The sequence below is a fragment of the Hyperolius riggenbachi genome, chromosome 1 (assembly GCF_040937935.1).
Source record: "Hyperolius riggenbachi isolate aHypRig1 chromosome 1, aHypRig1.pri, whole genome shotgun sequence".
NCBI lineage: Eukaryota > Metazoa > Chordata > Amphibia > Anura > Hyperoliidae > Hyperolius > Hyperolius riggenbachi.
The window spans coordinates 438,421,332-438,493,420 of record NC_090646.1 but is presented as its reverse complement, the minus strand read 5'-3'; the positions used below and the strand labels follow the sequence as shown (position 1 = coordinate 438,493,420).

At 42.7% G+C, this 72,089-nt stretch overlaps 1 protein-coding gene across 2 annotated transcripts; it reads right to left on the bottom strand.

Moving 5' to 3' along the window:
* Positions 1–28,337: 28,337 nt before the first annotated feature.
* On the bottom strand, positions 28,338–59,029 carry S1PR3 (sphingosine-1-phosphate receptor 3). 2 transcript variants are annotated; one of them, XM_068271451.1, is made up of 2 exons: positions 58,806–59,029; positions 28,338–30,461 (listed from the first exon to the last, which is right to left on the bottom strand). In XM_068271451.1, exon 2 carries the CDS (start codon positions 30,302–30,304, stop codon positions 29,174–29,176), a length of 1,131 nt encoding a protein of 376 aa, XP_068127552.1. In that variant the 5' UTR covers positions 30,305–30,461; positions 58,806–59,029; the 3' UTR covers positions 28,338–29,173. The 2 variants fall into 2 exon arrangements, with proteins under 2 accessions (XP_068127552.1, XP_068127553.1); XM_068271452.1 differs by lacking the exon at positions 58,806–59,029 and adding an exon at positions 31,470–31,612.
* Between the last annotated feature and the right edge of the window lie 13,060 nt (positions 59,030–72,089).

The following is a 72,089-nucleotide window of genomic DNA, read 5'->3' as shown; positions in this document are numbered from 1 at the left end:
TCCTTTCAATCAATCCAACGACTAGCTATTAAATATCAACAAGAGGAGGAAATTACTCAATTGGCTATGCGACAACTAAATTCTGATGCAAAGGAAAAGGAAAGTGAGAATAGACATACCGCCCATACCTCTGCCAGTAAAAAGGGGGAAGAGGCCATCGAGTTAGGTCACATTTTGAAGCAGATGCAAGAAGATATTGCTAAATTAAGATTACGCCAAGAAGTCAGACGAGAAGAATACCATGGGCCCAGGGAATCTACTCAGAATAGAAATGACCAACCATTCACCTGCTGGAACTGCCGAAGAGAGGGACATTTTGCACGTAATTGTCCTAGACCTCAACGATATGCTCGCAATGGAAGCAATCAGAATTTAAACTAGAGCCTCCTAGGGTTGAAGGTCGGACGTTGGGAATGGCTACTCAGACCTATGTGCAGCAGGAGACAGGGCCAGTAGTAGGAAATTGTCCTTTGATTAAAATTAAGTTAGAAGGGAAAGAGGTTAATGGCTTGTTAGACACAGGATCCCAAGTGACTACCATTTCAGAGGCGTATTTTGCAAGGAATTTTCCTGGAAAAATTCAGGATTTGGAGATGTCTTGGATTGAGCTGGCAGCAGCCAATAATTTGCCCATCCCAGTCAAAGGAATTATTTGGATGGATGTGGAAATTGGTGAGGAACAGTTGGGAAAAAGGGGTATAATGGTGGTAAAGGGACAGCCATCCTCAGAAACCCCAATAATTGTTGGAATGAATATTCTGCAGGATCTGGATGGACGATTATTTTCGCAATATGGACATCGGTATTGGCAAAAGGTTTCCCGGCAACAAGAAGAGAGACGAGTGTTTCAAAATTTGATAAAAACATGTAGTGCTATTCGAAATGCCAAGCGTTGTAAGGGGAGGATTGGAGTGATAAGAGCACCCTGTGAGAAGGGTTTGTCTGTTCCCCCTAGGTCTGAGGTAGTCATGCAGGTGGCTGTGGGTTCCAACTGTCAAATTGCAGGTCTGACGGTGATGGTAGAACCAGTGAATCCGAGATTAGATATTACTGTAGCAAAGACAGTAGCCACGGTGAAAAATGGGCAAGTTCCTATCCGAATGTCAAATTGGGGAAAAGACACTGTACATATACCTTCGGGTGCTTGGTTGGCCGATGTGTTTCCGGTGGAAAGTGTAGGTGGTAAGGAAGTGCAAGTGGAAGAGAAAGGAAAAAATCTTTGCTCATGTCGGATAATGTCAACGGACTCTGATACTAAAGCGCAAGAATGGAATGGAGAGAAAATTTCCCAAACAGTAGTATTGGATGTTGAACAACTGAATGATAATGAGAAGTCTGCATTGAATCAGTTGTTTGAGAGAAATAAAGAAGTTTTTTCTATTGATGAAAGTGATCTTGGATGCTCTGATAAGATTCGTCATGAGATTAGAACAGATACAGCTGGCCCCATCAGAGAAAGATATAGATATATCCCTCCTAATTTGTTCCAAGAAGTTAAGCAGATGTTAGAACAGATGTTGGCGGCTAATGTAATAGAACCTAGCAGTAGTCCCTGGGCAGCTCCCATTGTGTTAGTGAAGAAAAAGGATGGTAGTCTGAGGTTTTGTGTAGATTACAGAAAGTTAAATTCAGTGACTATTAAGGATGCCTATCCCCTTCCGAGGATAGAGGACTCATTACTGGCTTTGGGGAAAGCTAAAGTGTTCTCTACTCTAGATCTTTGTAGTGGTTACTGGCAAATTTTAGTTGACAAAAAAGATCAGGAAAAGACCGCTTTTACTACACCCATGGGACTATATCAATTCAAGAGAATGCCGTTTGGATTGACGAACGCCCCAGCTACATTCCAAAGACTGATGGAGAGCTGTTTGGGCGAGTTTAATTTTGAACATGTGCTGATCTATTTGGATGACATCATCGTATATTCCACTGATTTTCATCAACATATTCAGCACCTGGATGTGGTATTCCAGAAGCTCAGGTCATATGGACTGAAGTTGAAGCCTAGTAAGTGTCATCTATTCAAGCCGGAGGTTAATTTCTTGGGGCATGTTATTTCCAAAGAAGGCGTCAAGCCAAACCCAGAAAAAGTGAAATTGATTAAGGAATGGCCAGTTCCTACTACTATCCGAGAGGTACGAGCATTTTTAGGGATAGCAAGTTACTATCGAAGATTTATACCGCATTTTGCACAGAAGGCTCGTCCTTTGCATTTTATTCTAAAAGGGGCTCAACTGAGAAAAAAAAATGATACTGTCTGCTGGAACACTGAACAGCAAAAAGCTTTTGATGAATTAAAAGCCGAAATCGAATCTTCTCTGATACTGGCCTTCGCGGATTTCCACCTTCCTTTTCGTTTGTATACTGATGCTAGTAATCAGGGCTTAGGTGCAGTACTGACTCAGGAAAAAGGAGGAAAAGAACGAGTAATAGCTTTTGCAAGTCGTAGTCTCAGAGAGACTGAGAAAAATCCAGCAAATTACAGTTCTTTCCGGCTAGAATTGTTGGCAGTGGTATGGGCCGTCACGGAGAAATTCAGTGAGTACTTGAATGGAGTAAAATTTACCATTTACACCGACAATAACCCCGTAGCATACCTTCAAACAGCTAAATTAGGAGCGATGGAACAACGGTGGGTAGCCAGATTAGCCAAGTTCCAATTTACTATTAAGTACAGACCAGGAAGAATCAATGGCTGTGCAGATGCATTATCGAGATTCCCATATGAACCTGCTGGAAGGGAGAGAGATGAAGATCTGGAAGAAGTTGAAGTACCCCTGTTTGGGATTAAGGAAAAAGCTAGTCACATGTCGAAAGAAAATGAGGATGAGTTGATGGTAAACATGATGGAAGTTATTGAGTCCTCCTCAGCAGAGTGGCAAAAATTGCAGGAAGAAGATCATATTCTCAAACCATTGAAAGAAAAGGTCAGAGCACAAGTATGGCCAAAGAGAATACAAAGAGTCAATTGGACGGTGGAGGGCCAAAAACTGCTTAGGCAGTGGGATCGCTTAAGAGTGGAGAACAATTTGCTGGTCAGAAAGGTGCGGTTGAAAAATTGGCAGAATGTGCGAAGTCAGATAGTGTTGACTCGGGATGTAGCAAGCAAAGTTATCACTACTCTGCATGAAAAATTAGGGCACCCAGGGCCTGAGAAAATAGCCTGGTGTTTCCGAAAGAGATTTTACTGTCTACAGATGGATGGGGTAATTAAGAAAGTATGCAGAGAATGTCTGACATGCAACACCAATCAAGGCACTGAGCCAAAACTCCCTTTGGTAAAATGGAGGACCAGCGCACCGTTGGAAGTGGTGGCAGTTGATTTTTTGTCTCTGGATACTGCTCAAGACGGACGAAGTAGCGTGTTGGTCATGATTGACCATTTCACAAAATTTGCTGTAGCCGTACCAACTAGAGACCAAACAGCAGTAACAGCTGCCAAGCACCTCTGGAATGACTTTATACAAACTTATGGCTGTCCTCAGCGGATCCATTCGGACCAGGGTCCGTGTTTTGAAAGTCGTTTGATGCAGGAGTTATGTCAGCTCTATAACATAAAAAAATCGCATACTACACCGTATCATCCTCAAGGGAATGGAGTCTGTGAACGTTTCAACCGCACCCTGATACAGAAAATACGGTCCCTGGAACAAGAAAAGAAACAACGTTGGCCGGTATACATTAAAGAGTTAGTCTGGGCCTATAATCACACTGTGCATGACGCTACTGGTTATGCTCCTTTCCATTTGTTCTTTGGAAGGGAAGATGGAGGACCTCTGGATGTTTTGTGTGGAAGGTTAGAGGGGGATCAAACTTCAAGGACTATGCAAGAATGGGTTGAGAACCACAAAAATAGAGTACAAGAGATGTATGACTTGGTACGGCGTAGTAATGAAAAAGAATCTGAAACTTTTGAAAGGAGGTGGAATTTTCAGGTCGGAGACATTGTCTTACTGCGAAACAAAGGAACACATGAGAAAGGAAAGTTGACATCAAGATGGGGTGCTGATTTGTGGAAAATAGTAAATCAGCCTTCAACAGACATTCCAGTGTATGATGTTCAGAAGATGGATGGCACGGGCCCCATTAAAAGAGTGAATGGGGCTCTGTTAAAATTGATGTCAGAACCTAAGCCTTTTGGAAAATCTAAGAATTGTGAAATGGAACTGGAAGAAATGGTCCCTTGTTGGGTCCCAGTGGAGCTCTCCAGTGGTCTTACACCCCAGGCTCAGAGAAATAGAGACCAAAATTTGGCTCATCCTGTTGATGAGTGGCAAGATGTTTCGGGTCTCAGGGAGGAGAGTTCTGGAAGCTCAGTAGAGAGTGAGAGGGGGAGTGATGCTGACCAGCAGGTTGAGGGTTCTCCTGAGTTAGAACCTGAGGGTTCCTTAAGGAGATCGTCCAGAGAGAATATTGGACTTCCTCCTAAACGCTATCTGCAAGAAGAATTTATATGGCAACAGAGGAGATAAAGTCTTCCTTACTGTATTTGAGCGATGTATTGTGTTATGCGAAGTGATTTCTTAGAGAATTGTAAGGGACTACAATTTAAAAAAAAGGGGAAAAATGTAGCCCTGCTACAAATAGTGCAGCTTCTTTAATTAAAAAAAAAAAAAAACATGTATTTTTATTTCTGGCCAGCATCAGCTATGAGAATTAGTGCTGGCACAGGCTGTATTTACACAGAGCAAGCAGCCAGCACTCAAGATGGCTGTTCTGCTCTCAGTCAGGGGGCGGGTGTCAGTTACACAGGTTGGGAACGCCCCTCCAGCTGAAGAGGCAAGCCCTCTCTGATTTTTACCTCAGAATGTGACACAGGCAGCGTGAGGAGAGATGACAAAGACCAGAGGGGGAGAAACTGAGCTGTCAGAGAGAGAAATGGCATTCAGTAGCAGAGGAATTTAGCTCACTGATGACACACAGAAAGGGGACCATGAGAGACAGCTCCCTGAGTCAAAACAGGGAGACACCTCATCCACAGAGGAGTGAGAGATAGCTCAGCAAGGCCAAGGAGACCACTTCAGGAAAAATTGACAGATAAGTGAAATTTCACCACACAGAAACACAGAAAGAAAATGACAGGAGTTTTCCTAATAGTAATGACACAAAAATCAGACTGTCAAATCAAATCAGCTAAATATTCTTCGTCTGATTCTCTACAGTTAGATAATATATATACAGTGTGTGTGAGGAGAAGAAATGTTGTCATAGCAACACCAGAGTACTGTATGATGTGAATCAATGACTGTGCTTCCCTACCTGTCACCACAGAGCTGATCAGTGAGAGAATCTGTGTGTGCACTCACTGGTACTGATTAGTCATCTGTCTCTCCACAGTAAAGCCAGTCAGCCTGTGTTTGAATGCATTTGCTCTGTACATTGACTGTGCATATGCCTCAAGAATAATCCCCAGTGTGGCTCTGCCTGATATGAGTGGAAAAGACACTTACCTGACGATATTTTTGGAGTGTTAATCTCTCTGTGTGGAGAAAAGAGAATAACACATTAGTAAAGAAATGTATCAATTCATGGGAGAAAAATAGGAACTTACTCGTGAACAGATCTGTTGCTGTGTTCTGTGTGTTCTGCAAGTGAAGTGATTGCATTTAGAGCTTAAACCAACCTGCAGTGAGAAGTAATAAAAGGAGAGAATTGATACTTACATATGTGACATACAGGAAAAAGAAAAACTTTGATAACAATAAAGGGAAGAAACTTACTTCAGAATTATTGAACTGGCATCTTGGAGTGTGCTGCATGTAAAGTAAAGTAAGGTTATTATAAGCTATCATCTGCTTCAGGAAAAGATCTTTCATCAGCAACTTATCATCAGTTCTTTTAAAGGGGTACCCCTACTCCATGATCATATACAGGTTTAAGTGTGAATATGAATTCATAGCCACTGTATGGTTAGATAAGACTTTTGCAAGGAACTGAAGACTGTTATGGTCATTACCATACAGTAAGGACTACTTCGAGTCAGTCACTACTTATCTACCCAACCAGAAGCATTAGTCCATTTCCTATTTGGTTTCTCTCAGGTGTATTTGTTCACATACATGTATGCATACATATTTTTAGATAGGAAAGAGAAAACTGTATCGCTATAGAGGTATTGAGAGTGAGATGAAGAAAAAGGTCTGATGAAGATTTGTGAAATGTGTATTTGCTGTGTTTTGTTCTTTGTTTTTCCTACAGGTGCAGGAACTTCAAGCAAGGTCCAAGTGCAGTAGCCTCTAATGATATTTCAGGAAGTAACCTTTTTCTTTCCAGGTGCTAGATCTTCAAGCAAGAAGTGTTAACTCTGAATTTGTTGCTTATTTTACCTCATTAATTTAGTGTATTTCAAGGGTGGTCTTGATATTGAGGATTTCAATTGGGGGTTTGTATTCTTGTTCTGCATGTTAGTGGACATTATTTCTTTGTTTGCCAAATAAAATCAATTGTTATTTTTCACCAATTTATCCTCCTGGTCAGTCGCTGTCCTTCCGCTTTAAGAGTAATAAGGGAACTCTCTCCTTGTGATAGTAATCGATTGGTCGGTTACATATATATGTACATATATATATATATATATATATATATGTATATATATATATATATATACTTTTTATGGTATACACACATTCATAGTTACATAGTTACATAGTTATTTGTGTTGAAAAAAGACATATGTCCATCGAGTTCAACCAGAGAACAAAGTACAACACCAGCCTGCTCCCTCACATATTCCTGTTGATCCAGAGGAAGGCGAAAAACCCTTACAAGGCATGGTCCAATTAGCCCCAAAAGGGAAAAAAATCCTTCCTGACTCCAGATGGCAATCAGATAAAATCCCTGGATCAACATCATTAGGCATTACCTAGTAATTGTAGCCATGGATGTCTTTCAACGCAAGGAAAGCATCTAAGCCCCCTTTAAATGCAGGTATAGAGTTTGCCATAACTACTCCCTGTGGCAATGCATTCCACATCTTAATCACTCTTACTGTAAAGAACCCTTTACTAAATAAATGGCTGAAACGTTTTTCCTCCATGCGCAGATCATGTCCTCTAGTCCTTTGTGAAGGCCTAGGAACAAAAATCTCATCCGCCAAGCTTTTATATTGCCCTCTGATGTATTTATATATGTTAATTAGATCCCCTCTAAGGCGTCTTTTCTCTAAACTAAATAAACCCAGTTTATCTAAACTTTCTTGGTAAGTGAGACCTTCCATCCCACGTATCAATTTTGTTGCTCGTCTCTGCACCTGCTGTAAAACTGCAATATCTTTCCTGTAATGTGGTGCCCAGAACTGAATTCCATATTCCAGATGTGGCCTTACTAGAGAGTTAAACAGGGGCAGTATTATGCTAGCATCTCGAGTTTTTATTTCCCTTTTAATGCATCCCTAAATTTTGTTAGCTTTAGCTGCAGTGGCTTGGCATTGAGTGTGATTATTTAACTTGTTGTCAATGAGTACTCCTAAGTCCTTCTCCAAGTGTGATGTCCCCAACTGTATCCCATTTATTTTGTATGGTGCTAGACCATTGGTACAACTAAAATGCATTACTTTACATTTTTCAACATTGAATTTCATTTGCCATTTATGTGCCCATATAGCCATCCTATCCAGATGCTGTTGCAATATGTCCCTATCTTCCTGAGAGTTGATGATTCTGCACAATTTTGTATCATCTGCAAAAATAGCAACATTGCTCACTACTGAATCAACTAGGTCATTAATAAATAAATTGAAGAGCACTGGACCCAGTACAGACCCCTGTGGGACCCCACTGCTAACAGTCTCCCATTTTGAGTATGATCCATTGACCACAACTCTTTGTTTTCTGTCCACTAGCCAGTTCCCTATCCATGCACACAGACTCTTCCCCAGTCCTTGCATCCTCAACTTTTGCACCAGACGTTTGTGGGGAACAGTGTCAGTATTTCAGTTACATATGGACCTGGAATTGATTGTGATCTTTTTGATTGTGAGCTGTGTTAAGCAGCCATTCTGTTCTATGAAAAGGGGTGAATGAGTAGGAAGCGTCATGCTGCAACTTGCAGTGAGAATACAATCAGGTCAGCCAATAAGGATATAACTTGGTGGAAGGCTGAAAGCACTACTCTCCTGCCATTATTCAGCATGGTTTTATACATACCTGTCTGCTGCCTGTTACAGGGATAACTGGAACAGTCCCCTGGTAGTTGTGTGCACACATGCCAAACTTGCTACTGAAATTCATTTAAATGCAATTAGTCAATGACCCAAAGATTTCCATAGTCCAATCGACAGTTCAAAATGACTAGCTGGAAGCTTCAACCTGGAAGTTTGGTATGGATGGGCTTAACTGCAGATGACTATCTCATAATTTTTACTGGACAGACATATGTGCCCACACACCTACTCATCCACCCACCCCGCTGAAGAGTGGTGGGGGAGCTCATCTTTAAAGTGAATGGGAACCGTTTTTTTTTGTTATTTTCAATAGCTTATCAATTACCTATTTCTCTCCTCTGCTGCTCAGTCCCCTCTTCGTATAAATTACTGCAGCCTGGAACCCGAAATCTCATTTATACATATTTGACCAGTTCGGGCGAATATAATCCTGTTGGGAGGAGGCAGAGCTTATTTCCACTGCTCTGCCTCTCCTCCGTCATGCATGCCCATTAAACCTCCCCTTTCCCCGCCCCTCTGAGCCGCCCTCCCAATGTTGTGCAGCTCCCTGGTCTCACTGACAGACCGAGCATAGTGACGCTGCATGACACAGGCAGCGCTGTCGGCAGTGGAGAGGACGCATAGTTCTACTCGGGGGGAAAGGTATGAGTAGAAATATGCAACATTTCATGGCCGCGCGCTGCTTTTCGCGTGGCTTTACCAGTGCTAACAAAAAGGAAGAGGCTGCTGACCCGGAAGAGAAAGGCAAAGGTCAGCAGCCATCTTGGATAACATGGGCATCGGTGCTGGGGAAAAATAAACGGATCCAGGGGCGGGGGAGCGGCGAAAATACAGTGAGGTAAATGCTATCATCATTTTGAACACGTCCATGTTTTGTTTTTTTTAATTTATTCCCATAGGCTTTAAATGCATACCACTTACATAGGAGGAGCTACATTTTCAGCCAAAATAAACAGGTTTTATTTATAATGGCATATGGAGGGTTAACATGGATGGCCAAAGGCACACATCCTCATGTGAGTGACTGAAGACCCTGCAAAAGGTCCTAGATTTGGTACAGCGTTTCCCTACTATACGAATATGGTACTGCTTGTTGCTGGGTGAACTGAACCTCCGTGTCTTATGTACAGAGATGATACTTGGGTCAGGTAAGATTCAACTGGGGTGGGAGGGAAGGCTGGGGCAATCATCCTGATGCATAACTCACCAATGGCTATGCATGAACTAAAAGTAGTTCTTAGCCTTGTCAGGCAATAGCAGCAATCCGACTGTAATTTCAGCAGCAAGAGCCATACCAGGGAAAGGGACAGCTTTTCTGCACACTTGCCCACCAGTTTAGGGGCTACAAGGACATATAAATGGAACACTCTGCATTCTTCTTCCACACAGTAGGTAGTGGAAGGTCAGCAGAGCCACAGCCCACCTGTGTTTTGAGTATGTGGTAACTGAGCAACATGGTGCTGTACATCATGATGTGGCTTTGCTTATTGGCAGGCAATCAGATGTCATATAACACAAGATCAGACAATGATCTGGCTCTCAGAAATAGCCTGTCCAATATAAATCTTAGCTGCCATTTTCCTGCCAGCTGCACCATGAAGGTTGAAAATGGGGTGCAAATCTTTGCAAGAATTACAAACCACTGGGCCCCCAGCAGAGCTGATGGTGGCCTCTCAAATATTCACACCTTTTTCCCCATGGTGCTCCTACAGCCATTGGGCCCATCTGAGGAATTGTATGACAAGTTTGGCCACTTTTACCCCCTTTCCCCGTAACAGTAAAGCCACCATTATTCTTCCCATCTATAACAAGTGTGGCCACAAAACACCTGCCCTGAAGGGACAGCCCCTATATCAGAAGGAAGGAGAGTATGAAGTCAGAGCCCTCCAAAAGCCCCAAGCAATCTGTAAGAACACCCAGTATTGCATAGAAAGCAATGTCTGACTTTCTCACTGCTTGTTGGAGAATGTGCCCTGTCCGCACAGCACATGATGCCAATAGAACAACTGCATTCCGCTAAGCTCTTTTCATAGAACCACATTAATCCATAACATGCACTGATGGCATGGATTAACCAATCCGAAACAGGCTGTATGCATGTTGGATTATTGTGGCTCTGTACAATTAGCAAGCTGACATGGGTGTTGGTAGGTTCCCAGAACATTCAGGGGACCCCACAGCGCCAAATCAGAGGTGGAAGTGCAGGGCACCTAACATGCCACTGTGAAACGTGGGTGTAGCCACAACAGACTTTAAAGATTGCAAAATATTGGATATAACAATTAAGTATGTTAATCTAGGTTGAATTCTGTATGCACTGTATTATTGTGCTGCATTCCACATTACACACATTACTGGGACACAAGCATCACTGCCCCTAGTGCCACAGTGTCACACATCAAGATGTACACTTTTAAAACATTTAAATAAGGAAACAAATATTCTTTTGAAGAACAGAGGGATGTATTCACAAAAGGTTGGTAACATTTACGTGTGCAGACAGGTATTACGCAACCTATGTAGCACACATTACGCAGTTTGTCCAACTCGTATTTTGCACACACTGCATACATTGCTTGTATATAACATGTTACAAAAGCAACATACACATTATTTGTATGATCCAAGTTACGCAGACTATGTAACATGAGTTACGTAGCTTATGTAACACTAAGTAAAATTTACAAACACTGTGCTATTTTACTGACCATTTGGGAATACACCTCATAGTAACTCACAAAGCAAGCTTGACATGTACATGTAAAAAAAAGTGGAACACCATACCCACTGTCAAACATGGATGTGGACTTATGTTTTGGGGTTGTTTTTTTGCTAAGGGCACAGGACACCTTTCAGCATCAAAGGAACAATGGACATTTACTGCAAAACTCTTGGGTGAGCACCTCCTTCCCTCTGCCAGGGAATTGAAAATAGGTTGTAGATGTTAAATTCCAGCGTGGCAATGACCCAAAACACATGGACAAGGCAACAAAAGGAGTTTTTAAAAAGAAGCACATGAAGGTCCTGGAGTGGCGTGGCCAGTCGCCATGCTTTAATACAATAGAAAATATGTGGAGTAAGCTCAAGGTTCTATTTGCCAAACATCAGCCTAGAAATCTTACTGACTAGGAGAAGATCTGCAAAGAGGAGTGCGTCAAAATCCATTCTGAGATGTGTGCAAACCTGGTAGCCAACTACAAGAAATGTCCTCTATGATTGCTGACAAGGGTTTTACCTCCAAGTACTAAGTCATCTTCTGATAGAGGATCAAATGCTTATTTCACTCAGTAGAATGCACAAGCTCTGACTTTGGGGTACAGGGTTGTAAGGGATCTGTCATTGTTATTCTGTCTCTCACAGCTACAATAAACCTACCATTACAATTATAGACCTATCATTTTTGGTAAGAGAGCAAACAAGCAAAATCAGCAGGGGATAAAATACTTATTTTCCTCACTGTACAAGATGCCGCAGACATTGACATGTCCCTCATCTCTGCGGCTGTCCTTCACTTGCCTGCTCACATCTGGTGATCCTTTCTGTTCTAAGCGGCTCTTTGAAATAATGTCAGGGGCAGAAAACCAATAGGAGCCAGGGAAGCACCAAATAGGAGAGGAGATTTAAAGCGGATCTCCAGCCTAATGTAAAAATCTAGCAGGTTTCTAGTAAAAGAAGGTTATAGTTACCTGCGCAGACTTGTCCTGCTGCAAAGCCATCCCGAAGACGCTGCGTCACTCGACTTCTGGCGCGTGCCCCCCCCCCCTTCTTCCCAGAGAAAAATGTAAAGATATTTACTGTCGTAAACGGCCATGGCCCGGAAGTCAGGTGATGCGGGGTCTTTGGGATGGCTTTGCGGGACAAGGCAGTGCAGGTAACGATAACTTCCTGTCAATGCACTAACTGTACATGGTTTATTGTAAGCTTTTGAAACGTTACGTTTCTTCTTCAGGCATTATACAGAGCTTTATCAGAACTGTACAATAAGAAGTTTTAATCACCATGTACAGTTAATCATTTTGATGTCTGCATTTCAATTCATGAGCAATTTTACTAATCCTATTTACAGGATTTTTCATTTTGGCTAACATATGTGTATATAATGCTCCATAATTAAATGGGTGCCAAAGGAGGGCCATAATGTTTAGTTACATATTTAGTTACATATAATTGTAACTACTGGGAATATTGTAAACAATATTTCAGTCTCTTCAGGAAATCATTAAATTACTAAATTATCATATCCTGTGTGTTTATACTGTATACTGGAAACATATTTACTTCAGAACCTCAGAAACTTCAGAAATGCACTCTCTGTGGCAAAACAGTCCTATTTTTCTTCCCTAATATCCGCCCATTTCCACAATCCAAAACGCTTGTTCAGCACCTTCAACTCGGTTCTCCATCACCCTCCTCCTCCTCCTCCTTCATCTTGCTTCTTAGCTGAAGAATTTGCAACATACTTCACTGATAAAATTGAAAAAATCCAAAGTGAATTCTCCATGCAGCCCTCAAATCCCACCTCCACACCTCTCATTGACTGCTCTCTAACTACCTTCTCTCCACTCTCTGAACATTCTCTCTCCTCTATAATATCCAAAGCTAATCTAACCACCTGTTCTTTGAAACCTATTACCTCCCATTTCATTCCGCAGCTATCCTTATCTCTCATGCTTGCACTAGCATCACTATTTAACCTGACCCTCTCCACTGGCATCTTTCCGTCCCCACTCAAACAGGCTGCTGTGAAACCACTACTTAAAAAACCATCTGTAGTTCCTACCACACTCGCCAACTACTGCCCAGTGTCACTTCTCCCATTTGCATCCAAATTACTTGAACGCGATATACATGCAGAATTGAGCCATTATTTATCTGCTAACTCCCTACTTGATCAGTTCCAATCTGGCTTTCGCTCTAACCACTCCACAGAATCTGCCCTTATTAAAGTGGCCAATGATCTTCTTACAGCTAAATCCAAAGGTCAATTTTCCATACTCATCCTTCTTAACCTGTCATCAGCATTTGATACAGTTGACCACACCTTACTCCTACAAATACTTTCAAATGTACGAATAAAGGGCCTCGCTCTCACATGGTTATCTTCCTACCACTCTGGAAAGTCCTTCACAGTCTCCTACTCAGATCAGATCTCTTCTCATGCTTTGTTTGTCGGGATTCCTGAAGGCTCTGTCCTTGGTCCCCATCTCTTTTCCATCTACATGCACGGTCTTGGTGACTTAATCAACTCATTCTGATTCCAATACCACCTGTATGCAGACAATACACCGTTGTACCTCTCGGCCCCAGACCTTAACTCCCTCCTCAAACGTGTTCCTGACTGCTTGTCTGCTAAATCCTCTTTCATGTCCTCTCGCTTCTTAAAACTTAATATGAGTAAAACAGAACTAATCATTTTTCCACTGTCTCTGTCCACCTCTGTGCCTGAAGTAACAATAAATGTTAATAACACTCCCATAACTTCAGTTCCCAAAGCACAGTGCTTGGGGGTAATATTCGACTCATCTCTCTCTTTTATTCCTCATGATTACTCCATAACCAGCTCCTGCCATTTCCAACTCAAAAACATATCTCGCATCCGTCCTTTTCTCACCCAAGACACAACTAAAATGTTAATACATGCTCTTATAATATCTCGTCTGGACTACTGCAACATACCACTTTGTAGACTACCTTCTAACAGACTGGCCCGCTCCAATCGGTACTGAACTCAGCTGCTCGTCTCATTCATCTTTCTTCTCGATCTTCCTCTGCTGACCCTCTCTGTCAAGCTCTTCACTGGCTGCCAATTAACCAGAGGATCCAGTTCAAACTCCTAACCCTAACCTACAAAGCTCTCCACAATCTCTCTCCCCGGTACATATCCTCACTAATCTCCAGATAGAAACCCAATCGCAATCTCAGATCGGCACATGATCTTCTGTTGTCCTTCTCTAGAATTACCTCCTCACATTCATATTTACAAGATTTTGCACGCGCTTCACCCCTCCTCTGGAATGCCCTCCCACAACACACTCGTCACTCGTCAACCTTTGTTACCTTTAAACGCTTTTTAAAAACGAATTTGTTCCGACAAGCATATGCGCTACCTTAAGCCTCTTCCCTTTGTCCTAAGACCAAATTGCACTCCTACTAGGTATCCTAAAACACACTGCCTCTACCTTTAGATTGTAAGCTCACAAGGGCAGGGCTCTCTCCCCCTTTTGTGTCTTGGAAATTATTATACATTTTATTTATCATGTTACTTTTATCACTGTCATGACCAATTCTGTATTTTGTATCATTTTTTTGTATTTTGTCACTAATTATGTATCTTGTATATTGGTGTACACCATTCTCTGTATTATTATGTACCCCATGTCTGTTTCTTACTTTGTACAGCGCCATGGAATATGTTGACGCTTTATAAATCAATAATAATAATAATCATCTTTACGTGAACAATAATAATTTTGTTTTTCTCCAATATGAAAAAAGCAAAACTTGCTCCTTGGAATAATTAAAATGAGCAGCAGATGGCGATGTTTCACCATAAATAATATCCAGCAGCATACATGATCTGCTTACAGGAGGACTGTAACCAAAGGGATATAGAGGCTGCCATATATATTGGCCTCAATTCACGGAGCATTATCAAACGTTTATCAAACACTTTATCAAACGTTTGATAATTTACCTCATGGGTAAAATCTCATTTTAAATTCACTAAGGTGTTATATATTTATCGCATGTTTTACCGATAAAACGTTCAACAAATATATAACACCTTAGTGAGATTTTACCCATGAGATAAATTATCAAACGTTTGATAAAGTGTTTGATAAACGTTTGATAATGCTCCGTGAATTGAGGCCATAGTCTTTTAAACAATACCAGTTGCCTGGCAGCCCTGCTTGTCTATTTTTCTGCAGTAGTGTCTCCCAACCCAAGACTAGAAGGAGACCTCTGAAAACTGATTGATCCATTTCAGTGCTGAGATACAGTTTTTACATACTTGTGTCATTTCCAAAGCAGTTGCAGTTGAACACTGATAAAACCAGGATTCATCTGTAATACTTTGCTGGTAGGAATATAGCATTGTTATCTCATAATAGTCATCACAAATCATCGCACACTGGGGTCGATTCACTAAAGCGTGATAACTGCTATCATAGTAGTTATCACGTGATTTGCGCGAAAAAGGTTACTCCGAGTGATAAGCGGAGGTTTGCGCGCGATCACATGCACGCTTCGCGCAAAGCACGCACGTGATAGCACGCAAACCTCCGCTTATCACACAAAGTAACCTTTTGAGTGCAAATCGCATGATAACTGCTGTGATAGGTGTGTGTGAGTGAGTGAGTGAGTGAGTGAGTGAGTGAGTGAGTGTGTGTGTGTGTGTGTGTGTGTGTGTGTGCGTGTGTGTGTGTGTGTGTGTGTGTGTGTGTGCGCGTGTTTGTGCGTGCGTGCGTGCGTGTGTAGAACGGCCTGGTTTTGAGCTTAAAGACATTACTGTTGTCTCCTGAGTCACCCCATGGGAACTCTGCACACTGAATTTGTCAGTGCTAGAGTGGAACTCCGTACTGATCATGCACGTCAGTCGTGATTGGCCAATACATCCTGGAAATCTACCTCTCCTGAAGGTACCCAAGCTCTACAGAGTGCCTGCTCTCTACCTAGTTAATCGGGTAGTCTTGTATTGCTGGGAGAATCACTTCACCATATATAAGGCTGAATTCCTATACACATCAGAAATTAGGCAGTTCAGAGCGAAGTTTTTTTTGTTTTTGTTTTTTGCCCTGAACTGGGGCATGACTGCAATCCATAGGGGCCAAATCCAAATATGCTTTATTGGCAAGACCAATACTTTTAGCATTGCCAAAGCAAAACATTAGCATTAACATTGGCCGGGGTGGTTGTGGGAATAAGAGATGCGTAAAGTGGGTTAGGTTATACAGTCCATAAAGGTGTGGAGGATTTAACAGACATTATGGGGGGCTGGGATAGGCTCATAGGTGTATAGGGCAGGCATGGGCAAACTTGGCCCTCCAGCTGTTAAGGAACTACAAGTCCCACAATGCATTTGCCTTTATGAGTCATGACTGTGGCTGTAAGACTCCTGCAATGCATTGTGGGACTTGTAGTTCCTTAACAGCTGGAGGGCCAAGTTTGCCCATGCCTGGTATAGGGGCGGTATAAGGGGTATACAGTTCGTGGGGTATTACCGTATTTTTCAGACCATAAGACGCACTTTTTCTCCCCCAAAAGTGGGGGAGAAAAGTCGGTGTGTCTTAGGGCCCGTTTCCACTATTGCGAATCCGCATGCGTTGCCCGCATGCGGATTCGCACAGTCAGTACAAGTGGATGGGACTGTTTCCACTTGTGCGTTTCCCCGCACGTTTTTCTGTGCAGAAAAAATCTGCAGGGTAGGGGCCTCAGAATTCGCCTGCGTGTGGAATGCAGGCGAATCGCACGCAATGTATTTAATAGGGAAATCGCATGCGTTTTCCCCATGCGTTTTTTGCCGCGATTTCGCATGCGATTTCGCATAGGTACCCATGTTAATTCACACAGGCAGTGACATGGTTAAAATCGCATGCAGCCTTACCTATGCGAAATCGCATGCGAAATTGCGGCAAAAAACGCATGCGGAATCGCACCCGCATGCGATTTGCCTGCGGTGATTCGCCGGCGATTTCGTAACGCTATAGTGGAAACGGGCCCTTATGGTCTAAATGTAACCCAGCCAAGTAACTTCAGAGCGCAGCCATCCTGCATAATTGGATGCGGTACCAGCTTGCTCAACTCCTCCCGTCTCCTCCACTGCCTCCAGCATGTTATCTTCTTTGGGACATGCCGCTGGGAGGATTGGGAGTGCTAGTCGACCCGCTGTGTCCACGCCAGCTACCGATGACAGCCTCGGTAGCATTCAGCGTGAAAAATGCTGACAGCCTCGGTAGTGTCCATTGTGAAATGCTGGCTATGCAACTTGCATGTCCTTTCCTCTGGGACATGCCTGCAAGGAGGATCAGGAGTGCTGGCTGCCCCGCTGTGTCCCCGCCAGCTACCGAAGACAGTCTCGGCAGCATCCATTGTGAAATGCTGGCCACGCCCCCCAACATGTCCTCTCCTATGTGATATGCAGCAAAGAGGATCAGAAGTGCTGGCTGCCCCGCTGTGTCCTCTCCAACTCCTGAAGATAGCTTTGGCAGCGCCCATTGCTAAATGCTGGCCACGCCCCCCAGCATGTTCTCTCCTCTGTGACATGCCGCGGGGAGTTCGGGAGTGCTGGCCGCTGTGATCCTGGACATGTCGCATCTGGCATCTATGAATAGGCTGCCCTGGTGTGTCCCCATCCGTGTAGACAGTTTTTGGCACGAGCGCTGCCATGCTGGCCATGCCCCCCAGCATGTCATCTTTCTCGGCAGAGGCCTTGGAGGATTTCTTCAGCGGGTCTTGAGACCAGAAGAGGATGAGAGGAGAAAACGACTTGCAGGCTGGTTCTGGTGAGATCTTCTGAGGCTGTTAGTTAGGGTAGGTGTGTGTGTGTGTGTGTGTGTGTGTGGGGGGGGGGGCAGCAGGGGTTAGTCTAGGGAAGTTAGTGTAGTTACTGGGGCAGCAGGGGTTAGTCTAGGGAAGTTAGTGTAGTTAGTGGGGTAGCAGGGGTTAGTCTAGGGTAGTTGGTGTAGGTAGTGGGGCAGCAGGGGTTAGTGTAGGGTAGTTAGTGTAGCTGGGGGGTGGTCAGCAGGGGTTAGTGTAGCTGGGCAGTGTAGCTTAGATAGAGACCGATTAGGGAAAAAGGGTCCACAAGACACTCCTGCACCATGGATGCACCAGGTTAAGTATATTTTTTTTTCCCTGATTTTTGCCTTTTAACCAGCCGGGCGGTATGGACGAGCTCAGCTCGTCCATCACCGCCGGAGGCTGCCGCTCAGGCCCTGCTGGGCCGATTTTCATCAAATAAAGAGCAGCACACGCAGCCGGCACTTTGCCAGCCGCGTGTGCTGCCTGATCGCCGCCACTCTGCGGCGAGCAGCGGTGAAAGAGGGTCCCCCCAGCTGCCTGAGCCCAGCGTAGCCGGAACAAAAAGTTCCGGCCAGCGCTAAGGGCTGGATCGGAGGCGGCTGACGTCAGGACGTCGGCTGACGTCCATGACGTCACTCCGCTCGTCGCTATGGCGACGATGTAAGCAAAACAAGGAAGGCCGCTCATTGCGGCCTTCCTTGTTTATTCTGGGCGCCGGAGGCGATCGGAAGAACGCCTCCGGAGCGCCCTCTAGTGGGCTTTCATGCAGCCAACTTTCAGTTGGATGCATGAAATAGTTTTTTTTTTTTATTAAAAAAAACCCCTCCCGCAGCCGCCCTGGCGATCTTAATAGAACGCCAGGGTGGTTAAACCTATGTGCGTCTTATGGTCCGGAGCATCTTAAATATCTCACCTTACTTATTAACTCACAATTTATCTCTCCTTAAATGACTTAACTCATGATTTAGCTCTCCTTAACGGACTTAACTCATTGTTTAGCTCTCCTTATCTAACTTAGCTCATGGTTTAGCTCTTCTTAACTGACTTAAATCATGGATTAGCTCTCCTTATCTATTTATCTCATTAATTATCTCTCCTTATTTGTTTATCTCCTGCATTAGCACTCCTTACAGTTAAGGGGAAAAATAAGTAACCTTTGTGAATCAACCCCATGGTCTTTTACTTATTCACCCACAAGTATGGCCAGTAAAACAAAGCTCCCCATGCACAAAAATTGTATACCCCCCCCACTCCAGCACCCCCTCTTCATGTTGCAGAGTAACATAGCAGAGCCTGTGCAGTGTCAGGTTTACACTTTCTTCCCAGAAGCACACATTTAATGCCGCATACCTCTGGCTACTAATGCATGTCACATGGTCGAGAGCCAGAGTTATGCGGTATAGAGTGTGCAGCTGCAGGGAAAAACAGAGGAGACCCAACACAGCACTGGAGCAGATAAACAGAATGCTTACTATGACTGTTCCCCCTCTTCCTCCTCTGATGCAGTAGCTAAACACTGTATTCAGCAACAGTGAAGCTTTGGTGGCAAAGGTGTAATCACAGAACATGTCCCCACCCCCCACAAGTGCACACCTTCTTAACCCATGATGAACTCTATGACCAGGAGTGACTACAACAATACCTGCACTGGAGAGGCATTTTCTGTATTGGAAGAATGGAGTGAATTCTTTTCTCTTCTTCACATCCTTTCTCCTCCATGCTACCGCGCGGGCTGTCAGTGCACCTGTTCATGGGCAGTAGCATAGCCACAAACTTTCAGAGGGTTCTGGGCAGCGGTGGACGTGTGAAGGAGGTTATGGGAAGCCTCTGGAGGATCCAAAGGTTTCCCTCTATCCCTCTGCAGCACATGGTGCAGGGTTAGTATAAGTACAGATCAGGATGGAAGAGCCATGACAAGGCTTACCAGCTTTTAATCTTCCAATTTTTAACAATACCAGCAACATTTTTATTCAGGAGCGTACCTTGTACTCTGTGGGCCCCCAGCAAAACTGAGCCTGCCAGCTCCCTGCAAAACCCTATCCCTCCCCCTCCCTAAAAGGACCACTATCGCGAAACACTTTGTTTTTAAGTACCCTCATAGTAGTTACTGCATACATACAGAAGAATCACTGTGTATTTCTTTTTAATTGCTAGTGGGTTTTTTAACATTCATTTGAGCCCTGTGTTTCGCGATAGTGGTCCTTTTTAAAAGTCTAGACAAACCCCTGCGAATGACTATATTGCACACACACACCCTCTAACCCACCTCCGATATAGCAGAGTGCAGCAGGCAGCAGAGCAATACATTACTGACTTTCAGCAGAGAGACACACACTCCTCATGCCTCTCTTCAGCTGCACATACAGACTATCACCTTGCGGCTCCTGTTCCTGCATGTCATGTGACATACACCAGGAGCCGCAGGAAGTGTACAGCACAGCTGAAGAGAGGAGTAAAGCAGACGTGTCACTCTCACCAGTAATGTATCGCTCTGCTGCCGCACTCTGCATCTAACCAGGAGCAGGCCCCCCCAAGCCCCCCTCCCCCCCCCCCCCCCAGTGTGATGACAGTAATCACAGGGACTATTATTACATCCATGTTTTTATTGCCGTCTGCGTACAAGCTACACTAAGTGTTTAATATGAATCCATGCTGACACTGGGATAATAAATAAATCCATTAAATAATTAGAATGGATAAATGTTAGTACACAAAGAGTTACACAAAAGCAGCATTTTTTCATTTACAAACACACAAATGTTATGACACAATGTACCCCAGATATCTTTTATTTTGTCTTAAAACTGTAATTTTTACATCAAGAAAATGAAAAAATATACTTCACAAGAGTCATATTACAAATAGTCGATCATTGCCTTAAATCTTGATAAATTCAAAGGCTAAAGAGATCTATTTACAATACATGTATGCTCAGAGCCGGCACAAGGTCCTCCAGCACCCAAGGCTGAGACACCAAAGTGCACCCCTCCATCCCTCCACCCCAGCCGTCACACACTGATTACTATTAGACTAAGAGGCATCCCAGGGCCCCCAACACCTTAATCTCTAGTTATCTGGCTTGTAGTCACTTCCATGTATCTCCTTTCCTTATTTCTTTCTGCTTCAAACACAATTAGGAATGACAGCTGAATGAATTCTGCGCCCCCTCCTACACTGCGCCCTGAGGCTGGAGCCTCTCCAGCCTATGCCTCGGCCTGGCCCTGTGTATGCTTATACCTATGATTGTTGGGCTAAATTGTGTAAATTAGAGCTGCAAACTCCATTGAACACTTGTTTACCTAAGGTGTACATACATTTTCAACCTGAACTTAACATATAACATTTTTATGCGCCCCTGCAGACTAAAATATTATTAACCAAATTGCTTGCTCTACCTCCTACTAGAATAGCACTGGATTTTTTTTAAGTGTGTAGCTACCTTAATTTTGATGTAAGCAGCAGCAATCACGTGCCCATCGCTGCTCTTGGCAGTTTCCCTCAGCTAGTGCTACTTTCCTTTCTGGTCTTCCGGAAGGGGGCATGGCTGAGCTGCCGTCCAGCCCTGTTCCTAATAAGAATGCAAGAGAGGTACCAATCATCTCTCTCTTCAGGGAGTCAGCAGAGAGGGGTGGCAGCCTGTGGGGTTGATGGAGGTTTGTTTTAACAGCAGTTTCTCCAGAGTCTGCCAAGGGATATGGTTTGGAAAGCAGGATCCCTGGAGTGTAACTAGGAGGTGCACAGAGGAGGTCACCCGAATGGTCATGTGGTCATGGCTGTTTACATCAATACAAAGTTATTTACAATTTTACATCAATATAAAGGTATTTACAATTTTTTCACTTAAATTTCTAGTCTAGAGGGAGGCAAAGGGAGCCATTCAATAACTAAAATATTTGCTTTGGTGCATAACTACTGAGTTTGCATTAAAACTGGAGGACAGACTTAAACAAGGCTTTATAACATATTAAATACAAAAATAAAGTACGCTTTGTTCAAACATTTTGGTTACGCTATTAGTACTGGCCATGTTTTACTGACCAAACACATACACTTGTTACCATACACATTTGTGACAATAAAAACCATTTCATGCTAATACATCTATTCACTTTTATTGAGGTCATATAAACGTTGATAAAGTCCTCTTGCTAAGAGTGTAACTGGCTTCAGAAGTGAGATCAGTGCTTTCACTTACCACATATTGTACTAGCTGTTCTATGATTTGATCCAAGACAGTCATTCAGATATGTCAGACGCCAAACACGGTCAGACAGAACAAAATATATATGAAGCCTATGTTAATGTTTCCTCCCCCTTCCCCCATGCTCTTATTTCCCTCATATAGCCTGAGTGTGTACTCTGAACCCCCATATACAACCTCCAGCTGTCATCCCCATCAGAGTCATGTGACCTCACTAACCAGGTGGAAAGGCCATGAAGTCAAAAGTTTTATTTCAGTACTGATTGACAATTATTCCCCTTCATAGCCTCCCTCAACACACACTGCATCCAAAACACCCCTACGTCACTATGTGATTGGTATGTCCCCAGACTCACATTATAATACCAAAACTTTTTCCTCACCACCTCATATTCTGGGGTGGAGATTTGTGCCTAACAGCCACACCTCCCCTCCAATCAGCAACACAGGGCATTAAATAAGAATGCAAACTGTATGCAGCTTGAATTTGGACCAATCAAATAAACTTCCTGTTGATTTTGATTGGCCTATTTCCAAGCTACATACATATTGTATTAAATGTGTATGCAAGCTAGAATTATGTGAATGCCTAACTGTAAATATCTAGGCAACGGCTTGGAAATGATTTGCTATTTTACATCAAAATATTTAAAAGCCATTCCCGGACAAGAAACGAGGCATACACATATAGGATGCGATCGCAGTGGAAGCAGCCAGACTGCAGGTCATTTGCACATTTAAAATGCTGGTTTTGCTGCTGAGTATTTAGCAGTGGAACCTCAGGGGCTGTGATGCTTTCTTTGAATTTTAAACTATATTTTGCTGAATCAGCTGCAAGGAGTCAGCTCTCTCGGCAAAGCTCTTTTATTCAACATGGAATCACCCAGAGCGGAAGTACACCTGAACTGAGAGGAATATGGAGGCTGACATATTTATTGCCTGGCTGTCCTGCTGATCCCAGTCTCTAAAACCTGGTCCAATTTTGATCAGCCAATCATTGGCCAATTTTTTGTTCTGCATTTAGTATGAGTGCACACATATTTAGAATACACAAGACAAGACAAATAACAGTCCAGTTGTCCAGTGTGCTTTATACATGCTGTGTATTAATTCCCTTAGCATTCCATCTGTTTAATTATAATTTTGATATATGCTAGCTATGGCCACTAGATGGCAGTGTTGTATCACGCAGTGCCTTTGTCATATATATTTCACGAGTATGTTTGTATATTGTCATATTTTTATACAATTTTGACATGTATATTGCCAGTGTTCATATTTATGCTATCCTCTTATATTGGATTATATATTTATTTATTTTTATTATTGAATACTAATTTTTGCTCCAGCCCTTCTCCTATGCGGGTGTATACTGCAAGCGAGGCTTGGATTCGCCGGTGCGCCGGAGGGGGGATGCTTCCCAGTCCGGCGGGGGGGGGGGGGGGGGGGGGCGTGGCCACGCCTCCTGATCGCTTCGGCATTTTTGAGGGGGTTTTTAAGGAACGATGTGTGTGGTGTTTACTGTCTCCGACGAAGGACGGAAGTCCGATACGCGTCAGACAGTTTCTGAACCCAGCCTTGCTCAGCATACACCAGCAACTCCAGGGTAAGTGGACTCGCTGCAGCTGACACTGCACTTCTATGATTATTTGATTATTGCTTGTATGTACATGTACTGCTCAGATTAGTGCACTTTGATCTGCATTTATTTCATGTCCGTCTCATCCTGGAGCTCTGTGGCCATATTTATTACACCATTATTATTGTTATATTTATCATTGTGGCTGCAATTGGCATAGTGTTGGGTTCTGTCCCTTTTAATTGTTTTTATGTGCATTCCTTAAATAAAGTCATTATGTATTCTACATGGGGCTGAATGTATTTTCTATTTATTGGTTCAGTATGGACTTCTATATATTGTTCAAATAACATTTATATTGCGCTTTTCTCCTGGCGTACTCAAAGCGCCAGAGCAGCAGCCATTAGGACGCGCTCTATAGGCTGTAGCAATGTTAGGGAGACTTGCCAAAGGTCTCCTACTAAATAGGTGCTGGCTTACTGAACAGGCAGAGCTGGGGTTCGAACCCTGGTCTCCTGCGTCAGAGGCAGAGCCCTTAACCATTACACCATCCAGCCACGCTGAGAATACTATGAACAAATTGTATAGGTAAGCTCTCATACTGTGTGGAAGTGGTAAAATTGGCCAGTGATTAGACAGTGAAAATTGCATGTGTATGCACCCTTATCCATTGACCCTGAACAAGCATACAGATCACATGCTCTGACTGGATTAGTCACATGTTTGTTTTAGGTGTGGGACTAATGCTGGGCATACACGGCTATTTGTGCAGGCTTATCAATCGATCATGAGGGCTCGATTGATAATATCCGACAGGTCCGATGACCTGTCGGATAGATTCTCGCTCGATACCCGTCGGCGGACAATAACGGGGAATCGAGTGGCTGATTAGGAGCGCCCGCGGGGACGAGCGGGGATCGATCTGGCGGCTGATCGGCTGCCGGATCGACCCATGTATGCCCAGCATTAGACACTGACACTACTTCAGCCATAGAGATCAGCAGCAAAGCCAGGCAACTGGTATTGTTTAAAAGGAAATAAATTTGGCAGCCTCCATATATCTCTGACTTCAGGTGTACGTGTAAGTATTATTGCATTTCAAACACACCTACACACCTTTTATTTCCATTGCTAGTGGATTGCTGTACATCAAAGTTTTGTATGCTGACAGATTATTTTAGTGTGAAATGAGACTATTGTTGAAGAGAAAAACATTCCCTCCAGTTCAAAACTGCTCTCTAAAGACGGTCAGTGCGATAAAATACTTCCAGTTTGCATGCAAGTTCTATGGAACTTTGAATTGGGCCAATTTTGACTGGTCCATTCCAGGCAGTATATGATTTGCATTACATCTGTACAGAATAATTGATCATCAATATTGCTCACTGGGATTTGGGCAAACATTATTTTAAATGTCTTACTTTGTTTCTTACTTTGTTGTCATTTTAGTGCAGACTTGTCCTGTCCACAATATCTCATCATGATGAGAGATGGTGACAGCAGTTAGCAGGAGCAGCTTAGTGAGGGACGAAAGGGGCTGATCCTCTTGCTGCCAATCACAGCCATTTATTGAATGTAAAATATAGGTGAAACGTGAAAAATTAGAATATCATTCAAAAGTCCATTTATTTCATTCAGTAATTCAACTTTAACCGGTGAAACTAATATATGAAATAGACTCATTTCATGCAAAGCGAGATATTTGAAGACTTTATTTGTTATCATTTTCATGATTATGGCTTGCAGCTTGTGAGAACCCCAAATTCTCAGACCATTTGTAAAAGGTTCAATATTCTAGGCTCAACGTGTCCGACTCTAATCAGCTACTTAAACCAAAACACCTGGAAAGGGTTCCTACGTCATAAATTATTTTCACCTTTTAGGCCGAGATACTGAAATAAATGGACTTTTACATGCTATTCTAATTTTTCGAATTTTACCTGTACATGTGTGTGAGTCTATGCTTTAATATGCTGTTACTGCCTTAGTGTGACTTACTGGACAATCATTTATGTGTGATTTTGTCTGCTGTCAGATAGTCATGGCAGAACCATGCCAGAGATTTGCCTGTATGGCTAGCATTTCCATGGTAACTTAGATATAACAAGAACAACTCCGTGTACTGATTGCTATGGTTAATTGCACCTTCCTTTAGTATTTATACGAGGTTATGTACACACCTCATTGCCCAAAACAATTCTTTGTGGTTGTTTTGGGTGAAAATCCACAGTGTCTACCAGTGTCTCCTAACATGACCTGCCCTTCAGTGATTGGACAAGCTGTAAATCCTTGGTCAACACCACTGTTGTCCCCTCAGTGGGGCACTTCATGATTGTTCCCACTCCTTCATTCTCCATAGAACAATCTGGTTAGCAGAGATCTGAGTTGCATGACTTTACATCGATCATTTCTAAACTGTCACCCCAAACGATCAGGAATAACGCTTTTAGTTACCCTGTGTATATACATAACTTAACAAGGCAGATTTCGTTCCAGAGAAAGTAAATGATTATTGTACTCTCTAGTTCCCAGGCCCCTCCAGCTAATTCTGAATCTCTCCTTACAATAAGCTGCAGCACAGAGTGTTTAAGAGATATATTTAACCCTTTAGCAGTCAAATTATGTAAAAGTGGCAGGGTAGGCAGGGTATGCAGAGTTGGTGGCAGGGAGCTGTGAAGTTACCTGTCCAGACGGCTGGATCAGCTTTTTCTTCCTCCACCGTGGCGGCGATGTAACCTCAACATGTCTTCTCGGTTTTGATCACATGATATGACGTGATCGGGATCCGGGAGACTGCATTACAGTGCAACCCAGTGATGGAAGAGTCTCCTTCTCTTCCATCAACCCTTTTCCACCTCTGGGTGGTGCTGTAACAATGATCTGGTCCCCTGGATCCCAATCACATGTCATATCGTGTGATTCAGATCCAGAAGAACTGGTGGAAGTTCAGATCTGCTGGTGGAGGAAGAGAAGAAGCTGTCTGGAACAGGTAACCATATAACTGCTCCCTGCCCATCACTCGTTTGGCTACACTAGACTAGGGTTTATAAACTGAAACCACTATTCATTATTCAACAGTCATAATAACTGATGCTTCTGATTTGTCTGCACACATAAAATGTTTTTATATTCTGGTAATTCTGATTTCTATAATCTGTATATTCATTTCAGTTATAGGCTAGGCCATGGCAAGATAGTGGGTCGTCAGGCACTAGAATAATTGTTTTTGTTGTTTTTCAGGGCAATGACTTATGACCTCCTAAATAGGCCACAAACACACAAGTTTACTGAAATGTGGCTGAGGCAACTAGTTGGGACAAAAGCTCTCTTTTAACCCACTGTCCCTAAGATGCCACCTCCCCATCATTCTTCCTGACTGGTGGCAACTTCAGAGCTGGAGGGGACTCCATACAAATGCTCCAAGATATCACTTCCTAATAGATCAATGACCTGGACATGGAAGCTATGGTAGGCTCAGTTCACACTGCAACGCATAATGGACATCTTTTGTCTGCTTTGCAAGATCGCAAAAACGGACAGTTGAGCAGATCCTATTTATTAATAGGATTCGTTCACAGCTGTCAGTCCAGAACAGGTCTATTAAAAATGTTGCAGCAATCTGACCTGCACGATAATTCCAGACAGTGATAGCATCTGTAGTAAAAACGCACCTGCTCCAGACTCCAACCAGACAAAGTACAGCATCGAAGCGGACACCACACTGTCCACTCCAATTGTCCGTTTGTGATCCAGCACAATGTGAAATGATCCAAACACTGCAAGTGCTTATACAGTATGTATCCTATAATACATGGGTGATGGATTGTGCTAGTTACATAAGGGCACTGAACAGAGGCCCACCTGCGTGCGCGGGTACCCATGGCCCACTGTGCAGGCCCATGGCCGTGGCTGGCTGAACGCATGCGCACTCAGCTGACGTGGACACAGGTACCTGGGGAAATTATTAGGTAGGGTTAGCACAACATTTAAAATGTTCACCATAATGCAAGGTTAACATTGTAAATGGAAATGTAACTAAACGTTCTTTTTAACTTGAATTCTAACCTGTGAAGCACTTTGTTGGTCATCTGTTCAATGCCAAATACTGACATGGGGGTGCAATCTAGACATACAAGTTGTTATAACATGTTGTAAATATATAAATATCATATTCATGTTAAGGTATATAATATAAGGAAGCTCTTATTGATACAGGAGTTTGTTGTTTTCAGTATTCGTCATCTTTTTATGCTTGAGATATTATTTGAATACACATGAATTTCTTCAATAAAGTTACAAATCATTATTTTAAAAATGAATTCTGGGACTTGTTTCTTAGGCCACCATTTCTATTAGATTCACAAATAAACTCTTATTTTGATGCACTGTGCATGCCTTTTTCTTTTAATGTGTTTATAGAATACATGGTATAGAATTTAAAGAGACCCTAAGCTGTTGCTTAGAAAAGAAAACCAGACTTACCTGGGGCTTCCTCCAACCCACCGTAGCCCGTGAGGTCCCTGACATCCTCCTGGCACCCTCCGCTGTCCTACTGGTGGCTCCAGTAATATGCCGTCTTCAGGTGAAGTCGCGCTTGTTTGCCTTCGCTGTGTAGCCGTGACATCACAAGAGCCCTGCGCATGCAAGGTTCAGTCCTTAGAGAACTGCGCATGCGCAGGGCTCTTACAGCAGCCACCGCAATGACGCAATGGCTATGCAGCAGGGGCAGGAACTCGCAACTTCACCCGAAGTCACTGTGTTACCGGAGCTGCCAGCGGGACAGCGGAGGGGGCCAGGAGGATGCCAGGGACCTCGTGGGCTACAGTGTGCTGGAGGGAGCCCCAGGTAAGTCTGGTTTTCTTTTTTAGGGTCCCTTTAATACTCCAAGTCAGCACTAGCCCTTCTGTTTAATTTTTTAGATTGACTTTAGTAGGACTGTAAAGGAGAACTCATGCATGAAATAAAAGCATTAGATATTGCAGTTCATATTAACTCCATGTTTCCCATCCTAATTTACTTTGGTAGTAACCTGTATACCACACTGTCATAGAATAACCATGAATAATAACATAGTGTGCCAACAATAAGCAACGGAACCTGCCAAGTGTGTTGTCCTAGCCAAGCATGAAACTGCCTATCCCACAGTTCCTGCCTCTGACAAACAAGCATCATTTCCTGGTTATTTCCTGGAGAAGCAGGCTGAAAAATAAACAATTTATAAAATACTAAAACTTATGCAGTTGACATCTCTTGAAGGAGAAATAATTTCTAACAGATTTAAATTACAAGTACTGCTATTCTTCAATGCCCAATCCAATGGGAAAGTGTTGAGTTCTCCTTTAAATGACCATTATGCTAAGTTATTTGGTTGCACAGACAAGACCATGTCACAGTAGTGTTGTAGTGTTATATGTTTAATTTAAAAAAGTTTTCATATTTAAATACGTACACTCATTGAGTTTAAATTTGAATTCTATATACAATGTTATATATACAGTTATTTGTGCATATAAGTGTTTAAAATGGAACTGATTGTAACATGCAGTCTATTACCTGAGTAACAGCATTATGTAAAATGTAGGAATCCATGCATTGAACCTAGAATACCAACTAAGTCAGTAAGTGCAGGAAAACTGTAAGAACAGTTTCTATGGTCTCTATTTCCTACAGCCCAAATAGGGCTGACCTTGAAATGGATGTGCCCAGGAAGTCATTTGATGATGCTTCCATTCTGAACAGAAGTCTCACTTTTGTCTTCTTTACTCTGGAAATGTGTTTGTATAATGCCTTTGTGTTTTGGCGAGTTGCTGCTGCTGCTGGATTTGCTCCTGCTCTGATCTGGCGTTGGTTGGATCGGGAGAGAGCGAGAGGTGCTTGACTTGGCTAAACAGCTGCACACGAGGCGAAAGAAAGCTCGTCGCATCTCCTTGCTGGCCAGAGTGTAGATGAGAGGATTCAACGCTGAATTGAGAACAGCCAGAGCAATAAAATATTGTGCCTTATAAAGTATCTTGCACTCCAAAACTTTACAAGCTACATCGATGAGAAAGAGGATAAACAGTGGAGACCAGCAAGCAATGAAGACACTTACAACAATGACAACTGTCCTGAGCAGTGCCATTGATCTCTCGGAATTGCTGTGATTGGTGACTCTTCTGCTGCTGGACTTTACTAAGACATAGATCCTGGCATACAAGATAACAATGGCTATTAGAATTGCTATGAAAATGCTAATGCAAAATCCAACATACTGCTTGGAGTACAGAGGTAAGATAGTGGAGCAGTCATCTAGGTTGTTAAGGCAGTTCCAACCAAGTATCGGCAAGGCACCCAATGAGAAGGAAATAAGCCAACATGTTCCAATGAGTAGAAACACGCGATATTTCTTGTTGGCGTCATAAGGCCTCATTTTGATCATGGTCAAGTGTCTTTCGATAGCAATAGCTAACAAGCTAAATGTGGATGCCCCAAGGGCAATGAACATGCTACCCTCTCTGACAAACCATGCGGTCAGGGAGATATTACAAGTATTTGCCCCAGACATAAGAATATTCACTATATAAGCAATCCCAGCTAATAAGTCACAAAGTGCAAGGTTGCCAATGAAGAAGTACATCCTATTGTGGAATCGATTATTTTTCCAAATGGCAATAAGTACCATCAGGTTTTCCAGTACTATGAAGCTGCAACAAACAAGGTATACCATTGTGGTTTTGTCCATCTGATCGCCATTGCATTTTAAAGATTTCCCTGTGTAGTTGTAGTGGAGCTTTATAGTACTGTCACATCTCTGAGTTTGTTGAATGATCACATTGGTAGCAGCTATTGAATCAGCAGCCATATTTGAAAATGTAAAAGTTGAACAGATTTTATGTGCTGTAATTCAAATAACATCCACTAGAGTGCGCTGATCCAACATCTTCTGGCAACTCATGTTGGTATGAACTTGCATCTAAATTCTGTCTTCCATTTAACATTCCATAGGACAATACAACGTCCTGTGATAAAACAAAACACAAAAATTCATTACATGTGAATTCTGTCTTTTAGAATCGTTTTCAACTCATTATCAAGAAAACATAAATATGGTATGAAATGTAGCAACTTATATTTTCCTGATAATACATAATTATAGTAATAATAATAATAATATTGATAAAAATAATTTCAAATCTCCTGAATATCGTTTAACAGCATTACTGGTATTAATATTCTACAAAATATTCTTGATGGAAATGGAGCCTGCATATAGGAATTCATCTTTTCCAATCAAATTGCTCCGCAGACAGGAAACTTCCCATCACAGCAGACTGTACAAAACAATTCTACACGCATAATGGCAATAAACTCCTTACAAGGAATTAGTCATCATGCAGTATCCTCAGCTCTCACATAAACCAGTATAGCTAATGTGCACAGTTTAAGTAACAACTACCCAGTGATGTTAAGCAGACCCGAACTCAGAACTTCCTCTCTGCTCTAAAACATACCGTAATCAAAAACATACTGCTTTTAAAGAAAAACATTTCTTTGTTACAGCTGTTACAAATCCTGCAATAAATCTGCAGTGTCTCTACTTCCTATTGTTAACATCTCGTGTTTACCAACCTGCTGCTCTGCAGTGGCAGCCAGCTGATACAGCTGAGAGATAAAATTACAACTTGTGATTAGTCACAGATGAGATGGAATTAGAGAGGCTAAACTCTCTGAACACTTACAGGCCAGGATGCTTTTCTCTATGCTTTCCTTCTATCCTGTGCAAGAGTTCAGGTCCAACAATTTCAAACTAGGAACAATGGGAGCAAATGGTGGCTGTGATTCCTATCTGCTAGAATTTGGTAAAGGCTTATGCCAATAGGACTAGCCATGAAATTGAGGTAGACAGAGGTTCGGAAGCAGGGGAATTTTGATCTTAAATAATTTTTGAGATTTTATTTAAGAAAGCGCCATTTCATAGCAGCAGAAAAATATAAACAGCATACTATCAATGAACAATTCAATATTACCATATACACCAGGTGGTATCATTGAGCTAGTTAGGCCATATATGCCAACATTGTCACATCGCATTTGTAGATCTTGGACAGAAGCATTGATATCCAGGTAAGGAATAATCATTTCAGAGCACAATAAGGGTGTAAGAGGTTCCCTGGTGTAATATAAAAGCATTTAAAAGCAGTTTAACTGCTTTTAGATACTAAACTGCTTTTAGATGCTTTTATATTACACCAGGGCACCTCTTACACCCTTAAGGTGGCCACTAATGATCCAATCTTTTTCATCCAATTTTACCAAATCTATGTAGTACCAGGGTAAACTGAGTGAATATACTGAATGGATAATTTAGGCAGTTACCTTATATTACATAGAAATGGTAAGATTGGATGAAAAAGATTGGATCATTATTGTGCTACCATACCCCCTTACCTCACCCGTCTGAGGGGTGGAGACATACCACACCTGGCTTTGACCACGATGGACATCTGTCCCCTTTCTTTTACCAAGTAGAGCGACCGCATCCAGGTCCCTAGGGACCACCCCGAATGGAGTCGGGTTTGTTGTCTCCACCTGCTTTCTGTGGTCGGTTGCCCCTCTGCAACCCACCTTTGTGAGTAGTGTCTTACTTTTTTACGTTCAATTGCTGTTGACATACTACACTATTGGGCTCCCGCTTTTGTCTCCTGTATTTTTCACTAGAGGGTGTTTTTGACACGCACATCCCACTAAGTCATTTCAGAGGCATCTACCCATACACCCCAAACCTTGTCAAATGCTATGTGCTGATTGCAGGGTTGATAAGTCAGTTTGTACAGCGGAGGAGCTAGATTAAAGCGGAATGAAACCCAGCATTGCTTCTTTGCTCTAATAGATTATTTACAGCAGAGGTCCCCAACCTGGGGGCCGCGGCCCCCTGGTGGTCCGTGGGCAGATTTCTGGGGGGCCGCTGTGGATCTGGCCTTTCTCCCTCTCCCCCCCCCCCCCGTGGCCGCCACTCTTATTACCTTATGAGCGAGCGGCTGCTTCCTTATATCCCCCATAGCCCCTCCCCTCTTTGAAGCATCTCGTGCATCTCGTATTACAGCAGCACTTCCTGTGCGGCTGCTGTAAGGAGGGAAGGAGGCGGGGCAGCATTCCCATGGTAACGGCGATCGCCGCTACAGGAAGCCGCTGTCCTGCTTCTTTCCCTTCCTTACAGCAGCCACGCGGGAAACGCTGCTGTAATACGAGATGCTGCAAGAGGAGAGGAGCTATGGGGAATACAAGGAAGCGATCGCCCGCTCAAAAGGTAACAGGAGCGGCGGCCGCAGGGGGGGGGGTGGGGGGGTCGGGGGGAGGGCACCTCTCCTAGCTACACTGGGGCAGCTATACTAGCAATACAGGGGCACCTATACTGGGGTAACTACTGGCTACACTGGGCTATCTGTACTGGCGACACTGGGGCAGCTATACTGGGCTAACTATACTTTCTATACTGGGCTAACTGTACTTGGTATTCCGGGCTAACTATACTTGCAGCTATACTGTGGTAACTGTACTAGCTATACTGGGCTAACTATACTTGCTATACTGGGGAAACTACTGGCTATACTGGGCTAACTGTACTTGCTATACTGGGCTAACTATACTTGCCATACTGGGCTAACTGTACTTGCTATACTGGGCTAACTGTACTTGCTATACTGGGCTAACTGTACTTGCTATACTGGGCTAACTGTACTTGCTATACTGTGGTAACTGTACTTGCTATACTGGTCTAACTGTACTTGCTATACTGTGGTAACTGTACTTGCTATACTGGGCTAACTATACTTGCTATACTGGGCTAACTATACTTGCTATACTGGGCTAACTGTACTAGCTATACTGGGGTAACTATACTAACTATATTGGGGTAACTATACTACCTAACTAACTATACTGGGGCAACTATAGTCCTTATACAGGGGCAACTATGTTAGCTACCTATACTGGGGGCGACTATACCTAGATACCTACTTACCTCCATACTACACTCAAAATCTTGGGAAAAAAGGGGGGGCTGCCGCCGCCATTAGCCATGCCCACGCCCCCCCCCGGCTCAAAAAGGTTGGGGACCCCTGATTTACAGCATATTATATACTGCCACCAATTTTTTTTTACTAGAACAGCATTCAAAGGGTTACACACAGGACTTGGAAGTTCGCTGCCAACAAAACTGGACGCATCTGAACTTAGATAATGTTATCTTGTATTTAATTGTATCAAGTGAGGTATGTAAATAAGCACTTCTCTGACACTGCAGGCTCTGATGAACAAAGTCAGACAATCAGAAAGCATTTCATCTTAAAGAAAACCTAAACTGAAAATTAAAAATCAAAATAAGCATACACAAGTCATACTTACCTCCCGTGTAGTCTACTCCTCAATCTCCTTCTCCTCTCCCGCGTCCCATTTATCCACTGTGATCAAGGGTATTCTTCGTCCTCCATTTTGAAAATGGCCATTACCCCATAACAGCTTTCTGGTCAGCACACTGTTAAACTGTAACATCGTCCACTTGAGCCATAGGGAAACATGGACATTACCGGGCACATCAGTTGTCCACTCAGCTATAACTGACAGCAACTGATATATTTCAGTTCTGACAAAATGTTGTCAGAACTGGAAGGGATCATTGTCAGAAGAAAATGGTGAGCTTCTGAGAGGAACTGATGGCAAGGTAACTATTTAATGTTCATTTGAAGTTACCTCATGTGTTTATTTTAAATAATTTTACTCAGTACAGGTTCCCTTTAAGTTAGAAGATAAATAAAGCAGTTATAAATAAAATGCAAAGTCAGCTCTCTGGGCAAAAAAAGTGTACTTTGGGAACGTATAATTTCTAAATGAATAATAATACTTATGCACAAAAGCAAATATGATAACCGTATGGCATATAAAAAGTAGGAAAACATGTTTTTATTGAATATTATGTCAGGGTTTTATACCGCTTTAATAATCTTTTTCCAATCATCTAGGGAGGGTATAAATTGCAGTTTCCACTTGAGAGTAAGGGATTTCCTAGCAAAATATAGATATATTCATAACAGAACCTTTTTATGCTGCCCACAAGATATATATCCCAACATTCCTAGCAAACACTGTTTAAACACACAACAAGGAGTTTGTTTTTCCCTGTATGTCAGTATATACAAGCTGTGTTTTTCACATTTCATCAGGAACCGAGTCCAAAAAAGGCTTATTATAAGCCGAAAGCTTACTTTTTATTCATTTTTAAGTTAGCTAATAAATGGTATCATCCTGATTCAAAACTCCTTTCTCATAAGAAATGAGTCCCTGAGTTCCAGTATTTATTAACAAGAGGGAAGAGCCATACACAGTGCAAGAAATCTGCAGTGGGAAGTCCACACTTAAAACCGTGGTCCTTATGTATACCACTTATTTTTGCTAGACGAAGTGGAGAGATATAGGCCTGATGAAGCCATGTATGATGGATGAGCCTAGTGCAGCAATAACTGGTTTAGGGAATGTTTCTTCATGTTCAAGCCAATTCTCAGGAGTTGTACTAGGGTAAGCGCTCTACCATTTATTCCGGGGTGATACCACCCTCTGTTTGGGGCGGTTAGCCATTAAAAATTATCATAACCAGAGATCTGTTTTTAGGAGTCTTTTTTCACTAATAGCATTTCAAGGTCTGATGGGACAAGCTGGAATTCTACTAGCCAGTCTGCACATTCAGGGCTTGTCTCATTTGGAAAGGATGGAATAAAGCATGTTTGGGTAAACCGTACTCTTGTCATAAGGTAGCAAAGTCTTTGAACAGAGAAAGCTGCAAGCAGGGATAGTTTATTGAAGCATATCTAAATAACAATGGCATTTTAAAAAGTTAAGAGTTTTAAACATTGTTACTTGTTGATTATATGCTGAGTTATTTCCTTAATCGGTTTTCAGTTCTGCTTTAAAAATGAAAGGAGTGCAATATAACAGGACAATAATTGGTGAAACCATGGAAATGGGGAACTCATAAGGTGTCCTAGAGACAAGCCATAACTATTGTCTCATTTGGCCACTTTTTGTTGAATTGGCTGGTAAACTCATACAGTTACAACAATAATATTGGCACCACTGCTTTTTTAGCCAGAAACACACCAATTCTTCTAGAAAGCTGATGCAATTACAAAGATCTGGTATTGTCTTATTTATTTCTTTTGCTGGGAGAGAAATAACAAAAAAGCAGAGAACAAAAATCAGACATACCACACAATACATAAAAAATAACCTGGACAAAATGTTTGTCATCTTATCAGAATTGTATGAAATAATTGTATTTCAAACATATGATGCTCTATTAATTTGTAATTCAACTAACTTATAGCAATCAATGCTTGCTGGCAATATGGAAATTCCCTAATTAGAATGTATTTAGCTGCAATCCAAAGATTCACATAGACATACAAAAAATCACACCAGAAAGATGTGGAGAGCACCAGAGAATATGGAAAACGTATGCAAAATTGGACAAGTGCTCCCTGTCTAATGGAATATGCCCAATAGAGGTATTATTGCTACCACGGCATGTATTTGTAATTGATGTAATGTGTGAATGTGCACAATATTCATATTACTCAATTTGGAGCATAGTTACAGATGGAAATGGAGAATGCGAAGTATGCCCTTTATTTCTAAAGTTCAAAATTCCTGAAAAAAATATATTGCTCAACATAAAAAGTGAGTGAATTTTGAGGAAGTAACTCACTATGTTAGTTTTATGTTAAATATGTTACCCAGTAGTGTGTTGGATGCTGGTCACACACTGCACTATGCTGGCTGCACTTCATTCAATGCTTCCTGACTGAGAGAAGCAGATCAGAGACTAGCAAACCGTCCACACCACTGTCCACCGACTCCTCACCCAGGGGTTTAACTGGAGAGGAGCAGCGCCTGCTGGGGGCACAGAGCTGTAAGGGGGCCCTAATTACTACTTCACTACCCTTGATAATGGGGTCCATCCCCAGATCAGGTGTTTTTGTGGCTACACTTGTTATGGGTGTGACGATTATGATGTCCACTCTTGTCTTATAGCCCTTGCAAGATAGGCCCCCAGACTGCGAAGGCCACCAAGGGAAAGGGTGAACACATTGGGCGGCACTATCAAAGGTTTGCAGGGGGGCCCCAGGAATTGTAGTTTCGCCACTGTCCTCACCAGTTCTTTTATCTTTTTACTAAAGCAGAAATCTGTTTGGTGTAGATCAGTGCGTCCTGCTATTATTATAGAATGCACCCCTTTATTATGACAGCACTGGCCAAGTACCCCCTGCAAGTGAGCAAGATCATCTCAATTACCCCTTGACACATATTTTTAAGGCGGCTCTATAATTATGTATACATTTCAAACATTCACCTCAAAATGTACTATAATGCAATGACTATAACGTGTTCAATTACCCCTGGACCCAACTCAAGTGCTTCTTGGGGTACTTGTAATAGATCTTGCATGGTTTTGCACTGCTTCATGCATGACCTGGTCATTATTGAGCTCTTGAACTTCTGCCTTGGAAGAGCAATGTTTACATTCCACTGGGCCATTTTCATGCTTAAATCAGGGTTGGGGTCAATGCTGCAGACTGCAGTCCACTAAAGTTTTACATTTCCAAAAAGGAGATCATTTTAAATGTGGGGACATTGTGCAGGCAATCACAAAGAACAATACGTTTACAGCTAGAGGGTGTGTGCTCTGCTTACATGAAAATAACCTAGCTGCATATACATGGAGATCATGTTACCCTGTACTCTTATTGCATGCTTTAGTACAAACTTAAATAGCAGGCTTCTCCTTTATTGAACAGAACTTTTGGTGGAATCAAGCAGACCCTGAAAACACCATCTCTTTACAGTTGTCTGGAACCACTGCTGAAGACTGATCGAGATCTGCATTAGTAAAACTGTCCTGGGTAGGATGTATGTAAAGCTGAGTATCCGCTGGAAAATGGATCGGGGACAACGCAACAAACGATCATTCCCCGCTCCATCTTCCAACATAATGTACCGTGGAAATGAATGACGAGCGCAAACAATCTACAGTGGTGTGAAAAACGATTTGCCCCCTTCCTGATTTCTTATTCTTTTGCATGTTTGTCACACTTAGATGTTTCTGCTCATCAAAAACCGTTAACTATTATTCAAAGATAACATAATTGAACACAAAATGCAGTTTTAAATGATGGTTTTTATTATTTAGTGAGGAAAAAAACTCCAAATCTACATGGCCCTGTGTGAAAAAGTGATTGCCCCCCTTGTTAAAAAATAACTTAACTGTGGTTTATCACCCCTGAGTTCAATTTCTGTAGTCACCCCCAGGCCTGATTACTGCCGCACCTGTTTCAATCAAGAAATCACTTAAATAGGAGCTATCTGACACAGAGAAGTAGACCAAAAGCACCTCTAAAGCTAGACATCATGCCAAGATCCAAAGAAATTCAGGAACAAATGAGAACAAAAGTACTGTAATTGAGATCTCTCAGTCTGGTAAAGGTTATAAAGCCATTTCTAAAGCGTTGGGACTCCAGCGAACAACAGTGAGAGCAGTTATCCACAAATGGAAAAAACATGGAACAGTGATGAACCTTCCCAGGAGTGGCCAGCCGACCAAAATTACCCCAAGAGCGCAGAGAAAGCTCATCCGAGAGGCCACAAAAGACCCCAGGACAACATCTAAAGAACTGCAGGCCTCACTTGCCTCAATTAAGGTCAGTGTTCACGACTCCACTATAAGAAAGAGACTGGGCAAAAACAGCCTGCATGGCAGATATCCAAGGTGCAAACCACTTTTAAGCAAAAAGAACATTAAGGCTCGTCTCAATTTTGCTAAAAAACATCTCAATGATTGCCAAGACTTTTGGGAAAATGCCTTGTGCACCGACGAGACAAAAGTTGAACTTTTTGGAAGGTGCGTGTCCCGTTATATCTGGCGTAGAAGTAACACAGCATTTCAGCAAAAGAACATCATACCAACAGTAAAATATGGTGGTGGTAGTGTGATGGTCTGGGGTTGTTTTGCTGCTTCAGGACCTGAAAGGCTTGCTGTGATAGATGGAACCATGAATTCTACTGTCTATCAAAAAATCCTGAAGGAGAATGTCCGGCCATCTGTCAACTCAAGCTGAAGCGATCTTGGGTGCTGCAACAGGACAATGACCCAAAACACACCAGCAAATCCACCTCTGAATGGCTGAAGAAAAACAAAATGAAGACTTTGGAGTGGCCTAGTCAAAGTCCTGACCTGAATCCTATTGAGATGTTGTGGCATGACCTTAAAAAGGCGGTTCATGCTAGAAAACCCTCAAATAAAGCTGAATTACAACAATTCTGCAAAAATGAGTGGGCCAAAATTCCTCCAGAGCGCTGTAAAAGACTCGTTGCAAGTTATCGCAAACGCTTGATTGCAGTTATTCCTGCTAAGGGTGGCCCAACCAGTTATTAGGTTCAGGGGCAATTTCTTTTTCACACAGGGCCATGTAGGTTTTGAGTTTTTTTCTCACTAAATAATAAAAACCATCATTTAAAATTGCATTTTGTGTTCAATTATGTTATCTTTGACTACTTATACTTAACGGTTTTTGATGAGCAGAAACATTTAAGTGTGACAAACATGCAAAAGAATAAGAAATCAGGAAGGGGGCAAATAGTTTTTCACACCACTGTATTTATTTTTTGTGAAGAAATCAATGGAGGTGTGAATGAACGCTCGCTCAGTGATCTGTCTGTTAGTTGTGAAAACTCATCGCAAAAATCGTGTATTTTTGAATCAGGATGAAATAATTTATTGGTTAACGTACAAATTAAAAAAAAAGAGTTTTTAAGTTAGTGGTATCATCCTGATTCAACTTCTTGCTTTATTGATGGCTAGCACGGCACAGTATTCTACTGCTACTACTAAACTGGGTAAACTTACACTTTTCTGCGGTACACTGTAAGGAATTCCGAGTTCTGGATACACATAGTATACATTTCATGAAAATGGACAGCGTGAGGTCCCCCCCCAAGCCTCTTTAACCCCTTGTCACCTATGCAGGCTGGTCCATGGTATGGGGGGCTCTGGAAGAGAGGGCCTTTGAGCCCTTTTCCAATCCATGAACAAGAGGCTCTTCCCCTTCTCCAGTGCCCAGGAGGAGGTGGAGGCGGTGCACACTCAAGGGGGGGAAGGGGTAAAATGGGTATAGGGATACTGATGTACCCTTTACTGATTTCCACAAACAGTTAAAAAAAGGAAATAAAAACACAACGAATAAAGTATTGATGTAAATGAACCATGAATATTTACCTTTTCATTAACCACTTGCGTACCAGCAGTCTCTGGCCCCTTAAGCACCAGAAAATGGGGGTTACTGACGAATTGCCGCACAGACCTGCCGGTCATGCCACTCACCCACCCATCGCCGCATGCCCCTCACTCCGCCATCGCTATGACGGCAGAGCTCTGTGAGCTGATCGGGAGCCGATTTAATTGGCTCGTGACCCTGTCATCAATGTGAGCCAATGGGATTGGCTGCCTCGGGTTTTGTTCAATTATGTCTGTAAGCTGTCGACAAGAAATAATAGCTTTTAAATTTAACAGACAAACATTTAAATATGTTTGTGGTTATAGAGTAAGCCAAGAATTTCAACAAACAGAGCAAAGTGTATGCTGCCAATTCCCTGAAATGACCCTTAGTGGTTTTGTAACTGCATGTCCCCTTCCCTAACCAAGAACTTTGGAGCTCACTTGGTTGAAGTGTTTTCTGACAACTCAAGCAACACAACTCTTCCTGTCATAAAAGTAAGATCACTGAAAGTCATGATATGGAGCAGCATTGGAAGAGGCAATGTTTCAAAGTATTTCACTTTTTAGGAGATTTACTCTTTTTATTTTTTAGTATTTACTGTATTTTTCACACCATAATACGTACCTGATCATAAGATGCACCTAGGTTTAAAGGATGAAAACCAGGAAAAAAATAGCCTAAACCTGGTGCAGGGGTGTCTTGTAGAGCTTGTCCCCACCAAAGCTGACAGTGGTCCCCCAGGGCCCCAGCAGAGTGGCAGCAGCTGGTGCCAGGTCTCTCACCTAAGCTGTCTCTCAACCATCCCCAAGCTAATAGCAATCCCAATGGACCCTACAGTGTATAATCACAGGGGAACGACTCAACTCTCTTCTGACATGCTTCTTCCTGTCTTGTGTCTTTCTATGCTCATTGTCGCTGGTGTTACCTTACTGTGACCCAGCAACAATGGGTTATGGGCTATGAAGGCTGCCATATTTATTTCCTTTTAAGCAATGCCAGTTGCTTGGCTATCCTGCTGATCCTCTGCCTCTAATACTTTTAGCCATAGATCCTGAACAAGCATGCAGCAGATCAGGGGTTTCTGACATTTGTCACCTCTGAGAAGCTTAGCTGCATGCTTGTTTCTGGTGTTATGTTAGGTGCAGATGGGATCCCCACAATATTACCGGGCTACAGCTGTAGGTCTGGTGTTACACATCTCCTCAGTGACATTTGAAAGCACAGTTCTTCAATCATTTTTATGTAAAATTATGTTGGCTTTTTTTTAAATCTGCAGACATGTATGGATCATACTACTACAACAGTTCATGTTAATCTGAACTTCGCTACCATTGTCTACAGCAGCCAAGAGCATTTTACTGTTGTGCTTGATTTTATATAGTATTTCACAATTATATTACTTCTGCTGAAACAAGCTCTTTGCCTTTCACTGCTTCTAAAGTAGATAGTAGCAGTGCCAGTTGTACATAGGACTCAGCAAAATGCTGTGCCCTTGTGACTGAAGAGGAAACAGACTTGGGAACGGCTAGCATCCCTTCAGTCTGTAGTACCATAATCAAAAGTCAGACTGTCCCTTTATTAACTATAGTTTTATTAGATTTATGACTAATTTAGTTTCATAGCATGTAATGTTTACTTTCTTACACAGCATTTGGTATATTAAAAAGGGAACCTGAGATGGGGCCAAAGCAATAAAATATACATACTTGGGGCTTCCTCCAGCCCCCTCTGCCCTGATCACTCCCACTTCCTCTTCTGACTCCCCGTTCGCCTGCAATTTGTTCCGGAAAGTCCTCCGGTCCGAGGTGAACTGTGTATGCCCTGTCCGGCCGCGTTCATGTTGCTAGGAGCGCTCTGCGTCTGTGCAGTACTACTGTGCAGGTGCAGAACACGCCCGGTGACGGGAGTGATACAGGGGAGCACGCCTGGCCGGACTGCGCCTGCACCGAAGGGCCCTGACTGGAGGATTTTCCGGGGTCAGTTGCGGGAGAACGGGCCGTCAGAAGAGGACTCTGTGGGAGCGATCAGGTCAGAGAATGCTGGAGGAAGCCCCAGGTATGTATATTTTATTGCTGTGACCCCATCTCAGGTACACTTTAAGCAGTGCTGAGTACATACAGCCACTAACATATTAGATTGTCCATCAGCAGGGCTGTCAATCTGATGTCCCTACTTCACTCTAGGGACAGTTTTAAGAGCAGAACAATGCTTATCAATATGTTGTTGGTATGTGGGAGCAACCTACGTGAATATGAGCAAAATATGCAAACTCAGAACCATAACTATGAATGTTGTTGGGATTACATCATTCTGGACATGACTGTTTTTGGCTCTTCTCGAGATGCTAGTTGGATGAATCAAGTATTATATATATTCAATGGTATACATCCTATTTACGCCTATTTAAGCAGAGTGCTGATGCTCAACTAAAAGACACATTATAGTGCCAGATTCACTTCATCTTCTGTTTCAATAACTTTTAAATAACTTTTCAGCACTCTGCAATTGAAAAAGTACGAAAAAGTAGGTGAAAAAGAACTGTCACAATTATTCTGAGTATTTTATTGCTTGCTGGTGGCTAGAATGGCATTTTATTGAAAAGATGTGAAAATTCACCTAGTAGAAAACTTAAGGGAATAAGTGAATTGGATCAGGCCAACTGTCTTTTATTTTGTACATCATCACTCTGCTTAAACAGGCATAAAAAGGATATTTACCACTGAACATCTATTTATATATATATATATATATATATACTGTAGTCACTTCCTGTCTGAGTCAGGACTGAGTCAGCCACTTACATACCTGATATTTAACTCTTTCAGGCAGAGAAATAAAAAAAGGAACACAGCATATTTATTTGTGTGCTAGGCACTGTACATACACATGTCCATCTCATCATGTCACATGTCACTTCGGGTATCCTTGAATGTCAGTTAATGGACTATGAGCTCTTATAAAATCAGAAAGCTATAATGTATAGCTTCAGAATGAATGACATAAGTCAGGTTAGGTACCTTCACTCTAGCTGTACAGTATACTGTATTTCCTTTATATGGCAGCTGGCTTGCTGCATGTAACATTTTGCACATGGACAGTAACATATATTTATTTAGTATTTATATAGTGCTGACATCTTCCACAGAACTTGATATAGAAAATGGAGCAACTCCTGGTCATTCCCAGGAAAATGTTATCATTCCGGCAATAATCTCTGGATGTAGTTCTCACACTCATTATGTGATTTGTGAAGAGTAATGTAAAAATAAGCTGTGGTCATTATAAGCATTCGACCCTGCAGGGAATTTGCTTCTTTAAATTCTTCCACAACCAACTAGATATGAACCTAGCTTGACTCTACTCCAAATAAATGACCCCTCCAGAGCTGCTTACACTATGTTGCTTGCTAGTGGGAAATGGTTAACATATGGCCAGACTTAAAAACGTAGTAGCTTGGAAAAAGGAAATATGACCAAAAGCATTTCTTTTAAAAGCTTAGTCACCATATTCCAGATTAAATATGCATCTTCCTTCTTAACCCTTAGACTGCCAGCTAATTTTGATCAAAGCCGCACTCCAGTTATTATGTTACTATGATATTATTATTATTTTTTAGTATTAATATAGCACCAACATCTACATGTACAGAGTATATGCAGGCTTGTCAGTAACTGTCCCTCAGAGAAGCTCACAATTTAATCCCTACAAAAGTAATATGTCTTTCATAGTCTAGGGCGAATTTTTAGGGGGACACCAATTAACTTATTTGTACGTTTTTGGGATATGAGAGGAAACCAGAATGCCTGGAGGAAACCCACGCAGATATGGGAAGTACATACAAACTCCACGCAGATATGTTTGTATTGTCTTTATTTAAGGTCTTGCCCAAATCTGCAAGTACCAAAGTTCATATTAGTCAGCAGAGATGCCACTGAGGTACAAATACATTTGAAATGATTGAGAATTATGCTAATTATTATGATACAGAATTATGCTAATTATTATAAAAATCTATTGTAAAATGGACTGATCAAGTATTGCAGTGAAAGCATTTGATTGGTCAATTTACAAGCTGCATAGATTTGCAGCAATATTTACATAATCCTGCATCAATTTAGAATTATTTGCATATTTCAAGCAAAGTAGAAAGTTGGCACTGAGCCAAAACTTTGCAATAAATGCCCGTCAGGCCTCATTCACATCATGATGCGCAGCTGGCCGTGCAATCGGAACGCAACGCGTACAATTGCATGCCACATGCGCCGCTACTCGCTGCTGCACTTGCGGACACAACGCATGCAGCAATATGATAGCGCATCGCACTGCTGCGCAACGCCTATGATGGGAACGTCACAAGGGCTGTCTATGCCCTTCTGCCGTTCTTGCATGTCGCACATCATACATGCTTGCAAATGCACACGGGAGCGCGTCATGATGTGAACGAGGCCTTTGACATCTGTGGTACCGGAATATAGGGAAAAACAATCGCCTATGGTTGTCCGTTGCAGGCAGAAGTAGTTTTGTACTAAACTGCCTTCAACTGTATGTGGCTTATGGATGTGAAAACACAGAACACCTATAGATGTCTTCAGCAGCCTAAGGGTTAAAACAGAAGGTATTTGCAATTATTCAACTTTATGTGAGCAAGAAAGATTTCCCATCATGCATTACTGCTAAATCTGCAAATCATCCCACAAGCCCCTTCTTAGTAAGCTTGATTAGGCACAATCCTTTTTTCCCTATGTGTCACAGTTTCTACTTGTTAAATACAAATGTTTGAAAATTTTCACCCCTTATTGTTTATTATACACCACTGTGTAATATGCTGCCACTTAATAATTAAAAGATAATAATATTAATAAGCTTGATCTGGAGTAGTGGATAGAACCTTTGCCTTGCAGCGCTGTGAGTGCACAGAGTTTGTATGTTCTCCCCGTGTCTGTGTGGGTTCCTCCGGGCACTTTGGTTTAGTCCCACATCCCAAAAACGTACAGATAAGTTGATTGGCTTTCCCCTAAAATGGCCCTAGACTACAATGGACATATGACTAGAGATGTGGCGAACGGTTCCCGAACCGTTCGCCGGCGAACATCTCTAAATCCATGGGCCTCTTACTACTTCCGGGTCGCAATGACCCGGAGTAGTACGCCTGCGCTGCCCGGCGGAGCGCGTCCTAGATCGCGCTCCCGTTGCCGGGCACTCTCTGCGCATGTGCGTGACGTCACGTCACGCACATGCGCAGAGAGTGCCCGGCAACGGGAGCGCGATCTAGGACGCGCTCCGCCGGGCAGCGCAGGCGTACTACTCCGGGTCATTGCGACCCGGAAGTAGTAAGAGGCCCAGAGAGGTTCGCCAGGCGAACTGTTCGGCCCAACACTACATATGACTATGATGGAGAGTAAAGAGAAACTGTGACCAAGAATTGAACTTCATCCCAATCAGTAGCTGATACCCCCTTTCCCATGAGAAATCTTTTCCTTTTCACAAACGGATCATTAGCAGGCTCTGTATGGCTGATATTGTGGTAAAACCGCTCCCACAGTGGGATGTCATGACCATGGTCCCGACAGTTTCCTGTCTGGGAAGCTCATTGCTGTAAGGATTCCTCCTCTGGCGTGTTCTGTCCATTGCGGTGGAACCGCAAACAGACAGTTCTGGCTTGTCAGCCTGCATGCGGTTGTGTATTTGCAATGAGTCACATTGCCATTTGCAATTGCTCTGCAGTTCTGGGCAGCTCAGAATGCTGTCATCATTCCACCAATGGCTTACTACAGCTGAACTGCAGCCAGATAGCCCTGAATTTCCTGCATGCATGTTGTTGCATAGGACTGCATGCATTGGTACAGATAGTCTTTCACCTAGCAAATAGTAACCAAGCCAGCTCAGGACAGAATTACCATTCAGCTGTGTGAAGATTTGCATGATTGCATTCATTCGCTGATGCCAGCATAAAAGTCTGCCTTCCCTTTTAGACCTCGCCCTCATAGTTGTAGCTCTGTCTAAGCTGTTACTGAGTCCTTTAATACTGTGAATATATTCCTTGTCTTGTTACTTTCTAGTTCAGTTATCTTGTGGAGCTATGATTATATATTTCCCACGGGGACATACAGTGTCTTGCAAAAGTTTTCCACATTTTGTCACATTACTGCCACAAATATGAATCAATTGTATTGGAATGCCACGTAAAAGACCAATATAAAGTGGTGTACACGTGAGAAGTGGAACAAAAATCATACATTATTCCAAACATTTTTTACAAATCAATAACTGCAAAGTGGGGTGTGAGTAATTATTCAGCCCCCTGAGTCAATATTTTGTAGAACCACCTTTTGCTGCAATTACAGCTGCCTGTCTTTTAGGGTATGTCTCTACCAGCTTTGCACATCTAGAGACTGAAATCCTTGCTCATTCTTCTTTGCAAGACAGCTCCAGCTCAGTCAGATTAGATGGACAGCGTTTGTGAACAGCAGTTTTCAGATCTTGACACAGATTCTCAATTGGATTTAGATCTGGACTTTGACTGGGCCATTCTAAAACATGGATATGTTTTGTTTTAAACTATTCCATTGTTGCCCTGGCTTTATGTTTAGGGTCATTGTCCTCCTGGAAGGTGAACCTCTGCCCCAGTCTCAAGTCTTTTGCAGACTCCAAGAGGTTTTCTTCCAAGATTGCCCTGTATTTGTCTCCATCCATCTTCCCATCAACTTTGACCAGCTTCCCTGTCCCTGCTGAAGAGAAGCACCCCCAGAGCATGATGCTGCCACCACGATATTTGACAGTGGGGATGGTGTGTTCTGAGTGATGTGCAGTGTTAGTTTTCTGCCATACATAGCGTTTTGCATTTTGGCCAAAAGTTCCATTTTGGTATCATCCGACCAGAGCACCTTCTTCCACATGTTTGCTGTGTCCCCCACATGTCTTGTGGCAAACTGCAAATGGGACTTCGTATGCTTTTCTGTTAACAATGGCTTTCTTCTTGTCACTCTTCCATAAGAGTCAACTTTGTACAGAGCACGACTAATAGTTGTCCTATGGACAGATTCCCCCACTTGAGCTGTAGATCTGCAGCTTGTCCAGAGTCACCATGGGCCTCTTGACTGCATTTCTGATCAGAGCTCTCCTTGTTCGGCCTGTGAGTTTAGGTGACCGGCCTTGTCTTGGTAGGTTTACAGTTGTGCCATACTCCTTCCATTTCTGAATGATCGCTTGAACAGTGCTCCGTGGGATGTTCAAGGCTTTGGAAATCTCTCTGTAGCCTAAGCCTGCTTTAAATTTCTCAATAACTTTATCCCTGACCTGTCTGGTGTGTTCTTTGGACTTTATGGTGTTGTTGCTCCCAATATTCTCTTAGACAGCCTCTGAGGCCGTCACAGAGCAGCTGTATTTGTACTGACATTAGATTACACACAGGTGCACTCTATTTAGTCATTAGCACTCATCAGGCAATGTCTATGGGCAACTGACTGCACTCAGACCAAAGGGGGCTGAATAATTACGCACACCCCACTTTGCAGTTATTGATTTGTAAAAAATGTTTGGAATCATGTATGTTTTTCGTTCCACTTCTCACATGTACACCACTTTGTGTTGGTCTTTCACGTGGAATTCCAATAAAATTGATTCATGCTTGTGGCAGTAATGTGACAAAATGTGGAAAACTTCAAGGGGGCCGAATACTTTTGCAAGCCACTGTATATACGTACTTCTTCTAGTGCAGAGAATTTGTATTGTTTGTATTGCCTAGTTAGTTCGCTGTATTGCTCCAGTCCAGATCTAGCTAGTCCTTGCTTATGTTATATATTGGTTCATCGCCAATATATACATATTCTAGACAGCGTTTGTTATTTTCCTTGTATTCGTGTTACGGTGATATATCAGTGCTGCTGATATATACGTACTCGAACTGTTGATATCCTGTGTTCAGCTAGTCAGTTTTTAGCACATTTCGGTAGGTTGCGCTTAGCGTGATCACCCGTGCTTAGCTAGCATAGTCCTGCGTGGTAGCCATTGATGCAGTTGCTATTATTTACCTCACTCTTGTCTTTGTGAATGCTTGCTGCCACTGTGGCAGTGACTAGATTAGCAAGCATTCATGCTGTCAGTCTCTGTCCTCCTAGTCCTGTTCTTGCGAGATAGCCATTGCTGCGGTTGCTATTGGCTACCTCACTCCAGTCTGTCTTGTATCTGTCTGAATGTTTGCTATCGCAAGAGCAGTGCAACATCGCACTGCGCTGCCATTGCGTCTTACCAGAAGCCCAGAGCTGCAGTTGCTTTGGGCAGCCTGTGTAGCCTCTTCCATTATCCAGCTCTTAGCCTTGTTGTGCTGGGTGGTCAGAAAGTATGATCCCCCCCCAGCATTACAATTGCATTGTGGGAAATAACAGCTCTTTACAGATGGGTCCAACTGCCAAAAAAGCAAGCAGTATCTCCTTCCACTGACGTCACCTGTCAATAGTAAAAATGTCACCATGTGATAAATGTCAGAATGCAAATCAGGGAGAGGGAAGATTTTCCAATGGGAAAACACTGACTAAATTTATACATAATTATTGTAAATATGAAGAACTTTTTTTATTACATTATTTTCACTGGAGCTCCCCTTTAAATTGTGAGCCCCACTGAGGGACAGTTACTAAAAAAAGACTATATACTTTGTGAAGTGCTGTGCAAATGTCGGTGCTATATTAATACTACATAATAACATATACCATTGTCAAATGAAGCACATTTTCAATATAAACCAGTCTGTTTTGATAGCATTGAACTGTGACATCCTCAAACTTGTCCTATTTGTTTTCTATGGACAGTGATTTGTTAGCGATAGCAAATACCGTAAAACATTGCAGTCTGTCACAGATAATAGCGATTCCTCATATAGTTGGACAGCTCTCTACAACAAAAGCCCAACCTGCAGCCTTCTGGTGACTTGCAATGTGCAGACAGGCACAGCAGCCTTAATAGGCCCTCCAGATAATGTGTTTGTTGACAGAGAACCCTAACATGACCTACAGATTCCTATAGTTTGTAGAGTTTTCTCAAGGAACCTATCCTGTTTCATGCTGAATTCCCCTGGTGAATTCATACTATTTCCTCTGGAGCAAATTCCTGTCTGGCCACCCTTTCAGAGGACTGCATTTCAGTTTACCGGCCTAATCTGTTGCCTAAACCCACACATTCATGTATGAAGTCACTTTATGCTGAAAAAAAGTGTTAACTCAGTCATGGATTTTAGCTGGGACTCTGAAGTAACTGGCTGAGCAAGCTTATACCTCCAATAAATAGGAAATAAACACATTGGATTATTTTAGCTGATTCTCTTATTGTCAGGTCAGAGGTTAATGTGGAAATGCACGCAAAAACTTTTTTCTCTTGTCTTGCATGAAGTGCCAGAAAGTCAGTTCATTTTTGTTGCTGTCTGTGTTCCTATGAATGAGGTTGCCCAGTATATAATGAGTATATGATGTTAATGTTGTAATTCTGCTTCATTCCACTAAAACATTTTCTATTCAACTCTCTGCATTTCCTTTAGCACTAAAAAATAATAAACTATAGGCAATGGTGTAGCCATGGAGACAGAGCAGGATCATTCACCAGGCAACCTAGGTAGGTGCCTGGGGCCTAGTGGGTGTCAAGGGGCCCACTAGTCACCTTGCCTAGGGCCCCATTGCATCTTAATCTTTCTCTGAAAGTAACTAAAGGCCCCAGATACATTCATGATATATTAATATGGAAATCCAAAACCTGCATAGAGGAATCATAGTGCCAGAGAGGTGTAGCTAGGAGAGGGGAACCGTTTGTTAGTAATTACCACTATTCATAGCACACATGAAGATGATCATATACGCATAATACTAATAAAGAGCTAATAGAGGGAGTAAAGGAAGGAGGGCCCCTTGCATTCCTCCCTAATCTGGGGGTCCTAGTGCAGTGGCAGCCTCTGTTTTACTTATTGCTAGGCCACTGGGTATAGGGTGCTCCATTGGTACTCCAGTGTAAAATCTCACAGCTTATAGTAACCAGGTGAATACAAGAAGCTCTTGAGCCCAGCAACAACAAGATGTGAGGACGGTGACACTAATGTTATGAGATGTTAATATAGTCCTCTGCACATCAATATGTTTCTACAGCTTGTCAGATAATTATTATGATGATTATTTTACCTGCGAATGGGGCTTTGTTGTTATCATGTCGATGAGTACACTAAAGAAAGCAAACTTTGTTTATGCTACTTAAATGGTACAAATTAACAGGGACGTTTATTGGGCCATACAAGCAGGGCGACCGTCCTGAGTGCAGACCAGCAAGTAGAAGAAGAGGGGCGCAGGCAGAAGGATATAACCGCTAGGTGCTAGGGAGCCGGTGATGCGCAGTGCAGCCGAATAGAAGAAGAAAGAAGAACACCAGTGCAATCACCTTCCTTGACTCCCCCTGGGCGTCCTACGGCTGCCTGCGTCCAACATCAAGTAATCATGCCACCACCATGTGATGACACCTGATGTCCTGTAGCGTTACTGCAGGCTGTCAGTCCATGGAGGAGTCGGCTTGCCAGGGCTCTCTTTGCCTGTGTGTCCCTGCTTCCTCCTGGATGAGCGGCTGGTCACTAGTAAGTAGGCAGACCTACTTGTGACCTGTGGCTGTGTGACTGTCCCTAAAGAGTAAGGGTTTGCCAGTCCATGGGGGTGGAGCGCAATTTTTACACCCTCGCCCTGGGTGCAATTTAGCCTAGAAACTTTCCTGCAAATTAATAAGCTTACAGACAAACTTTCACATAGAATATTCAGGACAAAGATGCTCCACATGCAATGAATGCACCAGCATGAAATCTGCTTAGGTGTTCCTGCCTCATCACAGTTGCTGTGTTCAAGTAGCATAATGCATGGTATGCTAGCAACACATGTGTTATCTAGGTTGTGCTATGTGCGCAATGCATGCTACATGCTTGGTGTAAGCAGGGGAAAAAATCTCTCTGCACTTTCTGCATATTAGTGAATCAACCCCATAGACACACAGATAAGCTATTATTGCTTTTCCCTGCAAATGTGGCACTTATCTCCAGCCTGCATTGAGCAGCCTTTTGCTCTTTACTTTAGGCCCACCACTAAAATATGTGGCATAAGTGACCAACAGTAAACCTTCTGAAAGCGGGTCAAAGGAAAACAAAACTTTTATGAGAGTCAACATTTGCGGCTAAGAACACGCTCAAATTTCAACAACTTCAGGGCAGCTTGAGTGACTGCTGAAAGCATTATGGTGCCACTACAGGTGCCTGCACTATCTACAGTATATCAAGTCAAATTACATTTAGTAAGAATACAAAAGGCTTAACATAAGGGTACTATATGTTAAAGTCAATGGGAAGCAGAAAAAAACAAACATATAGATAATTACCTAAGGAGAGGGAAGGCTCTGGGTCCTATAATGCCTTCCTGCTCCTCTCACAGATCCTTCATTTCATCGCTGGATCCCCGGTAGCCGTATTCGACCAATCAGTCGAATCCTGCTCTCTGCTGCCACAGGAGGCTTTCGGAAGTCTTTGGGAGCCCGAGTGCTCCCGACGACGGCGCTCCATACTAGCGCACTCTCTCACATGCACAGTACAGAGCGTGAGTGCTCTCGAAGACTTCTGAAGCCTCCTGCTGGGATTCAAATGGAGGAGCCAGCGCTGGAACGAGTGGACCTTGAATGGGATTTTTTTTTTACCGCTTCCCATTAGCTTTAACCTCCCTAGCGTTCAATTTCTGCAGGATTTCTGTGCAAAAAGTGGTTCAATTAATTTTGCAACTTACTAAAATCCATCAAGCAAGGGTCTAATATCCATTTCGAGTATAATCAAAGTTTCAAAACAAAATCATGTAAAAAAAAATTAAATTAAAATTGGAACTTTTTTATCGTGACTACGTCAGGCGCACATGAAGATCCGGCGTGTTAGATTTTTAGCAATGCCAGAGCACAGCACAATAGCATTGTTCTTGCTGCTCCCACCACCAGAAACTTCTCCATTACACACGCTCATCGTTTCTCCACCATGTATAGCAAAAGAAGCGTCATGTGCAAAGGCTGATGACACACAGTGTTGTCAGTGCACTGTCGCCTTTGGCTGACGACCCCTCTGTTGCATTGCGCGGGGGGCGAAGTGACGATAAGCGCATCTGACTTAGCGGCTTCCAGCGGGTGGGGAGTTGCCAAGAACAATGTCGTTGGGTCGTGCTTAGGCAAAGCTAAAGGTCCAACATGCCAGATCTTTAGGGATCATCATTGGGCTGCTGTACACATTCTGGTCTGCTGCACAACTCTTAGCCATGGTGGTCGTTATAGTTCGTCACGGCTGAGTTCCGACCAGTGTGGCAATAAGTGTCATTCTCTGCACAATATACAGTATGGTATTAGTTTGAATTTTCTGTAATGCTGCAATATGTGCCTACTGCCAGTAGGTGGTGCACATACACCATTATAACTGTTTCCAGGCCTGTTTTCAGCATGTACAAACCTAACTCCTCTATACCCATTGTACCAAGTTTTCTTTAACAACGAGTCAGCGTCGTCATTACCCCCAGGGAGGCTACTGGGTGTAAAAGTTGCAAAATGAAATGTGTTTCTTTAATGGCAAAAAATGCTTTAACAGACTATCTGATGAAGATGGGTTAGGGTTATTTTGCTGTTATCACATTGTATTCTTTGGCAAGGACAGGCTGAATACATTCATTTCATCAGGGAAACGTCGGAGCTTGTACTTAGCACAAGTCCCCCCCACACAGGGTTCTAACCGCTGAACATGGCATTTGTTTTTATTGTGGAGAGCTGAATAATTGCATCTTTATTTATAATACTTTTATACTGCTACTTATGTCAAAGAACATAAAGCTCTTATCTGGTTTTGGAATGTCAAAGGTTTAAAAATAATGTTGTTTAGTCATAGGTGTAGTAGATTCCTGAGGTACGTTGCTCAAGTGTCGATGCTGTACACTTCCACTCCACCAACACTGTAACCACACAGGACATAAACATATATGCAGTATGTATATATATAAAAATGTCACTGTTATAGCAAACCACATTGTTGTTGCTGCTATCTAAAACATATTCTAAGTCTAAGTTTATTAAGATATAACATTTATTGAACAGTCTAAAACTAAGAGGATTAAGTATATCCACCATGAGGGGCTCGATCCTTCCCCTACTGCAGTGTAGCAGTTTAATATTTACCTGCTCCTATGCTGCTTAGCGTCTCCTCTGATCTTTCTGACAGCCACACGCTTTATGCTGCATTCTGCATACCTCTGGCTACTGCGGTATGTCACGTCACTGGGAGAAGGAGGTTTGGAAGCACAGAGCATGCAGGTACCAGGAAGAACAGAAGAGAACCAATGCATCGCTGGAGCAAGTAAATATTATTCTGCTCCAGTGCAATACTGTGCTATGTGTGTGTGTGTTTGGGGGGGGGGGGGAGGGGAGAGTTGTGTGTGTTTGTGTGTGTGTGTCTTACTAGTTAAACTGGGAGGGGGGATGTTGGGTAGGAGATTGAGTTGGATCCAAGGAGGGAACCCCATGCGGTTATTGCTGAACCCCGACTCAAACTGACAGTGGCCTCAATTCACTAAGCTTTATCAAACACTTTATCAAACGTTTGATAATTTACCTCATGAGTAAAATCTAATTTTGAATTCACTAAGGTGTTACGTTCAGTAAACCTGTAGCACCTTAGTAAATTCAAAATCAGATTTTACTCATGAGGTAAATTATCAAACATTCGATAAAGTTTGATAAAGCTTAGTGAATTGAGGCCAATGTTTCAAAACAGTCACCCTGTCACCGTTTTGCTCCTCTAGACAGCAAGGCAGTGCCCTGTCTTTCCTTTGCTGCTTACTTTGATGGACCTTGGAACCTCTCAAGGGCCACGTAAAATGGCAATTCCCATTCAGCCCCGGGCCTTGTGTTTGACACCTGTGCTTTAAAGTGTACATGTGAGAAAAAGAATGGATAGATACCTGAGTAGAGGGAAGAATAGTCCAGATGTTTCCCCCATCCTCCTCAACCTCACTGCTCCAGCTCTGGGACCCTCAGAAAATTTTAGAAACTAGAATGTTGAATATGTTCTCATGGATTCTCTCCTGTCCTTGTACGAGCACAACCACACTGTACAGGCACAAGTACGGCCTTGCCTGCACAGTAGTGTGCACAGCTTTTTCCTCCATGTACAAGCGGCTTTGTGCTACTTGAAGGCATGGGCCACACTTGTGCCTGCACAAAGCGACTGTGATTGTACAAAGACTGGAGCACGGTCACTAAGAAGAAGAGGGTCCTGGAGAGCAGGGGTTTGATGGATGAGGATAGAAGAAGCCTCTGGATCATCCAGAGGCTTTCCTCTACTGAGGAATCTAACTTTTTCCCCCACAGGTTTAATGCAACTTCGTGATAAAAGAGGAACATTACTGAATATAACTTAATTAATAAAATTGCTTGTTTTTACAGTAGTCATTTAAAAAATGATTTAGTTAATGTTTGCCCATTGCAAAATCTTTCCTCACTGTTTTTTTAAATAATGGGAACAGTTAAAACAAATTATAATTATTTGCTTGTATGTGGCAACTTTACGGTTCTTAATAAACTCTGCAATGTTCTAGGGTTAGGGACATGAACATCAGGGACAACCTGGTAGATATGATAACTCTTCTCCAATCTCCTTAAAACTGAAAAAAAAAAAACTTTGGCTGGATCTGAACTTTTATAAAAAGCTGCAGCCATTAGTCTGAACTGTGGCCTGAGGTAGAGGCCTGCGTGGGTCTAATTTTTCAAGACTCGAACCCGCAGCCCCGCTACCTGCACCCGACCCACAATCCACTTTCTGGTGAATCTGGTACCCGCACCTGCAGACCAGCTACCCACACCTGACCCGCAACCTGCAATCAAAACTGGTACCCAAACCCAAACCCGCAGGTACCCGACCTGATGCAGGCCTCTAGCCTGATGTAGTTTAGCAAGTTAGCATGAAAGGTCGATGTCTTCTGATATGCTAGTTATAAGTTTTTACATTGTGTACCAAGTAAGCTCAGCAACCTTGCTTGTAGGCAAGTTGGATAAGTGTTAATTTGCTAGAATCCTATCATAGTTTTGTGTGTGTGTGTGCGTGTGCGTGTGTGTGTGTGTGTGTGTGTGTGTGTGTGTGTGTGTGTTTTTAACTCTAGGGCCCATATGCAATTCACTTTTTCTTCTGAGTTTTTTAGTAGGTGATATTTATAAAACGTGTCAATAAAATGCCTTACAAACCACCAGCAAGCAAGAAAATACTCAAAATAATTTTGATAGTACTTTTTCACCTACATTTTTGTACTTTTTCAGTTGCAAAGGGCTGGAAAGTTATTTTAAATAGAAGATGAAAAAGTATCTCCTAGGAGAAAACTCAGGTGAAAAAGTTAATTGCATATGGGCCTAGGAGTAATATTCTTTTTGTCCCTGCGGAAATCCTTACTCTATCTTTACAACCGGCCTTCTTAATGGTTTAATAAAAAAATTATATGGCACCTTACAGTAACCTCCAACATTAACCCTTACCTGACAACTAACCCTAACCTCCCACTGAAGTTAAATCCTTAATCGAAATTTTCCCTAACCGTCCCCCTATCTGACATTATCCACTACCTGTTAGATAAGCCTAACTCCCTCCTTTTGTTGACCTTTTCCGTATTTCTAACTCTAGCCTTCTCCCAACATTAGCTCCTTGCTAGCGCTTACCCTAACTTGCCCCACTAACGTTAACCCCACCTTGAAGCCTCACCTTACCTTTCTAACTCTAACATTAAAAGGTAACTTCCTCCTGCCCTATCCTCTAACATTATTCCTCTTTAGTACACTTGACCCTATTAGACAGACCTAGCCTAATCCAATAACCCTACCTTTTTTCCTCTATACCCCAAGCACAAATCCAAGCTCTGAGGACTGCAATCTATATTACCAGTGCTTTGGCTATACAACTCCCAATCTAGACCCACCTAGCCAAACTTGCACTTGTGGCCAATTAATCCCTTGGGTGCAGACAATGTGTGATAGCTGAGTGCTAGTGCCCAATCCAAATGTGCCTCAGTTTAGGGACAGTTTTTGGGGGAAGCCACTTAAGCTTTCAGTATAGTTCTGTTTAGGTGGGTAAAAACAGGAGTGCACAAATAAAGTCCATGAAAACATATAAACTCTATGGAGACATGTTCCACACCTGGAAGCTTAGCAATGCAAATGTGCCACTTTACTGCTCATATCAATGTAGAAATCCATGTCACATGTCACAGTCCTATGTATTTTTATCTGAGCTCAAACACCCTTCAGTCAGTAACAAGAGAACAGTCTAGCCAAGGTTGACTATCGTAATTAAGACCGTTATCTGACACATCGGTTGCGATCCTATTCTATGGAGTAGATGGAAATCTATTTTCGTATAGTTCTCAATTTTCTGTAATGTATTCCTGTGTTAACCAGGAAATGAGCATATATAAATAATAAATATATCATCTTTAGGTAACAACATCTATACATAGCAACTCTGTATTCTTGGAAAGTACAGTCTTTATTTTAGGGAAAAAATGATAGCTGATACCTGGGCTGGAAGGTGGTAATGGTACTATTTCACTTGCTGGGAGGTTCGTATTAGAAAATACCCATTTATGTATATTTATTCATCAGAATATTCCGGTCATGACCAGACAGGATTATGTATTCATATTAAATGTCTTTGGAAAGTTCCCCTGAGCACTACATATCTATTTCTGTTTCAGCAAGACAAAGCAACACATATTCATTGTTCTATTTGTTGTTTGTGCTTTATATACCATTTGGCAGGCAAGGGCATCAATGGAATAGTTAATGTTTTACTTTATTAGCTTATATCGGTTTTGTGTTATTTCACTATTTTCATGGAAACAATTTATTTAACCTATTTGTCAGGAAAAAAAAATTAATTGGTGCTTCCTCAGAGGGTCATGATCATGTGGGATGCCCACCCACCAATCTCACACAACACAATGACAAGGCGGGTGCTAAAACATCTCTAGATTTAATATTAGACAGGGAGCACACAGAATAGTGGACATTTTGCCGCATATGAGAAAATCTGTTCTGCCGCACTTGCCAATAAAGTCAATACCCTACTCGGAAATCAGAGATTTTGTGCGTTAGCCCACGCTCCATTTGCATTGTCTTTTTCTATGGTAAGAAAGCTGGACATCTCTCTGTTCTTTTCCACATGCGTTTCCAATTCCCATGTATTTCCCTGAAAAAAATTGCATGCGGAAATTGGGAACAAAAATGCGAGTGCATTGCAAGTGTTGGAGAACAAGGGTATCATTCTGCATTGTTCCACATCAAACACACATCACAACTGACAGCCCTTGTTATAAAATCTGACAGCCTACTGCCTTTTTTCCCAAACACCATACATATATTTTTTATTAGTTTTTTTTTTTTTTTTTGTGCTGCGGTGAAAAAATGCAGACATTTATACTCATACAAGTGTGTGTGGTATGTGGAAAAACGCATTAAAAAACTTGCACATAAAAACTCACTGCAACTGGAAACACCCTTTAAGGATAGCAGCCGCATAATAATAATTGGGAAGGTTGGTGTGGGAGTATGGTTAGTATTAGAAATAGCGTTAGGAGGAAAAAATAGGAAGTTGAAGGTTAGGGGTTGGCATAGAGTAAGGCTAGTGCTAATCATCATCAGGGTTAGCTTATGTAAGGTTTTTGCCTTGACAGAATAGTTATACAGCACAACTTCTGCGCCCAAAGTCATTATACTGGCAGTATGCCCTCTGGGAAAGAGCTTATTAAACCGAGTGGTGCCCCTGATCACTAAATTGGGCATTATATTTTGAAACAACAACAGTGGGTAACTAGCATTTGTCAGTCTCATTCTTCTTTGTCATCAAGCTCTATAATATTAGACCAATGGGCAGTTTGTAGAAAATAATATATATTTAATGCATGAAAACAAAATATAAAGTTTTTAAAGTGGGTTTCTAGGAACGTTCATACATAAGTAGAAAACAAGTTGGATAAGAATTTTAGCCAAGATCCTGTCAATAAAAAAACTATACAAGTAGCAAATCATGAAGAATAAAAAGAATATTCATATTTATATAAAACCAAATAATAATAATAATAATACGTATGCATTCCATTTTCTACCAGTCCTGAAAACAAGTGACGCTGGATACCTATAACTTTTAGCTATATTACTACATTATTTACCTGTTTTGCAACTTTATTTCAACAACTGGAAGAAGCATACAGCTGAGCTAAAGAAAGTAGCCCAGCTTACAGCAGAGGATGCGATATATCACACTGTGTCATTATGTGACACTCAACTTGTCAAACCCGTCTGCTTTCTTAGTTTTAATATTGCTTTGCTTTCTGGAATATTTTGCTTCACCATAACAAGAAAATTCAATAAATGACAGTATCAACATGACAAGGTCTTTTGTGTATTTTTTTGGTTTCCATTCAGCATTCTCTATTTCACATAGAGGCAATGCCACGGAATACGTTGACGCTTTATAAATCAATAATAATAATGGAAGGTCTGCATGTGACTCCACATACACAGGAGATACCTGGCATAAGAATGCAGAGCAGCAACATCCCTACAACAGTGTCATTTGTTGAGGCCACTTGGTGTGAATTCAAAGCAGATAACCATAGTCTGGGTTGTGGCGGTGTGAGTACATTCTACAACATACCCATCACACCAGAGTTGTAGTCAGTAATTTACATTGGCATCTACACCGCTATACACTTAGCTATTTCTGAACTTTTTTTCCCCCCTCTGAAACAGAGATGAGAACATAGCTGTACAGATCATCACTTGCTTCTGCAACGAAACATGTATGCAACACTCCAAAGTTGTTTCAGCATCAGCAAGTCTGTAATGAAGACTATTTAACAAGTCATCACTCTATTACATGGTTATTATAGCCTTTCTACATAAAATGGCATTCATAGGAGTCAAATCTTGCTTAGTTCACCCATCACCATTGATTCACATTAAACAGCCACTTACCTAAGCTTCAATCCGCTAGAATGATAAATCTCCAGGAGGCATCATGTAAATGGTCCCATAGGTATAAGGCATCTCCATGAGGCAGATCTGAGTAGCAGGTAGTGCCCCTGTGCAATGGGAATCCAGAATCACTGAAAATAATTGTACTATTGCTTCTATTATTGGATTTCACTGCTTGTCTAACCAGGGATTTCCAGGCATGCAGTGCGATGTATTTCACAGCCACTCTGTAAGCTGTGAATGAAAGCAGCACAGCTCTGCTCTCTGTAACTTGTACTGCAGTCCCGCCTCCTTCATAATGTTCCCAGTGAAGCAGAAATGCACATCAGCCCAGCCACATTGTCTTGGTAATTCCACAGTGCCACAGGGCATTCTTTTTGTAAAAACCTGGTGCTCATGTAAATACCCCTTAAAGCTCCTCTATTTACAAGTGAACTAGTCACCAGAGATTTGCTACCCACAGCTAAACGTTCAATGCAGCATCCCTTTCATTCCTGCCAGCTATCAAGCAGGAGTTGAGATGGTAATAAGTGGTTTATGGCATAAAGATCACTGACAAAAGTTGTAGATTTATCTCAGTAACACTTTCCACCATGCAGTAATGTAGAACCTGTGTTAAATACAGTATGCTGTTATTTCAAATTGCCGAACCCTAGCAACCAGAAAAGGACTAAGATGAAATGGGGCCCTATGCAAGATAGCAGTTTCTTCCCAGGTGATGATCACCTGGCTTTTTTTTTTTTTTTTTTTTAAACTCGTTTTATTGAAAACAACCAGTGAGGATCTTGATACAATACATATTAGCAATGTCACTCGGCATTATAAATCAGAGAATAATAAATCCAAATTCAAGCTACGAATAATAGCACTTCAGAATCATGTTAGTATCATGTCAGTCTCTGGTACACTTTGTCCTCAATTCACTAAGCTTAACTCCTGTCTTTAATAACTCTTCTGAGCTGTTTTACAGTTATCACAATTATATCACCATGGTGATAACTGTAAAACAGCTCAAAAGAGTTATTAAAGACAGGAGTTAAGCTTAGTGAATTGAGGCCAAAGTCTTCAGGAAAATATAACAGGAAATATATCTTCACAAAAGGAACTGACCTAAGGAGGCAAGAGTTATTATAGTAACAAATTATAACGTTTAACCAAAACTTTGAGACCAACTAGCAAACGTTTTAAAATTGAATAAGTGACCGATCTCCCCCAACTCCACATATATCATAGACCCAGATTCAGATATAACTTGATTAACCACTTGGCGACCGCGGACTCATACCGCGCGTCGGCAAAGTGGCAGCTGCAGGACCAGCGACGCAGTTCTGCGTCGCCGGCTGCAGGCTAATTAATCAGGAAACAGCGCGAGCGGCTGTTTCCTGTCATTTCACGGCGGGCGGCTCCGTGAATATCCTGCGGGCCGCCGATTGCGGCTCGCAGGCTAAATGTAAACACAAGCGGAAACAATCCGCTTTGTTTACATTTTTACAACGCTGCTACAGTAGCAGCATTGTAGTAGATCAGCGATCCCGGCCAATCAGCGGCCGGGGATCGCTGTCACATGACAGCAGGGAGCCTGTTAGAGGCTGCACAGGACAGATCCGTTCCTGTGCAGCCTCCGATCTCCGGGGAAGGGAGGGAGGAGAGGGAGAGGGGGAATCCTGCGGTGGAGGGGGCTTTGAGGTGCCCCCCCACCACCACCCACAGCATGCAGGAGCGATCAGACCCCCCCCCCCCAGCACATCATCCCCCTAGTGGGGAAAAAGGGGGGGCGGTCTGGTCGCTCTGCCTGTCATTAGATCTGTGCTGGGGGCTGTAGAGCCCACCCAGCACAGATCTGAAAAAGCAGCGCTGGTCCTTAAGGGGGGGGGGGGTAAAGGCTAGGTCCTCAAGTGGTTAAAGGAATTGCTACTGTATTCCAAGCAAAAATACCGAAACTCACCTGTTCAGTCAGAGATGTAAAACTAAGCCATTAATTCCCAGGTGCAAGTACCATGAATTATTCATCCATCGTCAAATGGCTCTCCAACCACATCGACCATATGTTTAAGAATTTACTCAGAAATCCTCTACTTTTATAAGTGACGCATTCCAATGTCAGATTTGTATTCATGAGACTCTTCCATTGTTTCAGAGATGGGATTTTGGGGCTCAACCTATTTAGTACTATTATCTTGGAGGCAAAGTAGCATGCCTTATGAATCAAAGCCCTTTGATATTTGGTCCAGGCCTCCTCATCCAAGATTCCCAGAAAGGTCACCCGTGTAGAAGGGTCTAACTGGAGATCAACCACTTGAGAGATTATCATAAAAACATCCGTCCAATTTCTCTGTAACTTACTGCATTCCCATATCATATGTCTATAATTAGCCACATAATGAAGACACCTCGGGCAACTATCAACCTTAGGTCTACCCATTTTAATAAGGCACTCCGGGGTCAGGTAAAGCTGGTAAATCAGAAAGGTTTGAATCATTCTATCATTAGCGGCCACTGACACCTGTGAAGGAAGATCCCACACATGCTCCCAATCCTCCCACCTGGCTTATTTTAGTAAGATTTGGTGAGGGTTAGCATCCACAAGGCCCCTAGACTCTCTCCAGGCCCTAGACAGCTGCCTAGAATTGCCTTGTGGATGATCTGGCTCTGCTAGCAACCAAAGGACATTTACTTTACTTCTGCCACTCTAATAGATTACAGTTAAAGGATAACTACTTTTTTTGTTAAAAAAAAAAGTTACAATATATTATTGATACACAATATATTTGTAAAGTCCTGGTATTGTTATTATTATTTATTGGATTTTTATATGCCAACAAATTACGCAGCGCTGTACAATAAATAAGATTACAGAGAATGATAACAGGGGTGACAACACAATACAGATAACAAGCAATAAGATACACAATGTCAGATCATGCACTGGAGTGGTAATCCCAATAATACAAGTTCACAGTATTCTGGGCAGAGTGCACAATCAAGTATGGTACACAAGGAGGGAGGGCCCTGCTAAAGTTTTCTTTTTTCTCAGAGAATGACAGCACTATTCACTACAATTTTCCAGAGGATGGATCATCCAATTCGATCGTAATATCAATCGGAAACAATCATTCGGGCCCACTAATGGAATAAAAGCTGCAATTCAATTTAATCAGATTAAATGGAATCAACCTGTTTTTCAGATGGATTTCATCAATCTCACCAAATTGGATAGCAGTCAGCTTTCCCACTGTTAGTGGGCCTGAACGATAATTTCCAAACAATATTATGATTGAATCGGATTATCGATCATCCAGAGAATTGTATATATTTTGAGAATTAGGATCAGTTTTTCCAATTGATTGTAACTGTTGAAACATCTGACCAATGTGATTTTGATGCATTTTGTTCGATTTTACAATGTGATTTTGAAGCTTTTTCTACTAGGAGGACAAGGAGCAAATGCAGAAAAAGATGCAGCAGCCAGCATGCAGGACTTTTGCATTCAGGCAAAGTTGCATTGCAATCACATCATGCTAGTATAAAAGGCTTCCTGTGCTTTTTTTTATTGTGTTGATTTCCTTGCGTTTTGTGATTTGTATATATGTTACGGCCAGAACCCGAAGTTTGGCCACTTCTAGTTCTGGCCGGCCACTTCGGGTTCTGGCCGGCCAATGTGCGAAGTGGCCGCTGCGCTGCGGCCAATGTGAGGAATGGAATGAATCCTGTAACATTCATGTATATTCTGGCCCCAGCGCAGCGGCCAAACCTATCGCAACTTAGTTATTTTAATGAAATTAAGCCGGCGGCTTTTTCTCTGCCTCTTTCTCTCTCCTCCCCCCCGCCTCTCTCTCCTTCTCTTATTATTGGCAGCACTACGTGTCCCCCTCCAGAGTCGTTCGTCGCACCAGGGAAGCCTGCCGTTCCTGCAGAGCGGGGTGCTGGCAGAAGCGATGTCTGCAGCCTCCCCGCTCTGCTCTGCCTGGTGCGACGAACGACTCTGAAGGGGGGACACGAGTGCTGCCCATAATAAGAGAAGGAGAGAGAGGCGGGGAGAGGAAGGAGAGAGAGAGAGGCAGAGAAAAAGCCGGCGGCTTCATCTGTTTCATTGCCGCCGGCTTAATTTCATTAAAATAACTAAGTTGCGATACGTTTGGCCGCTGCGCTGCGGTCAGAAGATACATGAATGTTACAGGATTCATTCCATTCCTCACATTGGCCGCAGCGCAGCGGCCACTTCGCGCATTGGCCGGCCAGAACCCGAAGTGGCCGGCCAGAACTAGAAGTGGCCAAACTTCGGGTTCTGGCCGTAACATATACATATGGAAAATGCAGAAAAATCGCGTGTAGAGGAAACAGCCCTACTACACAGGTGTGCTCAATGTTTCCCCAATTACCGGTATGGAAAAAAAACTTGATTGGGTCTATAAATCAAGAAATTGACTACACTATTCAATTCTCTGAAAAATTGATCATCATTTTCACCACTCCCAATCGACTTATAGAGAAAACAAAATGGGAAATTCAAACATATTTCTCACTCAAATAAAAAAGTAAAACTTTTGATTCTTCTCTACAGCCAATCATTTTATTGAAAAACTGGAAAATCACATATTTTTGTTGTATTGTGTGCTGCAACCTTTAGAAGGAATATATCAGTTGGTCTGTTTCTTCATATAATGCTAGGTACACATGATACAATTTTCTGTTAGATTTACGTGCCAGATCGATTTTTTTCAACATGTCCGATATTAATGTCGATCGATGTTCCGATCGATTTTCATTTACTTCTATGGAAATCGATCAGAAAATCGATCAAAATTAAGATCGGACATGTTGAAAAAAATCGATCTGGCAGGTAAATCTAACAGAAAATTGTATCGTGTGTACCTAGCATTGGAAAGAAATTGCTCTGCGGAAGAGTCATTTTTACAGGATTCCAAACAGTTCTTGAAATGATTTCTGGCTAGGGCATACTATAAAAAGTGGTGGCATTTGAGAAGGCCAGGCACCCACACAGACCTCAATTACTGCAACCTAAAGAAAAAAAAAACAAGGTCAACATTGTCATATTCATTATGAATTACAATAATCAGTGGCAGGATATTTATGCCATTCTGAATAAACAATGGAATTTTTTACATGCTAACTATTTATTTACTCAGTTGTTACGTAAAGACCTTGCACGACTGCTGGAAGAACTGTGAGTTTATGGGATAGGTGGTGCCACAGTCATGACACACAATCAAGAACAGCTTTGCAAAAGGGATGTAAAAAGAAAGAAAATGAACCTTGTGGCTTATGTTCAATATGCCACTATAAGTTATGACATAATTGTATGTAAAATTAAAAAACAACTAAGAAATAGAACATTGTGGATTGCAATAAGCTGTGGTAGAAAAGGGTAACGCGATGCAGTGATGTGTTACGAGCAACACGGTAGTGTAGTGGTTAGCTCTCTTGCCTTGCAGCAATGGGTTCCCAGTTCAAATCCCAGCCAGGGAACTATCTGCACCGAGTTTGTATGTTCTCCTTGTGTCTGCGTGGGTTTCCTCCAGGCACTTCAGTTTCCCCCCACATCCCAAAAACATACAGATAAGTTAATTGTTCCTAGACTACAATGCATACTGTACATTACACAAAACATATGGACAAATGACATAAGTAGGGATTAGATTGTGAGCCTCTCTGAGGGACAGTTAAGTGACAAGACAATATACTCTGTATAGCGCTGTGGAAGATGTCGGCGCTATATGAATAATAATAATAACAACGTGGTAAGTGTAAACGGGCCCTGAGAGATCTCAATAAGGAATTACTCTTTTTCTCTGCTAAATGTTTCCACTCAACACCTTTCCCTCCTATTTCTTCATTCATGGCATGGTTTTCTCAATTCATTTTTTAATTTTAGAATTTGTTTTCCACATGATTTTTTTACTTGTATTTTAGATTGCTTCCCACTTCTTCTTTAGCTCTTCATTTCTTTCAAATTGTGCGTAATCACTATTCATTTGCCACAATTCAATTCATCAAATCATTTCCAGAACGAATATGTGGATATGCATTATGATTACTAACACTTAGAAATAGCATATATTGTCCCATCACTAAGTATGGTACTTATTATGTTTTTTAATTGATATTATTAATACTATTATTATTAATTACTTTGCACCAAGAATTGATTTTTTTAGTCCTAGTGGATCTGCTTGCTCAATTATATAACCATTAAGCAATAATGTTCTTTCCAGTAGGAGTATTCCTGTATCCTCACTTCTCCCCGTTAATACCAACAAGAAATATTTTGAATCTTTGTAACCTCCGTCTGTTAAACTGCTCTATGGCCCATATGCAATTCCCCCTTTCTCCTAAGTTTTCTCCTACCTAGGTGATAGTTTTTCATCTTCTCTTTAAAATTAAAATTTAAACTTTACAGCATTTTCAAAAAGTACCAAAAGTAGTAGAAACGTATTTTTAAAAGGGTTTTGTGCATTTTCTTGCCAAGGTGTGAAAATATCAACTTGGAGAAAGAGAAAAAGTGAATTGCATTTAAGCCCATGGCTGTTTAACTGTACTATGCCTATCCAACTGTACTAGCCTGTGTGTCCCAAAAATAATTCAGGTGTGATTCTGATTGTACTTGGCGAATAAAGCTAATTCTGATTTTGAAACAAGGAATTAAATGGCACCAGATATGATGCTATTTAATGTCTAACTTACTATAATCTTTTCTTCTCCCGTGTTCACAGGATGTGAGCCTGAATAAGACATTTAATTCAAAGTTTTTAGTTAGGCAGAAAATCATAATTTGTATTCAAAGCTTTCTGCTTAAACTTCAAGAAGTTTTGATTACTTCATTTCCTTTTGATGTGTGTGGAATGGATTTTTTTTACATCTCTGATGATTTGTTTATATAGTAACGCCCACATACATGAATAGGATGGCAGGTAGGGACATACTGTATGTATTTTTTTCATATTGTCAGATGATTACTTGATTTCAGCTCAACAAATGGGTTGTGACACAAGAGTTTAGTAAATGTCGGCAGGGAGCACACAGCAAATTGTGCAATTAGTGCAACCCAAGTTACCTATGTAAGGCATACATTACCAGAGTAATGCACTATATGCTACTTTCATAGCAAGCGGCATGCTTATACGCATTAGCTAGGTAATAGTCTGACTGCACAATGCACACTACAGAGCAGTCGGAATTACCAGTATTTGTGCCATGTGCTCCCTGTGATTGGCAATATTAATGAAATGTACTAAATACACCCCAAAGTTACCTATTTATTTTGTGTTCAGATGTGCAATCTATTTTGAAGTTTGAGCCTTGTGTGCTAGTATACTGCAAGTATGCCAAATATCTGCAACAAAAATATGTACTTCCCCACCTTTATTATCCCATTTATTTTGTATGTAAAATCAGTATTTCTGTGTGCATTGTCTGGTACCCCTATTCTCTTGTGTGTACTTGATCTCATTTAATTACCTCCCATGATATTAGATAAACTAATTGTAACTGGTAACTGAATAATTCCAACTGGTAGCAAGGCTGGGCTGAAGGATTGGCTGCAGAGGAACCAACGCATCAACAGTGGAAATGAAGGTAGCTGTCTGTTGTATGAAGACAAAGGGCAGAGAGCAGAAGGCACTCAGTACTTCTGTATATGCATACCTCCCAACATTTTGTGATAAGAAAGAGGGTCACTTTAAGACACGCCCCTGCCAGTCCTCCAACCACACCCCCACCACACTCCTAAAAATTGGTAAGCAAAAGATGTAGTTTTATCATTCAAACCACACTGTTCCTTTCTACCATTAGTAGTTTTCCATCCTTTTAACCTTTGAAAATAAGAAATATATCAATTTAAAGTGAAAGTGAAGTGCCTTAAAGCCAAAAAGGCATAGATGCATATGGATCCTACAGAGCCTTTCTTGACCTCTCTTGTTCCCCTCGTTCCAGCGCCATCACCATTGTTTAAAATCTGCCACAATGGGAGGCACCCTACTCCACAAGCATGAGTAGTACGGAGCTGACTATCTTTGACTATCTTTAGAAGCATTTGGGGACACAAGCACTTCCAAAGCCTCGTGAGGTGGCAGATTTAAATGGGGGTGATGGTGCTGGAATGGGGAGAACATGAGAGGGCAGGGAAGGCTCTATAGTGTCCAGAGCAGTGGTTCCCAACCTTTTCCAGGTCATGACACATCACGCCAAACATTCAAATATCCGTGACATGTCACTTATTACAACAAAGAGGGGCTCAGGAACAATCTGCTGATGCTGCAGGCACAATGAGGGGCTCAGTAACACTCTGCTGATGCTGCAGGTGCAATGAGGGGCTCAGTAACAATCTGCTGATGCTGCAGGCACAATGAGGGGCTCAGTAACAATCTGCTGATGCTGCAGGCACAATGAGGGGCTCAGTAACACTCTGCTGATGCTGCAGGTGCAATGAGGGGCTCAGTAACAATCTGCTGATGCTGCAGGCACAATGAGGGGCTCAGTAACAATCTGCTGATGCTGCAGGCGCAATGAGGGGCTCAATAACAATCTGCTGATGCTGCAGGCACAATGAGGGCCTCAGGAACAATCTGCTGATGCTGCAGGCACAATGAGGGGCTCAGTAACAATCTGCTGATGCTGCAGGCTCAATGAGGGGTTCAGTAACAATCTGCTGATTCTGCAGGCACAATGAGGGGCTCAGTAACAATCTGCTGATTCTGCAGGCACAATGAGGGCCTCAGGAACAATCTGCTGATTCTGCAGGCACAATGAGGGGCTCAGTAATAATCTGGTGATGCTGCAGGCACAATGAGGGGCTCAGTAACAATCTGCTGATGCTGCAGGCGCAATGAGGGGCTCAGTAACAATCTGCTGATGCTGCAGGCACAATGAGGGGCTCAGTAACAACAATGAGGGGCTCAGTAACAATCTGCTGATGCTGCAGGCGCAATGAGGGGCTCAGTAACAATCTGCTAATGCTGCAGGCACAATGAGGGGCTCAGTAACAATCTGCTGATACTGCAAGCGCTATGTGGGGCTCAGTAACAATGTGCTGATGCTGCAGGCGCAATGAGGGGCTCAGTAACAATCTGCTGATTCTGCAGGCACAATGAAGTGCCTTAAAACCAAAAAGGCATAGATGCATATGGATCCTACAGAGCCTTTCTTGACCTCTCTTGTTCCCCTCGTTCCAGCGCCATCACCATTGTTTAAAATCTGCCACAATGGGAGGCACCCTACTCCACAAGCATGAGTAGTACGGAGCTGACTATCTTTGCCTATCTTTAGAAGCATTTGGGGACACAAGCACTTCCAAAACCTCGTGAGGTGGCAGATGTAAATGGGGGTGATGGTGCTGGAATGAGGAGAACATGAGAGGACAGGGAAGGCTCTATAGTGTCTAGAGCAGTGGTTCCCAACCTTTTCCAGGTCGTGGCACATCACGCCAAACATTCATATATCCGTGACATGTCACGTATGATAGCAAAGAGGGGCTCAGTAACAATCTGCTGATTCTGCAGGCACAATGAGGGGCTCAGTAACAATCTGCTGATGCTGCAGGCACAATGAGGGGCTCAGTAACAATCTGCTGATGCTGCAGGCACAATGAGGGGGCTCAGTAACAATCTGCTGATGCTGCAGGTGCAATGAGGGGCTCAGTAACAATCTGCTGATGCTGCAGGCACAATGAGGCGCTCAGTAACAATCTGCTGATGCTGCAGGCACAATGAGGGGCTCAATAACAATCTGCTGATGCTGCAGGCACAATGAGGGGCTCAGTAACAATCTGCTGATGCTGCAGGCACAATGAGGGGTTCAATAACAATCTGCTGATTCTGCAGGCACAATGAGGGGCTCAGTAACAATCTGCTGATGCTGCAGGCACAACGAGGGGCTCAGTAACAATCTGGTGATGCTGCAGGCACAATGAGGGGCTCAGTAACAATCTGCTGATGCTGCAGGCGCAATGAGGGGCTCAATAACAATCTGCTGATGCTGCAGGCACAATGAGGGGCTCAGTAACAATCTGCTGATGCTGCAGGCTCAATGAGGGGTTCAGTAACAATCTGCTGATGCTGCAGGCACAATGAGGGGCTCAGTAACAATCTGCTGATGCTGCAGGCGCAATGAGGGGCTCAGTAACAATCTGCTGATTCTGCAGGCACAATTAGGGTCTCAGTAACAATCTGCTGATTCTGTAGGCACAATGAGGGACTTAGTAACAATCTGCTGATACTGCAGGCACAATGAGGGGCTCAGTAACAATCTGCTGATGCTGCAGGCACAATGAGGGACTCAGTAACAATCTGCTGATGCTGCAGGCAAAATGAGGGGCTCAGTAACAATCTGCTGATGCTGCAGGTGCAATGAGGGGCTCAGTAACAATGTGCTGATGCTGCAGGCACAATGAGGGTCTCAGTAATAATCTGCTGATGCTTCAGGCGCAATGAGGGGCTCAGTAACAATCTGCTGATTCTGCAGGCACAATTAGGGTCTCAGGAACAATCTGCTGATTCTGTAGGCACAATGAGGGACTTAGTAACAATCTGCTGATGCTGCAGGCACAATGAGGGGCTCAGTAACAATCTGCTGATGCTGCAGGTGCAATGAGGGGCTCAGTAACAATCTGCTGATGCTGCAGGCACAATGAGGGGCTCAGTAACAATCTGCTGATGCTGCAGGCGCAATGAGGGGCTCAATAACAATCTGCTGATGCTGCAGGCACAATGAGGGGCTCAGTAACAATCTGCTGATTCTGCAGGCACAATGAGGGGCTCAGTAACAATCTGCTGATTCTGCAGGCACAATGAGGGGCTCAGTAACAATCTGGTGATTCTGCAGGCACAATGAGGGGCTCAGTAACAATCTGCTGATGCTGCAGGCGCAATGAGGGGCTCAGGAACAATCTGCTGATGCTGCAGGCACAGTGAGGGGCTTAGTAACAATCTGCTGATGCTGCAGACACAATGAGGGGCTCAGTAACAATCTGCTGATGCTGCAGACGCAATGAGGGGCTCAGTAACAATCTGGTGATGCTGCAGGCACAACGAGGGGCTCAGTAACAATCTGGTGATGCTGCAGGCACAATGAGGGGCTCAGTAACAATCTGCTGATGCTGCAGGTGCAATGAGGGGCTCAGCAACAATCTGCTGATGCTGCAGGCACAATGAGGGGCTCAGTAACAATGTGCTGATGCTGCATGCACAATGATGGGCTCAGTAACAATCTGCTGATGCTGCAGGCGCAATGAGGGGCTCAGTAACAATGTGCTGATGCTGCAGCCACAATGAGGGGCTCAATAACAATCTGCTGATGCTGCAGGCGCAATGAGGGGCTCAGTAACAATCTGCTGATTCTGCAGGCACAATTAGGGTCTCAGGAACAATCTGCTGATTCTGTAGGCACAATGAGGGACTTAGTAACAATTTGCTGATGCTGCAGGCACCATGAGATGCTCAGTAACAATCTGCTGATGCTGCACGCACAATGAGGGGCTCAGTAACAATCTGCTGATGCTGCAGGCACAAACTAAAATCACCAACTGACTCTTCCAGCTCAGGAAGGGTTAAGGCAGAGTACACTGACAGCAGGCCCATCACATCCTGAGAAAGAACAGGCTCCTACCACCTTATCATCAACACAATGAGGGGCTCAGTAACAATCTGGTGATTCTGCAGGCACAATGAGGGGCTCAGTAACAATCTGCTGATGCTGCAGGCGCAATGAGGGGCTCAGGAACAATCTGCTGATGCTGCAGGCACAGTGAGGGGCTTAGTAACAATCTGCTGATGCTGCAGACACAATGAGGGGCTCAGTAACAATCTGCTGATGCTGCAGACGCAATGAGGGGCTCAGTAACAATCTGGTGATGCTGCAGGCACAACGAGGGGCTCAGTAACAATCTGGTGATGCTGCAGGCACAATGAGGGGCTCAGTAACAATCTGCTGATGCTGCAGGTGCAATGAGGGGCTCAGCAACAATCTGCTGATGATGCAGGCACAATGAGGGGCTCAGTAACAATCTGCTGATGCTGCATGCACAATGATGGGCTCAGTAACAATCTGCTGATGCTGCAGGCGCAATGAGGGGCTCAGTAACAATGTGCTCATGCTGCAGGCACAATGAGGGGCTCAATAACAATCTGCTGATGCTGCAGGCACAATTAGGGTTTCAGGAACAATCTGCTGATTCTGTAGGCACAATGAGGGACTTAGTAACAATTTGCTGATGCTGCAGGCACCATGAGATGCTCAGTAACAATCTGCTGATGCTGCAGACGCAATGAGGGGCTCAGTAACAATCTGGTGATGCTGCAGGCACAACGAGGGGCTCAGTAACAATCTGGTGATGCTGCAGGCACAATGAGGGGCTCAGTAACAATCTGCTGATGCTGCAGGTGCAATGAGGGGCTCAGCAACAATCTGCTGATGCTGCAGGCACAATGAGGGGCTCAGTAACAATCTGCTGATGCTGCATGCACAATGATGGGCTCAGTAACAATCTGCTGATGCTGCAGGCGCAATGAGGGGCTCAGTAACAATGTGCTGATGCTGCAGGCACAATGAGGGGCTCAATAACAATCTGCTGATGCTGCAGGCGCAATGAGGGGCTCAGTAACAATCTGCTGATTCTGCAGGCACAATTAGGGTTTCAGGAACAATCTGCTGATTCTGTAGGCACAATGAGGGACTTAGTAACAATTTGCTGATGCTGCAGGCACCATGAATGCTCAGTAACAATCTGCTGATGCTGCACGCACAATGAGGGGCTCAGTAACAATCTGCTGATGCTGCAGGCACAAACTAAAATCACCAACTGACTCTTCCAGCTCAGGAAGGGTTAAGGCAGAGTACACTGACAGCAGGCCCATCACATCCTGAGAAAGAACAGGCTCCTACCACCTTATCATCAACACAATGAGGGGCTCAGTAACAATCTGGTGATTCTGCAGGCACAATGAGGGGCTCAGTAACAATCTGCTGATGCTGCAGGCGCAATGAGGGGATCAGGATCAATCTGCTGATGCTGCAGGCACAGTGAGGGGCTTAGTAACAATCTGCTGATGCTGCAGACACAATGAGGGGCTCAGTAACAATCTGCTGATGCTGCAGACGCAATGAGGGGCTCAGTAACAATCTGGTGATGCTGCAGGCACAACGAGGGGCTCAGTAACAATCTGGTGATGCTGCAGGCACAATGAGGGGCTCAGTAACAATCTGCTGATGCTGCAGGTGCAATGAGGGGCTCAGCAACAATCTGCTGATGATGCAGGCACAATGAGGGGCTCA

Bases quoted from the DNA above. Each gene is read 5' to 3' on its own strand.
- S1PR3 (XM_068271451.1), bottom strand. From the start codon at position 30,304: ATGGCTGCTGATTCAATAGCTGCTACCAATGTGATCATTCAACAAACT.